The sequence below is a fragment of the Nicotiana sylvestris genome, chromosome 10, assembly GCF_000393655.2.
Source record: "Nicotiana sylvestris chromosome 10, ASM39365v2, whole genome shotgun sequence".
In the NCBI taxonomy this organism is placed as follows: Eukaryota; Viridiplantae; Streptophyta; class Magnoliopsida; order Solanales; family Solanaceae; genus Nicotiana; species Nicotiana sylvestris.
Window position 1 is genome coordinate 122,974,470 of NC_091066.1, and position 72,089 is coordinate 123,046,558.

The 72,089-nt window shown below is 39.7% G+C and overlaps 3 protein-coding genes across 4 annotated transcripts; all 3 read left to right on the plus strand.

Annotated features, from left to right (window-relative positions):
- Positions 1-7,718: 7,718 nt before the first annotated feature.
- On the plus strand, positions 7,719-32,913 carry LOC104212200 (homeobox protein knotted-1-like 6). Of its 2 annotated transcripts, XM_070160473.1 has the most exons (6): positions 7,719-7,743; positions 8,118-8,453; positions 8,853-8,972; positions 9,096-9,207; positions 30,884-31,110; positions 32,566-32,913. In XM_070160473.1, exons 2-6 carry the CDS (start codon positions 8,124-8,126, stop codon positions 32,722-32,724), a joined length of 948 nt encoding a protein of 315 aa, XP_070016574.1. In that variant the 5' UTR covers positions 7,719-7,743; positions 8,118-8,123; the 3' UTR covers positions 32,725-32,913. The 2 variants fall into 2 exon arrangements, with proteins under 2 accessions (XP_070016574.1, XP_009759718.1); XM_009761416.2 differs by lacking the exon at positions 7,719-7,743 and having other exon boundaries at positions 7,921-8,453.
- A 2,765-nt stretch (positions 32,914-35,678) lies between these two features.
- LOC138879897 (uncharacterized) lies at positions 35,679-36,341 on the plus strand. Its single transcript, XM_070159541.1, has one exon. The coding sequence runs from the start codon at positions 35,679-35,681 to the stop codon at positions 36,339-36,341; it is 663 nt and encodes a 220-aa protein (XP_070015642.1).
- Positions 36,342-48,895: 12,554 nt separating this feature from the next.
- Positions 48,896-51,506, plus strand: LOC104212201 (uncharacterized). The gene is made up of 2 exons (XM_070159542.1): positions 48,896-49,505; positions 50,977-51,506. Exons 1-2 carry the CDS (start codon positions 48,896-48,898, stop codon positions 51,504-51,506), a joined length of 1,140 nt encoding a protein of 379 aa, XP_070015643.1.
- The last annotated feature ends 20,583 nt before the right edge of the window (positions 51,507-72,089 follow it).

A 72,089-nucleotide genomic window follows, 5' to 3' on the forward strand; every position in this document is an offset into this window, starting at 1 on the left:
CTCTGTAATCGTCACGCGTGACTACCTGTAATGGTATAGAGATGAGTTAGACTTTGCCAAACAATACTTTTTTAGCTATTTTACCTGTACATTTTTTTCGTAGCCAATCATCGAGGGACCAGGTCCTTAGCTTGATTTCATCAACCCTAATGCCAATGGATTCTTTTCAAAGTGCTCTCTGCTTAGTGCTTTGGTGAATATATCTGCAATTTGATCTTCTGTGCTGCATAATTTCATGCAGATGAGCCTTTTTTTAACATTGTCTCTGAGAAAATGGTGTCGCACATCAATGTGCTTTGTTCTCATATATTGAACTAGATTCTTGGCCATGTTGAGAGCACTGGTATTTGTCACATAACAAGGGCACGCAATCAGAAAACACACCAAAATATTCCAGCTGCTGCTTAATCCATAGCAGTTGAGCACAGCAAGAGGCAGCCGCCACACATTCAGCTTCTGCAGTTGAGAGGGCCATTGAGTTTTGTTTTCTTGTATCCTATGAAATCAGACATGAACCCAGAAAATGTGCCATGCCAGAAGTGCTTTTTCCTATCTACCAGATAGTCAGCGTAATCAGTATCAGCATACCCAATTAAATCAAAATTGTCTCCCGAGGGATAGTAGAGAACCAAGTCCTGTGTCCCTTTGAGATATCTCAAGATTCTCTTGGCTGCCTTCAGATGAGATTCTTTTGGATTAGATTGAAACCTGACACAATGTCCCACACTAAAAATAATATCTGGTCTGCTTGCTGTGAGATATAGGAGTGACCCTATGATATCTCTATACATGGTCTCATTCACAGAGGAACCAAGTTCATCCATGTCTAGACTAGTGGTTATGGGAATGGAAGTATCAATGATTTTTTGATCCTTCCATGTCAAATCTCTTCAGCAGCTCCTTGATGTACTTCTGCTGACTTATCATTGTCCCCTTAGGAGTGTGTTTCACCTGTAAACCCAAGAAGAAATTCAATTCCCCGATCATGCTCATTTCAAACTCACTTCCCATGAGTTTTGCAAAATCCTCACACAAAGAATCATTCGTTGCTCCAAAAATGATATCATCAACGTAGACTTGCACAATGAGCAGGTTCCTCCCTCGTTTTTTTTTAAAAAAAAGGTGTTGTCAATTTTTCCTCTTGTAAACCATTTTTTAAAAGAAATTTTGACAACCTTTCATACTAAACGCGAGGAGCCTGCTTTAGCCCATATAGAGCATTGTCAAGTTTAAAGACATGGTCAAGATGCTCATGATTCTCAAATCCAGGTGGTTGCTTGACGAAGACTTCTTCCTTTAGAAAACCATTTAAAAATGCACTTTTGACATCCATCTGGAACAATCTGAATTCCATATTTGATGCAAAGGCAATAAGGATTCTGATGGCCTCCATTCAAGCAACTGGAGCAAAAGTTTCATCATAGTCAATCCCTTCTTCCTGATTGTAGCCTTGAACTACTAGCCTTGCCTGGTTCCTTGTTGTGTTTCCAAAATCATCAAGTTTATTTCTGAATACCCACCTGGTTCCTATCACGGTTCGGTCAGCAGGTCGTGGAACCAGGTGCCATATACTGTTCCTCTCAAATTGATGGAGTTCTTCTTGTATAGCTGTAATCCAGTCTGCATCTTTCAATGCTTCCTTGATATTTTTGGGTTGAGAAGGAAAATGAGTTTCTTATATTTTGATCTGGTTTGAATTCCTGAATCAAGAGGAGTGATTACGTTTTCAAGAGGGTGTGAACTTTTGTGCTTCCAGTTAGACACTTGAATCTCATAGTAAGAAGATCCAGGTATTTCTGACTGTGATCCTTGGTTGTTTCTCATCTCAGCATGTGGGGTGCCTTGGACTACATCGACAACTCTGTTCTCAGCTTCAGTTATTGTAATTGAGGGACCAGATTCCTCTCCATCAGTTGGAGATATGGCTGCACCATCCTCATTTGATTCCTTGACGTGGCTCATCATATTAGCCTTTCCATTTGCCATGTCAATGACTTCACCAGGGACAGTTGACTGTTCTCCGTCTTGATCACTCTTATCATGTGAATCCTTTCCACATGAGTGGTGAGATTCATCAGATATCATATGCATGCTTTCCTCAACACATTGAATTCTTTTATTGTATACTTTCTAGGCTTTTCTTTGTGATTAATAGCTAGAAAGATTCCTTCATCGCTTTTGGCATCAAATTTTCCAAGTGCTTCCTTGCCATTATTGAGAACAAAACATTTGCAACCAAATATCTTTAAATGTGTCAGCTTGGGATTCCTTCTGTTCAGTAGTTCATATGGGGTTTTGTTCAAAAGGGACTTGATCATGCACCTGTTCACCAAGTAGCACGTGGTGTTAACAGCTTCTGCTCCATTTTTGCAATACCACTAGCAATCAACATTGTTCTTGCCATGTCTTCAAAAGTCCTATTCTTCCTCTCCACAACACCATTTGGTTGAGGTGTTCTTGGAGCTGAAAAATTATGAGTGATGCCATTCTCAGCACAGAATTCGTCGAATTTGGCATTGTCAAATTCTGTCCCATGGTCAAACCTGATACATACTACATTATGGCTCATCTTCACCTGGATCTTCTTCACAAATGCAGCAAACACTTGAAAGGTTTCATCCTTGGTTCTGAGAAACAGAGTTCAGGTGAATTTGGAATAGCCGTCCACTATAACGAAGATGTACATTTCTCCTCCTCTACTTGGCACCCTCATAGGACCACATAGATCTATATGTAGGAGATCAAGTGAACTTGAGGTACTAACTTATTTTTTGGGCTTGAAAGAGGATCTGACTTGCTTTCCTTTTACACATGCATCACACACCTTGTGTTCCTTGAAGCTTGACTTGGGCAGAACACGAACCAGTTCCTTCTTAACCAATTTTTTCAGCACCGTAAAACTTGCATGACCCAGCCCTCTGTGCCATAGTTCAGCATCATCACCAACAGCACTCAGACAGCTAAGATCCCCATTTTGCAAGGACTCAAAGTTAGCGACATAAATATTTTTGCATCTTTTGGCCACTAACACCACTTCACCAGTCACAAGATTAGTGACTGTGCATATCTTTGATACAAATTCCACTTTGTTTTCCTTGTCACAGATTTGGGAAACACTCAACAAGCTATATTTCAACTCGTTCACATAGTATATATTTTTAATAGAGTGAGAGAGAGAGACTTCCCAATGCTTCCAACTCCCAGAATGTATCCCTTCTTGCCATTTCCAAAGGATACACTCCTCCTTGCAGGGCCTTCAGTGAAAGAAAATCATTTGTATTTCCAATCATGTGCTTTGAACAGCCACTATCCATGTACCATTGTTGGCTGCTCTCGCTCACTGCTCACTGCACAAGGAAATCAAGGGTTAGACTTAAGAACCCAAATAAGTTTGGGTCATTTGTAATGAGGAAAGGGGTGAATGGGGGCTCTTTTGGTCCAAGCAGGCATCACATATTTTATATATGAGGGACCAGGTTCTCTAGCAGTAGTTACCTTTTTAGCAAAAACTTTTTTTTTGTTGAGACTGAAATCTGGCCTTACAAGTTTCCTTAAAGTGTCATTGTTACCATAGTGAGTGCAGAGCCAGTTATCAGGTACAGTAATGTACTTGCTATGAGGGTTGTAGGGAGTCTTTTCCCTTTGGAACCTGATTCATTACCTGTTTCCCCCATTATTCGTATACATGGCAGTGATAGCATCAGAGGACCAGGTCTACTTGAGTGATTTTTCAAAATCACTCTTAACTCTACCTAGATGTTCCTGAAGTTGTTTGTTTTTCTCGAGTTCAGCACTCAAACTAGATTTCACTAATTTTAGCTCATCTTCAAGCCTAAGATGTGTCTCATTTGCAACTTCCTTTCCCTATTGAAGAATCTCATGCCTACTTTTTTGTTTTAGTTCCTCAATTATTTTCTTTAGGTCTACAACCACTACTAATAGGTCATCTCTCTCATGCTCAATGTTAGCAACCTGTTTAGTTAAAACTTCTTTCACCTTTTTAACACACTCAATGGTCTCTTTTAGATCGACTACAACAACCACTAGATCATCTCTCTCATATTCTATGTTTGTAATTTTTTCAGTTAAGGAATTTTTTTTTGTTTAAACTCTCAATGGTTTCTTTCAAATCTACCACCACGACTACTAGATCATCTCTCTCATGTTCTGCTTCTCCTAGTTCCACAGTTAATGTATTTTTATCATTTATAAGACAATGATAAGCATCAATTAAAACATTTGCCAAAGACATAAGTTTTTTCGGAGAATAAGACTTCAAATTTCTTTGAACATCTAGAAAGTTTACCTCATCATCATCATCGTCATCTTCATCATCATCAGATTTTGCCATCAGGGCAAAGATAGAGTCATACTCAGCTGCTTCGCTTTCCACTGCCATCATGAAGTTGTCACCTTGATCATCAACTTCTTCAGATTTGCTGGAAGAGTCTCCCATGCAGCAAGAGCTTGTTTCACAACATTGTCAGTGACATCTTTTCTCTTGAAACATTTGTCAGGAACCAGGTTCCTCTTAGCTGCTTTGTTTGTGTTGTGTTTGTACTGATCTTGCTTGAGGAGAGGACAATACTTGATGAAGTGTCCTGGCTTACCGCACTTATGACACATGTCATAACCTTTTGGCTTGCTGGAGCTGTCCCTTCATGAGCTGTTTGGAGAGCTTCCCAAATCTCCTTAGCCGATTAACATGCTAAAATTCTGTTGTACTCATCTGGTCCAATACCACAGACGGGGATTTTCTTTGCTCTAAAGTTCTTTTCTATAGCCTTGCGGTCATCATCGTTGTATTCCTTTCTTGTTTTGGGAATTGTCGATGCTTGGTCTCCAATAGTCTTTGTAGGAACAAATGGTCCATCACAAATAACATTCAAAGCTCTGAATCTTCAGCCATAATGAATTATGCATTCTTGTCTTCCACCATCCATAGTATTGGCCGTTGAATCTTGGTGGTCTGTAGGTTAATTATCTTTCTTCAAAGTTTGGCGGAGCAGCCACGATGATCATTTCTAGGTATTATTCTGATAGAAAGAACCTACTCTTATACCAATTGATAGAAACTAAGGGTCCACCAAACTATATAGAGAACTAGGTTCTCTATTAGTTCCCACAGAACACACGCGCACTGCAATAATTAAATGACATAATGGAGTTTTACGTGGAAAACTCCTAGCTCACGTAATTAAAAATCATGACCTACCCTTGTAGGATTTCAATTTTACTACCGAGCAAACTTCAGATTACAACCTATTGTAACCTAGGAATCAACCTCTTAATCCCTCACTAACTTGTAACAAATCTATTACAAGCCACTTTGTCATAACTCTATTACAAAGGTTTACAACTCGACTAACTCTATTCAAAGATACCCTTCTTTTGTTAAGTTTGTCTAAGGTGGACATCCAATCCTACGTGGCACTGATATTTGATGAGGTAGATGCCACATAGTACGCCACCTCAGCGCCTCTAATTCATATATAAAAGACTAAAATTTAAAATACAATATTTTTTATGGTAGCAGTAATGGTGGCAATAGTGGTGGAGGAGAAGAAAATTTTAGTAGTGGAAAAAAAATAGAAAGGAGGGGTAAAATGGGTTAGGGCCGGGGCACTGAGTTGGCAAGCCATGTGGCATCCACCTTGGACAAACTTAACTGAAAAGTAGTACATTTGAACTAATAGTATAACGACAAGGATATATTTAAACTCAAAGTATAACGAAGGAGACATTTAAACCTTTTCTAATAGTATAGCGGTATATTTAGCCTTTTCGATCTTCTAATTACAAAGTACATGAGAACCTTTTTCTCTCTTGATTAAATAATAAAATTTGTGATCTCCCCTTCAGACACTGTACACCATACAGGAATGCAGTAGCTCCTAAAGTTTGATTCCCTTTAAGGCATCATTTTTCTTAAAAATTTGCTCTTCCTAAATCTTAAGATTAGACTTATATAAACGGATCAAGGTTCTTTTCTATTATTTAGTAAAGTTATTCCTATAACATCACTAATCTGAATTGTCTGATTAAATATCCTTATCATACTCTTTACAAGTGATTATTGTCGCACCTTTCTCTTTAAATTTAGTTCTTCAAACACTCTTCCCAACATCTATGTTCCAGCTTTTTACCATCTGACGTCATATCCGAATTTCTTTATGTTCTAACCTTCCACTTTCATGTAATATTATATGCCAATTGTATTTTTAATATGACGGTAGTATTCGGATTTACTTATACTTCTCCCGGTTATTTCATCAAATACTTGCTAGATCCGTTATATTATTTAAGATACTCCATCTCCCACTAAATTTTGTTGATCTTTTCTATCAAACTTGTGTCTGAATTATTTCACTTCTTATACGAGGTTCTCTGTTTTTAACAATTAGCTCAACTTTTTATTTTTACTCATTTTAACCAACTTGCATCTAAGAGTATATAAGCTTCTTTTAAATATGGTAAATCTAGCCTATCAAGCAAGAAAAAAAAAATGTAAATACAGTATGAACTTGTTTCGGGGTCAAATTTGACCAATTTTTAGACAACAGGACCATGTGGATTTGAGTATGGAGCGAGACTGCAAGAGACACGTTCTTGAGGGCATTTTTGGCATTAAAAGACGATGGCTTTGACTCTGCGTGGACTACTTGATCATGGCCGTTTGGTTGCTTGTGAAACGAAACAGAAGGTAATAAAGAATAAAATAACTAGAATTTGGATAATACACATGGAAAAAGCACTAAGAATGGCCATATTATCTTATGATAATTGTATATATAGCACCTATTGGCTATATATATATATATATATATATATATATATATATATATATATATATAAAGAAAGATTTCTATCATCTAAAAATTCTAACAATAGTGAGAGGACTGTTTTACTAATTTTATTTAACTCTACAATATGCCTCTTCATATGTGTGCTTCATTTTTTTGTTGGTCCAGTTATAAAAATCTCAATGAGTTCGTTGGACTATGCCATTATCGACCCCAAACGCATGCATATTATGTGAACTTCTATTATATTTTATAAAATTATTCACTTGTTATTCCGTTGTAAAAGTTGCCAAAGATATAGTTAAAAAGCTTCCCAGCCTAGAAATTTGTCAACCTTGCTTAACCCGTCCTCAGTCGGTCTGCCATCCCATATGGAGGTCACATTATATATCTCTGACATATTTATGTACAATATGATTCTGTGCTAGAATTTATTTTGACAAATGATTTCTCTTTGGTTTCTTGACTAACTCTAATTTTTTAACAACCCTCACAGGTTAGGGTAGATCTAATACTTAGTGTATTTATGAGGTTAAAGCGCATGAACTAGAGTAAATAAATTTAGTTCCCGTTTGGTCATAAATTTTGGTAATTTTGTTTTTTAAATTTTTTAAAAAATATTATTTGTTCATAGAATATGATTAGTTTTTGAAAAATTTCAAGTTCCCAAAAACTGGTTTAGGCTAGTTTTGGGTGAATATTTTTCTTCTGCTCACAAAACTTCAACTTTTTTATTCAAATAAAATACATATCCAAATACAACTTCAACTTTCAAAAATTATTTTTCAACACAACTTTAAAACTATTTCTTTATGGTTCAACCAAATCTATGTCCAAACTTAGCTAATTTAACAAGTGGAAGAACGAAGCTTGGAGCACACTGAATATGCTCAACGGGTCAAGAAGTGAACATCAGAACAAACAACTTAATGAGTAATTGGTAAAAATAGAAGTAATTTTATGCTTTAAATGTTCTACCTTATATTCTTTTTATTTATTTTCTTTTCAATATTGCACACTTTTGCAGGCGTAAGATCGGACTAACCCAAATGTTAGATTCGCTATCTCTAACAAGTATGGGACCTATCTTGGTCTTGCCCACACTAGTCTTGGAACCTCTTCTTCGGCCTTCCCTACTTTTCCTCTTCTCCTTTAATTTTTTTCCTCCATTAAAATAGTAAATAAAGAATACCCCACTTCAAATAGCAAACAGAACCACCAGCTCTCTTCTTCCAACCCAATAACATCTTTTATAAAAATAAAATTAGTATTTTGATTATTTCTTTACTAATTCACATAACTTTGGTTTTGAAGAGTGATATGGATGAAGAAATGTATGGTTTCCATTCAACAAGTGAATACGCGGACAAGGCGTTGATGTCACCGGAGAATTTAATTATGGAAACTGAGTACAACATGACTTACCACAACTACAACACCTTGACTACTCCTCCTATGATGTTTGGATCCGATGATGTTCAATTATCATCGGAAGCTGCTAATTCTGAAAATCATCAAATTAGAGGCAGCTGTAGCAGACGCGATGATACTGAAGATGATGATGAAGATGCTTCAAATATTATCAAGGCTAAAATCGTCTCCCATCCTTATTATCCTAAATTGCTCCGCGCTTATATTGATTGCCAAAAGGTTAAAACACTACTCATATATACAAGCTTTTAATCTGTATTGTTTAAAGTTCCGAGTGTTTTCCAAAACAATATAGTAATTTTAAGTGTTTTCACATCTATTTCTATGATTTGAATTAAAAGACTGAATTTTATTTAAACAGTACATCTCCCACTGACTGTTTAACCTAAATATATTTTCATCATCACTTCTTAGAGATATGTTTTTTCAAAAGTTTCCGAAACTTTGTGATTTGCTTTTCTTTACGAAGAGGGTTATGGCTTTCGAAATCTTTAGCTTCTGCAAATTTGGATATCGATCTTATCTTCTTCTTTTAATTTTCCTTTTTTTTTCCAGTACTTGTAATAATTATTTAGGCTTTAGGTTCTGACTAGGTTTCAATGGTCGTTTATTTTTCAGGTAGGAGCACCACCAGATATAGCTACTGTACTAGAAGAGATAAGGCAACAAAATGACTTTCGTAAAGCAAACGCTACTTCCATATGCATAGGAGCTGATCCTGAACTCGACGAGTTTATGGTTAGTTCTTAATTCTTTCTGTTTGTAGAATTTATAATTGTTACTAGCTGTTATTGACTTTTCTTGCTGGGAACAGTTTGTTTGAAATTTTGATCATATATGCTTATTATATGTGAAAAATAGGAAACGTACTGTGATATATTGGTGAAGTATAAGTCGGATCTGTCTAGGCCTTTCGATGAAGCAACTACGTTCCTCAGCAAGATTGAATTGCAACTCAGCAATCTTTGCAAAGGTTAGTCCAATACTACGTGTTCTCTTTCTCTTTCACATGCTGCAACTACATGTTTTATTTATTTATTTATTTCGATGATGATGGCGTACTTACCAATTTGCCCGCAACTATTTCTTTTCGTCTCTTTTCCTTGTTTTTTTCCCTTCCGAATGAAATTCTTTTACACGAATGATGAATAAATTAAAGTATGAGAATTGTGAAAACACATATGTTGCAAACTAATCTACCAGTACCACTTGACTATCAGCCTCAAAATCACAGTAGTATTTTCCTTGAGCTATAGTTGTCGTACTTATTTCTTGTGTTACTGCAAATTAAGGAAAAGAACAATTAAAAAGCACTTAGGTGGACGCGATAATAATATAGCATAGAGCTCCAAAAAATGACCAAAAAGGTGTCAGAAATAAAAATAATGATATGTATGAGTGAGAGCTTCTTGCCTTATGTGTGGCTGAGTATATGATTTTGGAAATTTTGCTTATTTTGTTGCATGTAATTCACTGAATACAAAATACTATAGCTAACTTAGTAAAGAGCTAGCCATATTTTTCCTCAGGGTTAGATCTGTTTTAGTGCAACTGGGACCTTTCATCCTAGTTTTACTCATATTGTTTTGTGGTGTTTCACTTGTCTCTCTTGCCTTTTGTTTGGTGTCAGAGAAATTTTCTTCTTTTTTTGCATTTAAACCACTTTAGCTCAGAGATTCTGATTTTGACGTATCACAGACTGAGGTGACATGCTATAGTAGGCTATAACATTATTTCAAGAACAGTGACATATGTCCTCTATATCTATCTACCCTAGCCTTGCTTTCCTAGATTCACTGCTGATTATAGGGAGGACATTTGTTGCTGACCGTAACTATATATTTTGGGTATTTATGTAACTATGGTACTAGTATGATTGGAGTTTTAAGGGTTTTTGTCTGTAGCAAATATATCTTAGAATTGTTTAGTTTCCTGTTAAATCAAGAAAGATTTTGCAACTTATGGAACATATTGCAATTGCCATTCTTCTGTTTGATCAATGTGCTGATCCATGGAAACAATCATGTCTATTATGTATGCATTCGTTACTTAACCATTGATTCAATGGTGTGTCATCTCACATTGACTTTTAGTTGCTAAAGTTAAGTTGATTGATTTGGTGTAAAAACCAAGCGTGAGTTATCCTGACCTTAAATATGGAACATGCCTGTAATTTCTATTCCTACAAACTAATGAGAGTATTACATTAAAAAGGAGAAGACACGGGGTAATATCTTAAAATATAGATAGAAAATATAATCAGCTAACTTCCTATCATGTAGTATGAATAGGGTTTATAATTCTTGTAGTTGGACTAGTTTTGTTGCGGGGAGCTGGCTCACGCATATGATAGAGCATAGAATTTGGTAATAACACAATTTTCAGTTTCCTCTCGGATTTATATTTTCATTGCAAGATATTCTTGATCAAGGTAGTTATAATTGTAGCATTATTTACCTTCATCTTCATGACTATACTTTTAATCTATGTTGCTCGAATTTTTTAAAAATATTATCGCATTTAAAAATATATTACTTATGATTAACTTGGATTGAAGTACAATGATGTTGCTTGGCCTTTACTTTCTCATATGTTGAGTACAGTCTACAATGTCGCATGTATTCTCCGAATGTGCATTGCATGTGGAACTGCAGTTAATTGGTCTTTTGCAAAAGGATGTCCAATATTAGCTCAACCCTTTTCTTTTCTCCACAAGTAATTGCTGTAGTTCCTCTTGTTTTCCTAGTATTCTATGAAAGATCCGATTTCAATTTCGTTTTTAAAAATAAATAAATTGATGTTCTGGCCTTCAAAGCCTTAAATGTTTTTTATTTTCTTTGTTAGTTTCAAGTTCCGATATTATAGCATGTGTTTTTGGCAGACTCATTGGGAAGTGTTTGATTTCTCATTGGTGTGCAGTTAAAGTTATCTTTTTTTGGAAGAAAACTCTTCTAAGAATTCAGCCTAATGATTTACTATCACCCTTTGTTCTTATCGTAAGAGATTAAAATCAGGAATCTTAACTAACGTGTCACGTGACAACATTGATCTTTTGTTCAATTCTTTCTCTTTGATCTAACTCTCATGATCTTCTGTCCTAGCCTGGCAGCCTTAACTATACATGCCAAGTACAATTGGAACTTGTTTTTTTAATGCTGTTTTACAAAAATCTTTCACTTTGTTCTGGACTTAAGACTTAGAGTAATATATTGAACTAATTAAATAGGATAAAGTTATGTTATTTTATGCTTCTCCACCCATTAGAAGCTATCATTGTCTACTTCCACAAAAGGTTTGAGTTGAGGCAAATGGCATTTGATCTGTAGAGGGCAGCAGCCTTACACTAAAGAATGGCAAAAAATGGCAGTCTTAAGGTGGAAAAAAAGTTAATCAATCAATTAATGTGTGAAGTAGATATATAAATTCTTTGTGTTTGACAACTATAATTATTTTTTGTTGCAAAGTACAACTTAACTTTTCAGTGATGCTTGGCTATCTATACAAGTATACATATAATTTATTAATCTGGCCTCGTGTGCCTTAATTTTTAACTTGCCAGTTCAGCTGATAATAAAACTTTTGTTTAATTTCCAATCAAGATCACTTTTAGTGGAAGTGCTGTATGACTGCATATGTTCGTTCACGTGCTTAGATTGCATTAAACATGTTTAACTGATAACTGCTGGATGCTGTTTTCCATATGGCTGCTGCTTTTCTTTGTGGTCTGCTTTGCTATCTTTGTGGCTTTACTTCATGTTCAAGTTGATGCATGCTGTATGATTTTTGAGAATTTAATGTTTATGTTTAGCTACCTGTATTATGGTCTTGATGCTTGAGATGTAAGCGTAATACATGTGATTTCTACATTAAATTAATGATATACTCCTCTTATTTTATATATATATTTATATATATATATATATATAAAGGTCGTATAAATTTCTAGTGTCATTGATGTGGCGGATACACTACTCAACTTATAATGAATCCTCACATAGACAATAACGATTCATATATCCAAATTTAAATATGCTTGTGATTGTGGCGTAATAATTGTTATAGTGACGTTCTATTTGTGTTGAAATCAATCTTGTTTCTTAGAGGATTATATGGAATATATTACTAGAAGGTCCGTCTATTTCTTTTTGGTCGTGATTTTTGATGGCAATTTTATTCGTGCGACTCTTACTTAGGTTAACAAAGATTTCTGTTTTAGGGCAAAGTTTCCTCTCTAATGATTTTATTTTTTAAGCTACACGAGATCGAAGGTCACTTCGTAGAATTCCTCTTTATCTTTGTCATGTCTCCCTTTGTTCTCACCTAAACTATCTCCCTTTGTATTCGGTTCTTCAAAGGGAAATTGTAGACTTTTCCTACGTTTTTTTAAGTCCAATTAGAATTCAGCATTCATTTTTTTTCTATGATCCCCCAAGTAATATTCATGATGAGAAATGAATTCTGCATCCATTTCATCATGATCGATCCAACATCAAAGCATCATTCTACCGCCTGTGACATACAAAGTTTGTTAATTTAAGTTGTATACTTGTTTTTCGAAACAATAAATGGAATATATTTTTTTCTTTATGCACGTGTCTATCTATTTTCCAAACATATTTCTAACTTTCTTATGGCCTCGGAATTGGTTTCCATAACCATTCCAAAATCAATAAAAAAAATCATGTCATGATTATAAGATAGACAATAAATATGTGAGTAATTAAAATCTTTTTATTTGCTAATAAAACTTATTCAGTATATGTGTTGGTAGAAGATAAAAAGTATATAGTGTAATAGTCCATGTGGCTGCACATCTTTGACACCTACCTTGTAAGGAAAAATAAATAAATGTCACCCATAGCAAAGTTGAGATATTAACGAAAAACAGAAATAGAAGAGTAAGGTGGGGTTGGGAAGTGATATAAAAAGGGTAGGACCAATGAAGAAAAACTTTAATGGAGAGAAAGCCCGTGTAGAGCGGGTGGTCTAAATACTTAATCACATGGACTCCCGCGCTTTCCGCTGCCAATCCTAACTCTTTTCTTTTCTTCTTTCTTTATCCATCTAAGTACTACTCCTATCAAACACTTGCACACGGACACAATTTTCTGTCACTATTTACTCTCTCTCTATCTATATGCAACACCTACTTTATTTTTTTAATTTTTTTTACTCGCGGTGATATACCTTCTACCTTTACCAAATAACTTTGCCTATTATAGTTTTGACAGTTAAAAAATTAATGATATTTTTTTAATCTCAATTTTGATTTGAACTCTAATCTCTACTGAATATTCATCTCATTAATCAGTATACTATATCCATTTAGTACATTCTTTTCTTATATTGAAAAATTCACGGAAAATTTTATTTTGTGTCTCATACAACTGATACTAGTTGTATGAGGTAACTTTTTTGTCTCACAATTTTATGGACCCAAAAGTATAAGATCGAGATTCACAAATTTGTAAGACAAAAAAAACCAGTTGTATCAATCGCACGAGACACATAATAAAACTTCTCGAAAACCCACTGAGACTGAAAGCAGCAGCTGCTGCTGCCATTTGCAACTGCAGCATAGTGGATGTCAAATCTTAGTGGGTCAGTGTCGAGTCATGGGCCTTTGTGCTCCCCAATGTCTCTTTGCTCCCATATCTTTCTATTATTTGTGGGTCCCGCAACTAACACTTCTTTCTTTTATATTATCGATTTTATGCTCTTTCTATTAGTAGTTCTATTTATTTTTTGTTTTATTTTATATAACGGTATTTCTTTACCTGTAACAACAAGATCAACACTTTTTATTATATTAAATCTATTTAATTCTAATATACTATTTAAAATTTCTAATGATGTCATCTTTTAATTATAAAATGTGTTTAAAATCGTATTAAGTTTCATAATATTTTTGGTATGTTGTATATATTGAACCTATATTTAAAAATAAAAAAGTGGGAGTAATATAAATGTATGGTCTGAGCAGGATCTCAAGTTGACCCTTTGCCCAAAGTTTCATTGGGCATTTTGTTTAGTAATTTCTGTCTGCACTTTTTTTTGGTGGAAAATAAATTTTTATTCATCATCCCAAACCAAACATATATATTTTTCATCATTCTTCCGCTATTTCTATTCTATCCTTACTAACTTTCCTCTATCTCATCTATACTTTCATTTTCATGGACTGTTACTATACATTTCTTTTCTATCTAGCTATATAGTGACTCTATCCAGCTTATTCCTTTCTTGTTCTTCTTCTTCTTCTTCTGTACAGCTTCCATGCACCTGTTTTTGCATGTGTATTGTATCTGCTCCAATATTGCTTGTGGTCTTGGCACTCTTTTCATCCATACTGCTTCATTCCTAGCTCTCCATATGTGGTAGATGACTGCTGCCAGTGCTGACATTGTGAATGCTCTACCTATTCTCCCTTGTGCTATTCTTGCCATCCTTCTCCATATCCCTGTCACCTCAGTGTTCTTTATATTCATACCCAGCCATTTGCAAACTTCAGCTAAGCACATCTTAGAGAATGTGCATTCAAAGTATAGGTGATCCATTGTTTCGGTATTTCCTTCACATAACATACAATCACTATCTTCTGTTATTTTCATTCTCAGTGTTCTATCCTTTGTCAGTAGTTTCCTTTTCATTGCAAGCCAGCAGATGAAGCTATGCTTAGGGATGTTCATTTTATTCCACACTTCTCTGCTCCAAGCCCATTGTTTCAGTCTTCCTTTTTCTCCAGTGGTATCCACTCTTGATTGTGTATTATCATGTACTTGCTTGCCATCCATTTCCTGTATAACCTGCAACATATATATCTCGTATAGAGCATATTTTCCTCCAATACCAGCTACTGTATTGGGAAGGATTATATTGCCACCAGTCTTCTCCTTTCAGGTATATATGATTGATCCATTTGACCCACAATGTGTCTTCTTTATTTGCTATGTGCCAGACATACTTTGCTATAGCAGATTCATTCTATATGATGCACTCCCTTATTCCCAATCCTCCTTCTCTTTTAGGTCTACACACAAGGTCCCATGCAACTAGTGTCACCTTATTTGATATGCCTTTTCCAGCCTATAGGTAGTTTCTGCATATTGCAATGATGTCCTTAAGAACCTTCTTTGGTAGGATAAAAATAACAGCCCAATATGAGTGAATGTTTATTAGCACTGAGTTGATCAACTGGACCCTACCTGCATATGATAGGTTTCTCGATCCCCATGAGTGTATTCTTGCACTAAGTTTGTCCACCAACATTTCACAGTCTCCTGCATTTAGTTTCCTTGCAGCTATGAGCACCCCCAAGTATTTGAATGGTAATTTCCCCTGTTTGTAGCCAGTGATTTCACATATTCCTTCTAAACAGTCTATCCATGTTTGCATTATATACATTTGATTTCCCTGCATTAGTGCTCAGCCCAGATGCTTCTGAAAATGTTTGTAGCCCTCTCAACATAAGCATAATGCTGGTGTACTCACCTTTGCAAAACAATAAGACATCATCTGCAAAGCATAGGTGGTTTAGCTTCAGTTCTTTGCTTTTTGTGTGAAATGCAAATCCATCTAATGTGGCTACCCATTGCATTATTCTTGTGAAGTACTCCATACATATTACAAACAGGAGAGGTGATATAGGATCACCCTGTCTCAAACCCCTTCTCCCCTTAATACATCCATATAATCCTCCATTTATAGCAATCGAGTATTGAGTTGTTGAGATGCAAACCATAGTCCATTTGATGAATTTGGGAGGAAAGTTTAGTGCATGCAGCATTTCTTCCATAAATCCCCATTCTACAGAATCGTATGCCTTTTTTAGATAATTTTTTATCAAACAACTGCTTGTTGATTTCTTCCTGTTATACAATTTCACCAGATCTTGACATATTAGGATGTTCTGCACTATGCTTCTACCTTCCACAAATGCACTTTGGTTCTTAACTATTATTGATGGCAGGACTCCTCTTAACCTGTCACACAACACCTTTGAAATTATTTTATAGACTGTATTGCAGCATGCAATAGGTCTATAGTCACCTACTTCAGCTGCATGATTGTTTTTTGGGATGAGAGTCAAAGTTGTTTTATTGATTATCCTGAGCATTTTTGATGTGTTGAAGAACTCCTTGACACTTTCAATGACATCTTGCTTTACCACTGACCAGCAGTCCTTATAGAATTGAGATCCATAGCCATCAGGTCCTACGGACTTGTCTCCTGCAATTGACCATAATGCTGCCTTAATTTCCTTTTCTGTAACTGGAGCTTCTAGTTGTTCCCTTTGTTTTTGTTGGACCACATGCCCTTTCCTTACAAGATTGCTACGTACATTTTGCCTATCTCCTTTGCTTTCTCCCAGCAACTCCTTGTAAAATTTTATAACGGCATCTGTTATCCCCTCAACATCTGTTATCATATTCCCTTTTGCATCTTTAATTGAGAATATCCTATTTGTATTTTTTCTTGCTTTTATTACTTCGTGGAAGTATTTTGTATTTTGATCCCCCTGTCTTATCCATTGTATCTTGCTTTTTTGTCTTAAGAACTGCTCTTTAGCAGCCTTCCATCTGATACTCTCTTTCATCCATCTGCATTCCTCTTTAATTAATTCAACATTCTTAGGATCTTTTTGAATCTTTCCTTGACATTCTGTTAGTTTGGCCATTGTTGTTTCAGCCCTTTTCTCCACATATGAGAATCTTTCTTTGTTTAATCTTTGCAGTATGCTTTTAGTTCTATGCAGCTTGCCTACCAATTTGTACATCTGTGTGCCTTGTATTTCTTTTTCCCAAACTTCTTGAACTCTTGTTTGGAATTCTGGGATCACACTCCACATGTTGATATATCTGAACTGTCTTTTCCCCCTGCATTCCTTCCTTCTCAGTTTATAATTGCTAGACAGTGATCATAGATGCCTTCATTCATGAAATGCACCTCTGATGTAGGCAATTCAGTCACCCATTCATTATTAACCAACACTCTATCTATCCTGCTGTATACTCTGCTGTCTCCACCTTGTTTATTATTCCATATGAAGAAGGCTCATGAGGACCTCAGCTCCTTCAAACCACAACCTTCTATGCATTGTCTAAAGTCTCTAGTTCGGCCATAGTTACCTTGCTTCCTATTCTTTCCTCCTTGCTTAGCACACAGTTAAAGTCTCCCATTACAGCCCATGGTCCATCCATTTTGACCCCTATTTGATTGATGTCTTCCCATAGTTTCCTCCTTGCTGCTTGTTCATTGAAGCCATACACCATGGTAACATTAAAAGTCAATCCAATCCCCCTATGTTTTACTGTACTGTGAATCATTTGTTCTGTAACTTCTCTGATATCCACCTCATATAGCTGAGGTTTCCACAGCATCCAAATCCTACCATTTGGATGCTTGTCTAAATTTGTAATAAACGACCAGCCTTAACAAAGATAAAAAGAAGCTTTGTGTGCCTTAGCTCTTTTTATCTTTGTTTCCAGAAACCCAAACAAGCCTACTCTCAAGTTGTGGATAAACAGATTCATTTCTTTCTGCTTATCTAGCTTGTTTAGGCCTCTGGCATTCCAAAAACCAATACTATCTATTAGGGTTGAGGTGTCCCCCACCCTTCCCATGTCCAGGTCCTCCCTCAGCTTCACCTCCTCCAGGGCTGGAAGGTTTAGCTATCCCTTCCTTTCTATTACTTTGTTCTTCTAATGTTGCAAATGAGTTTCCTGTATTTATTTGAGGTTCTATGATCACTATCCCTCTCCTTGCATACCTTCTTCTGTAATAGTTGTCATCCCGTCTTTGCTTCCCCATCAGTTGTTTCCCTGCCCTTTGTTGAAACCTCTCTTCAACACCTATATCTTTGCCCCTTTTCTTTGGTTGTTTCTGGCTGTTCTCCTTTATTATTCTTCTCTATTCCCTGTTGTGTTTCTTCCTTCTTTTCCTGGGCTCTATTGTTTATCTCTTCCCTTATATATTTCATGCACTCCTTCAGATCATGTCCATGGTTTTTGCATTTAGTACAAAGTATTGGCTTCCATTCAAACTCCACCTCTTGTTCCACAATGTGGCCATGCTCATTTTCAAACATTACTGTGTCTGGAAATACCTTATTGATTGGTACTTCCACCAGTATTCTAGCATGTCATTCTCTCCTTCATAGTAGTTGCTTTGTCTGTCTTCAATGGGTTTCCTACCAGCCCCGCTATTTTTGCTAAAGCCTGTTTTCCCCAGTACTTCACATTCAGCCCTGGTAGTCTAATCCAAACTGGTATGTTATCTATTATCTCCTTTTTCAGTTCTATATCCGGCTGCCAAGGTTTAACTATTACTGGCTTTCTATCAAACATCTGGACTCCTTCTTCTACTACTTTAGTTCTGCTCTCAGTTGTATGAAATCTGACCAGAAACACACCTCTTTGTACTTGTGCTACTAGATCAATTCCCAGTTTTCCCCAAATTCTATTAAAATACCCTTCCATGACATTTTGTGGTGGATTAGATCCCAACACATAGCATACTACACCAGTTTTTATTCTACCTCCTCATGGATATCTTCCAGTGTTATTTTCACATTACTGTTAATAGGTGATTCTCGTTTAAGATCCTCACCTTCCTCCAATGGAACAGTAGCCACAACTTTGCTCCACGATCTAGATCCTTGAGCTTGTGTCTCACTTTGTGATTCAAGTTCAATTGCTTCGTCCTCCACCTTATCAGCCCACGATTTCCTACATGCATCACTCCCCTGCATATTTTCAGATTGTGTCCTCACTGGTGTTACCATTGGTGTTGACATTGCTGATACTCGCTCGAAGTTTAGTGGAACTATTCTAGTAATTGCATTCAAATTCCTTGCTTTCTTCGAATCTTCTGTCCTCGGAATACCTTTTCCTCCTTGATTTCCTTGATTTTGATCTGAATTTGCCATTTGATTGCTTTGCCCTCTCGCTCCAGCCTTCGATTTCCTACCCATGTTTAGCGTTAGCTGAGAGAAAATTTCATTCTAGAGAGAGAAAGTTTTGACTCATGTCTGCACTTTTTACTTTAACTCTTAAATATCAATTGTAATATTTGTAATTATTCTTAGTTAGTTCTTTGTACCCTAAAATACTAAATAGTACTCCACAAATGTTTAATAAAGAAAGAATTATTTCACACTATAGCTTCCAAAAACTAAATAAATATCTAATACTCCCCCGATTATAAAATACTACTTCTTCCGTTTCATATTAAATGAGGTAGTTTGATTCGGCACGGAGTTTAAGAAAAAAAGAAGACTTTAGGAACTTGTGGTCTTAAAAGCTTAAGGGGTAAAAAATTTGTGAGGACATGACATTTGTGTGGCTATAAAAGCTTCTCATTAAGAGTAAATGAGTAAAATGAAAGAGTTTAAAGTTGAATTATTTTCAAATTTAGAAATGTGTCATTTATTTTGGAACAGACTAAAAACAAAAGTACCTCATTTAATATGAAACGGAGGGAGTCCCAATATTAGCAAATTCTAGGTGGGTGTGGAAGAGTTCATGGGTACCATCCATATATACACAAAAAATTGATATACGTCTTGTTGTTGTTGTCACTCCAATTAGACTTATTGCAGTATCCTTTCTTTCAGTTCTCACTTTGAAACGACTCAACATGTCATGGCCTGAAACATTTCATCCATTCCAAAATAAATGACACATTTCTAAATTTGGAAATAATTCAACTTTAAACTCTTTCATTTTACCCATTTACCCTTAATGAGAAGCTTTTATAGCCACACAAATGTCATGGCCCCACAAATTTTTTACTCCTTAAGCTTTTAAGACCACAAATTCCTAAAGTCTTTTTTTTTTTTTCTTAAACTCCGTGCCAAGTTAAACTACCTCATTTAATATGAAACGGAGGGAGTACCAATATTAGCAAATTCTACGTGGGTGTGGAAGAATTCATGGGTACCATCCATATATACACAAAAAATTGATATACGTCTTGTTGTTGTTGTCACTCCGATTCTTTGAAACGACTCAACATGTCATGGCCCGAAACATTTCATGCTATCACGAGATTTCATTTTATTTACTTAACTAGTAAATTTGGCGCGCTTCGCGCGGTTATAAAAATGATAAAATTTGAGAAAACTCTGTAAAAATCAAAAATATAAATTAGATAAAATCATCATTTCTTTGTTGTATTTATGTAAGAGAATTCTATTTAACTCTTACACGAAGCCTTGAATGATTAACATACGGAGGGACAAAATGTAATATACACACACACACAGTAACTATATATAGAATCCCCTTAACTTATTCGAGTGTTTAATTTTTATATTTTGATATCTCTTAGTGAAAATTTAAGCTTTGCCATTATTTATAGGCGTCAGTAACCAAGTTATGAATCAATTGTGTACTGCAAATAGGCTAGTGCAAGAAGTTTACGTAAGTTATAATATATATATATATATATATAAGGACATCAATGAAGCAGTTATATATATTGCAAATGGCTAGAAGATGAGACGGAGTTATGATCACCTTCTTCAGAGAACACTCAGGCCTCCTATTAGATTCCATAAATCAATTAAACTTCCAACTCAAAGGTTATTCCATAAATTGGCGAAAGGAAGATCAAATCAATAAAAACATTCAAAATTATGATTTTACTTTGCTGATCTTCATGGTAGAAATTTACATAACTCAAAATAATATATTACTATGTAACTTGGTTTAATTTTATATTGCCGTTAATTATATATACATCTTCTAAAACATAGTTATCCATCTTTAAAGGAAGAAAAACTATAATTCAAACATATCAAATGAAAAGCACACCAAAATTTTTAAAAAGCTTAAAGAATTAAAACGGATGCAATGATCTCACACAAAAGAAATACTAACAAAGTAAATAAACAATAATTATGTTTGAAATAAAAGAATTACTAAAGATGCTTCTAAATACCAATCACCTATCTCACAATTAATATAACAACGGAAGGCCAGGAGTATTACAAACTGGCAATTGTCTTTTTATACGTTAATTTCACTTCTTTCGTCTCCGTTGATTTCTTCTCCGCTTTGGAGCCTTCGGATACCATTAAAGAATGAAAAATGGTTTAAAACATTTACAACATCCAGGTTGATTGCATAATATGCAAAAATCAAAATTAGAGCAGAAAAAGAATGGGCAACCTGATGGGACAATTTCAAGGAAATAACTCAGTGACATTTATTAAAATTTTTACCTGGTATTCACAAGATAAATAGTACAACAACATTTGGAGCAACTTCACAAAACATACTGGGAATAACAAAGAAACAGATGCACACCACTTGAATTTGTGAGTAAAAGAACGAAGAAAACTATGAATTTGTCAGCCTCCCATAGAAACTCCAATGAGCGTCGTTCCCCATCTTGACTCAATGTGAATGAAAGAGGGAGCAATATAGTCCATGCATATGCTTTTTTTGGTAGAATTTCAAACGGGCTAACATTAGTACATATTAATAGTAGTAACTGTTAATTATTGGGAAGGGGAAAAGATACAATATAGACTATAGAGTGGCGTTCAGAGAAGACTGAAGCGACATTTATTTTTTGATCCTTAATTGATATAACTATTGATTTTAGTCTAGGCAGTTATGGAAGAAGTTGACTGTTGTGATTCTTATAATAAATAAAATAAAGAAAGAGGCGAGTATTGTATTGAAATGAGAGGAAATTCCCAAAAAATCGAGAAATTAGATAAATATAATTCCTAGTATTTGAGACATGCCACATCACATTTCTCATTCCCACAATTATATATATATATATATAGAGAGAGAGAGAGAGATAGATAGATCGTTTAATAGTGTAAATATTTTTTGTATTTTTATTGCATAGAATTTAGAATTCTTATTTTAATGGTATACACTTTGGGGTCGTTACTCGTTTGGTAAGATGTATTGGGGGGAAAATACGTGTATTAGCTTTGATATCATTAACCCCTTATTTGCTACCTTGTACTTTTCATAACCTATGTATAGCTAATAATTGTATTAGTATGCTCCCTATTTGGTACTACTCTTATACATTGCAAACGGTATTAGCAATATCATATTCTATAATATATGGATAAACATGTATAAAGACAAAATTGCCCTTTCAAAACCTTCAATGTACCAAACCAAACAGTCAATAAGAAATAATCTTAGCATAATTAATTCTGGTATTATTAATGCCAGCATTACTAATACACCATATTCAATACTATTTTTATACACCCTATCAAGCGACCCCTTTATGTTTTCATGGTTCCTAGAATAGCTAGTCAGATTCCTCCTTTATTTCTCTAATCATTTATATTAAATGTGTGATCATATCACTTCATGTAAAAGCTTAAATTGTTAAAAGATAGTACATTTTTATTAATTTAATTATATTTTTAATATGTCTCTTCTCGTGCTATTTAATTACTCAAAATACGTAAAAGTTCTTTGTAACATGTGAGGACTAAATTCATTTTCATAAACCAAACATGGATTTTTTATTTTTATTTTGATGATGATAGTGCTAAGACTTAAACTTAGGTTTCGTGCAACTCTAATACGATATTGAAGTGCGTATCTATTTCATGTAAAAGCTTAAAGAGTAAGGTATAATTTCTCCCAGCCTCACTCTGATAAAAACATTAATCTCGATCTGATATATACTTGAGATTGTATATACTTTTATACTACTAGGTAAAAACAAATCTTAAATCACATGTAACAGGATGGGAGATATACTCATGTTAGTAATATTGGCTTCCAGAAAAATGAAATTATTATCATTTGCAATGCTAGCAAAATTTTCCTTTATCATTGAGGCCTCTTATCTTATGTTGTTTGGATTCTTCAAAAATGCCGTTGGGAGTGTGTCGAATCCTTCAAAAGGGATGCATTTTGGAGGATCCAACACGAGGTGCGGCAATATTTTGGAGAGTCCGAGCAAGATACCTCTTTATCTTTCTAGCATCTTGATATGTAGTCTCCAGGGTGATAATTTTTTTATTTTATTTTTTTACACAACCTGAACTAGAATTCTATATTTGTTCCTTTTAGTATATTCACTGGTACTTCTGACGTTCTGATTTATCGATGTTTTCTAATAAGCTTTTGTTCAAGCTACCTCTTCTTAAGTGAAGTCTTTTTCTGGACTTCCATAAAATAACTGCTTCATCTGAAATTTTTGTGAAGCAGCCAGACTTGAACTAGAATATGTGCTCAAGTCAGTATGAGTATGAACCTCATTCCTTTTTCCCACCTTCACTTCCAATTATTTTCAATTAAGAAAATGAACGAGAATATATAAATGCACTTAGCTCGTCTAGATTAATTTTTTAACCTTCTATCTTCCATTGAGTAATAAAGAAAATTTCAAAGATAATTATCTGTTTATTTCTGTCTTTTTTGTTGGGTAATTTGGGAAAGAGGAGTATTCTTAATCAGTCAAATTCTCATGATCGATAAGTGGAGGAATGTTTCTTTATTTATGTTTGACTCAAAAGATATTGGAACCTTTTTGGACAAATCAATTAAAGAAAATGAAAGGGTAAATTTTAGTTAGACATAATAAATTTCAGATCAATGAGCTAATTGAAAGAATAATATACGAGATAAAATATAGGTAATCGATCTTATTGAAACTCTTCATTGTAGCTCCCATTAATCAATGGGAGAGGTAGTTTTACATGTTTTTCTGGAGATTACTCCTTTCTTCTTTATTATGAAGATTACAAGGAGAAAACTCAGGAGAGAGGATGGAAGGAAGCCCCCCGATCGAAGGTTTTCCCGTATTATATATAGTCATGGGACCTTTGCTATTCACTCGGTCCGACGCTCTCTTACACTATGTCTGCCTTGGTCGTCCTTTAAACGTTGTTTCTTCTAACTCGACGGGTATCGAGAGTGCTAGATGTGGAGTAGACCATGTTGTCTTTCGCTGCTTTGCCGCCTAGGCTGGATGTTGGTCAGCTTAACCACAACAGTCAGATTTTGACCAATACAGTTAGTCCCTCCGTCTGTCGGGGTCGTCTCCTGTCGGGCCAGGCAGACGGATCATGATTGCTACGAATTCGAGAGAAATCTGACTACTTGTTCCTTGGTTATGCTTTTTAGGTTTCAAGTGGGATGAGGGCGTTCTTTCGATATCCTTGGATCGTTGCGGTTGTTTCAGAACCGAAACGTCGTTTGACATTAAAGCGTTGTTTCGTGGCTGCCGCCATTATGACACACATTCCTGGGGAACCGAAATGTTTCGTGCCCTATCAGATTCGATGGCGACTCTTGGGTTTCCTGCTTGGGGGATTTATGTCTCTTATAAATAGAAGGAACGCATCATTCGATTGACACACTTCTTTGCCTTTTGCTTGAAAGAATTCTGCAGATATACTTTCTTCCTGATACTCCGAGTTATCGTTTGCCCTTAGTTAATTGAAAACTGTCATCCTTTCTTTCCGTTGTCTTTTTGCCGCATCATCTTGACAAAATGGCTGGTGATTCCTCTCGCACCGATCTCCCTGTCATAATTCCGGCATTGGAAAATGTTGCTCATGCCATTGGAGGGGCAGAAGTGGTGGAAGACGAGGAGGTCCCGTCGGTAGTTGAGATTTTGCCTCGTCCTGGGATAAAATTGACCGACTTCAGCAGTTGCGCCGGGGTGGAGCTGGAACCTGTCCCCTCCATTATGAGAGAAGAAGATATTCCCGAGTTGAAATCTAGGTGGGGAATCCCCAGTTACGTTGACATGCGACCGACGGTAGGGAATGACATAGTCCATTTTGACCGCCCCGAGTACTGCGTGTTCTATGCCTACCCCTTTCTTATCGGGTACACACTTCCTCTCCTCCTACTGGTGATAGATTTCTGCCGTTTTTACAAGGTCTGCCCCGCCCAGCTTCCGCCGTACCTGTACAAGCTGTTTCTTATGTTGCTCAAGTTCGCGGAACTCGTCGGTCGTGAGATCACTTTGGATCACATGCTCAATATCTTCGCCCCTCAACTTATCCGCACCATGATGATCCATATGCGTCCTCGAGGGTCGAAGAGTCTGGTGGTGAAAATGGACGACAGGAGTAACCGTCGTTTCTATGAGAATTATTTCTATGTGCGGACTGAGCATATTGTGGCGGATCCAATGAGGTTCCCTGAGAAGTGGAACTTTGCATGTAAGTTTCTTATGTTTTATTTTTTAGTCGTTGAGATGCCCGACCGCTTTCTATTACAGTACTAAACCCCATTGTCTTTGTAGCTGAGAAATTGCCCCCTCCATCTGTTGAGGGTATCCGCGAGTGGGTGAGTGCCATCCTTCCCCATAGGTGGGGGTTTGCACATGGTCGGCCTTTTATGAGAAATTTGGACGCAGGCCCCTCACAGGTCAAATGTCGTTTCAGCTTGCTATTTTTCCTCTCTTTTTACTCAGTTACTTATGTGCGGTTTTGTCGATGCCGGGGAGAGTGCGGGGAGCGAGGGCTCCTTCATTAGCTTTTCGTCAGCCGTCATCGTCTCCTCGCACCTACCGCCCGGCCTTCGTTGAGGGCTGCTTCAGTCAAGCGGCGGCTGTGGTTATTCCTGCGGAGGCCACTTCTCAGATTGAGGTCCCGACTCGTGTCGCTCGTCTGACGGATGAATCTTCCCGTGCTGAGGAAGAAGAAAGGCCGTCTAAGAGTCGGCGAGTGGAATTCGAGGCAGCTCCTTTGACTGTAATTCACCTGGACGACTCTCCCTTGACAGAATCTGGGACGGGGGTTGACACCGCTCCACCCATAAAGATGGAGACAACCGTCGTATCTGCCCCATCGACGGAGATTCCTGCTGCTATTGTTGATCAGCAACCTGCCCTGATAGGGGGCCAGATTTCTGAGGCTGCCGTTGTGGTTTCAGATGTACCCTCATCCTCCGTACCTGGTCGTGCTTCCTCCTCAGCAACTGAAAGGGGAATAGGCGTTGTGGTCGACGATTATGAATCTGATTCGGACCTCGATCCTAATGATGTGAGGATGTTTGAGGAGGGTATTACCCACTAGGTGGTTAGTGAGGGAGGGTCGTCTCGTATTTTTGAGATTTCTTCGGATGTTAATCTCCTGGGGGACACGTAGGATCTGGTGCCACAATTCGACATTTTGTGTTCTGCTGCCGAGAACGAGGCTCTCCAAAACGTTCCTGATGTCGATTTGATGAATGAGGTGGCCGCTATGGGCTTGAGAGTACGTTGCACTTTTCTTTTATACTTCTCTCAGTTTTCTTGTTGATATGGCTTTAACCCATATTCTCGTTTTTCAGACGTACATAGTGGAAGTGGAGAGTGCGCAGGGCCGACATTCGGGCCAAGCTTTTCTTGAAGATATTGGAAAAGTATCGATGCTATCGCAATAAGTGTCGTGAGATGCACGAGTGACTGAGGGAGAATCCCGGTACTCGATCCCTAGGTGAGGAATTGGATAAGAGAGACCAGCAGTTGATGGAGGCCATTCGCAGGAACAATGTGCTCGAAGAGCAGCTTCGCGCGAAGGATGAGGAGCTCGAGGTGGGAAAGGGGGTGGCAGCAGAGTATGATTATCTTCAGGGGAGACTGAGGTCAATGCAAGCCGAAATGGACAAAAATCTTGTGAAGGTCGAGGCGATGAGTGCAGAGTGGATGGGAAAGATAGCCGAGTTGGAGAGAAATGTCGCCGGACTACAGAGTATCGAGAGTGCCTAGTCTGCGGCTTCAGCAAGGGCGGCGACCTTAGAAAACACTATCCGCGTCCTCCAGTTTGAGCAGGAGTCGGAGAGAGCGACGACAACGCTAATAGAGGCGAGGCTTGAGGAGCGTATTGGTGAGATCGACCGGGAAACTTCGACCTTAGGAGATCGGGTCGCTGCTCTTGAGGTAGAGAATATTGGCATAGATTGAGTCTTCCTCCGCCGCTGTTCCCCACCGCTTACACGAGCTTTAGGTTCATGCTGAAGCTTAGCGGGATATATACAAGAGCCTGTGGGAGGCGGGCAATGTTACTGAGGCCGCATATGAAGGAGCACGAGCAAAAGCGTGAAAGGCTCGTGTCAACTGTGGTTATGACTCTGCGACTCTGGAGGCCGAAGAGGGCGCGAATGATGAGGGAGAGCTCCCTGGAGTTGATGGCGATGATGGTGGCGGTGATGACGCCGAGTGAAAGAATGTTGTCTTAGTCTGTTTCTTTTATTCATTGTCGGTTGTCGTTGTTCCTTTCTTCTTTTCTTCTTTTCTCTTTTTTTATTGTTGGCTTGGGCCATGTGTAATTTGCGACCGTTAGCACGGTGACTGTATAAAGAAGAATTTTTTCGTTGTCATTTTCCTTGTACTTTATCTTTGTTTTCGCTTTTCATGATTTTGGTGCGGGGTAGTCTCCCATATGGCAAATCCCGGTCTTTCCTCCCCTTTTTGTTCACTGACGGCCCTTGGCCTTATATATATTTTGAACTTTTCTCTTTGGTGATGGCTCATGTCCTTGGGGGTGCCTTGGGGTGTGATTTCGAACTTTTGTCGAAATATCAAACCGTCATTGTTTGATCGAGGTCGAACTCTTCTTTTTGGCGAAGGCCCTTGGCCTTAAAGGGCGTTATTTCGAACTTATCGAAATAGTAACCCATTGTCGTTCAGTCGAGATCGAAATTTTCCTTTTGGCGAAGGCCCTTGGCCTTAAAGGGTGTTATTTCGAACTTAGCGAAATAGTAACCCATCGTCGTTCGATGGAGGACGAATTCTTCTTTTTGGCAAAGGCCCTTGGCCTTAAAGAGTGTTATTTCGAACTTATCGAAAGAGTAACCCGTCGCCATTCGATCGAGGTCGAATTCTTCTTTTTGGCGAAGGCCCTTGGTCTTAAAGGGTGTTATTTAGAAATTATCGAAATAGTAACCTGTCGTCGTACGGTCGAGGTCGAACTCTTCCTTTTGGCGAAGGCCCTTGGCCTTACAGGATATTATTTCGAACTTATCAAAATAGTAACCCGTCATCGTTCGATCGAGGTCGAATTCTTATTTTTTGGCGAAGGTCCTTGGCCTTATAGGGTGTTATTTCAAACTTATTGATATAGTAACCCGTCGTCGTTCAATCGAGGTCGAACTCTTCTTTTTGGTGAAGACCCTTGGTCTTAAAGGGTGTTATTTCGAACTTGTCGAAATAGAAACTTGTCGCCGTTCGATCGAGGTGGAATTCTTCTTTTTGGCGATGACCCTTGGCCTTAAAAGGGTGTTATTTCGAACTTGTCGAAATAGTAACATGTCGCCGTTCGATCGAGGTCGAATTCTTCTTTTTGGCAAAGGCCCTTGGCCTTAAAGGGTGTTATTTCGAACTTTTCGAAATAGTAACATGTCGTCGTTCGAGGTCGAATTCTTCTTTTTGGCAAAGGCCCTGGACCTTAAAAGATGTTATTTCGAACTTTTTGAAATAGTAACCCGTCATCGCTCGATCGAGGTCGAATTCTACTTTTTTGGCGAAGGCCCTTGGCCTTAAAGAGTGTTATTTAGAACTTATCGAAATAATAGCCCGTCGTTGTTCGATCAAGGTCAAACTCTTCTTTTTGGCGAAGGCCCTTGGCCTTAAAGGGTGTTAACGCGTCGTCATTCGATCGAGGTCGAACTCTTCTTTTTGGCGAAGGCCCTTGGCCTTAAATGGTATTATAGCAACATGCCGTCGTTCGATCAAGGCTGAATTCTTCCTTTTGGCGAAGGCCCTTGGCCTTAAAGGGCGTTATTTCGAACTTGACTAAATAGTACCTCATCGTCAGTCCCAGTTTTTGGAGAGTCGGGCATCCTCGAAGGGAGTCATAATTTGCTTGATATTGTCTGCATCAGAAGGCATAATGTCAGAGAGTATGAAACGTTACTGTTTCGCTTATGTTCATTTTGTGCCCATATTGGAGTTTCTTTGCCTGATTCCAGCCTTCCGGCCTGAAGATGCCATTGGCGGGCGATATTTCGGTAGTCTTGTAGTGGTTTCTCATTCTTTAATTGAGATGTTTCTTTGCTCGCTCGCCCGCGCGACATTTGTGTTCCTGCTTGAGCGAAGAGCAGAAGGTGAGTTAAAATGATACTTTCCTTACCCCCATCCGATGAACCGGTGAATGAGAGCAGGTTTGTAACGTTGCTCGTTTTGTTTGGCATTTTGATGGTTGATGGGGCGAGGATTTCTAAATTCGGTGACTCTATTCGACTCTGCTTCCCCTTCTATGCTGTGCCTTTGTCCCGCGTGGGTTGAGTTTTGCCTTGGCGCTTTTTCCGGTGGTTAATTGTGTTTTTTGTCTTTGATCTGGAAGAGACTAGGAAATTTCACTAAGAAATTCCCACAAACGGGAGCCAAATTGTTTGACTCAAAAAATATTGGAACATTTTTGGACAAATCAATTAATGAAAATGAAAGGGTAAATCTTAGTTAGACATAATAAATTTTAGATCAATGAGCTAATTGAAAGAATAGTATACGAGATAAAATAGAGGTAATCGGTCTTATTGAGACTTTTCATCGTGGCTCCCATTAATCAATGAGAGAGGTAGTTTTACATGTTTTTCTGGAGATTACTCCTTTCTTCTTTATTATGAAGATTACAAGGAGAGAACTCAGGAGAGAGGATGGAAGGAAGCCCCCCAATCGAAGGTTTTCCCCTATTATATATAGTCATGGGACCTTTGCTATTCACTCGGTTCGACGCTCTATCACACTATGTCTGCCTTGGTCGTCCTTTAAACGTTGTTTCTTCTGACTCGACGGGTATCGAGAGTGCTGGATGTGGATTAGACCATGTTGTCTTTCGCTGCCTTGCCGCCTGGGCGGGATGTTGGTCAGCTTGACCACAATGGTCAGATTTTGACCAATACAATTTACTTCTCTCAAGTTCATTTGTATAAAATAGCTATAGTATATAGGTGTTATTAAGAAGTAGTATCCTAACAAGTACCTCGTTTAGTAGATATATCATAATTTATTTCTAAACTATATATGCTCCTTACATAATCTCTTGAATACATGAACTAAGAAAATCACACATATTTTGAGAGTAATCTAGTAGTATTATGTTTTTCCAATAGTCCTTACAGCTTATAAGAGAGAGGTTTCCACTCCCCTTATATAAATTATATTTCATCTCTTTTGGGATTCTCTCATAGGACGTAAAAGAGAAGAGTACTGCTTCATTTAGTTTTCTTTTATCTCGTGTGTGAGTGCAAGATGTTACAAAAACAAGTTTGAGAACTTTTTTGAACGCATCTCTTTTCTGTCTTTGCGTGCCGGCGTGTGCATTGTATCCTTATGCTTTTGACTAGAACTAGATAAATGATTAGTTAACACATGAATGTATAAACTCTTAGGAAAGATTTTCTCTTATTTGTTTTGCGCAAAACGAAATGAACTTTAACAAAGTCCGTTAGGATGTGTGAAGAGCTTATATAACCAGAGGCGGAGCCATTGATTTGATGCTTATAGGTTCGGAATTTTATTAAATTCAAATTTATACGTTTTAAATAATTTATTTTTGTATATTAAATGAATTTTCTAAGATCAATACAGAACTTGAACCAAAATTACTAAGTTCACCTGAACCCGTACCTTAAACTCTAATTCTGCTCCTGTATACAACTAACAAAGTCCATCCTGATCTAATATGTAGTTAATTGTGCATTTGATTGTTGCAGATGATGGTGGTGTATCATCAGATGAAGAGTTGAGTTGTGGGGAGGTAGAAGGACAGAGAAGTGAGGATAATGAACTAAAGGGCAGACTCCTACGTAAGTTTGGGAGTCACCTAAGTAGTCTAAAATTGGAGTTCTCAAAGAAAAAGAAGAAAGGAAAGCTACCAAAAGAGGCAAGGCAAATGTTACTTGCATGGTGGAATGACCACTATAGATGGCCTTACCCTACGGTTTGTACTTCTTATTTATATCCATCTTTTACATTTACATTAATGCCTTTTTGTTCTTGTTCTTCGGTATCTTTAAAAATGCATGCTCTAAATATAGTGTATTTTTTGAGGATTTGACATAGGTGCACCAACAATTTTAGGAAGTCCGAGCAACATAGTATCAAACTGCTTTTCTCGTAATTCTACGAGTTTAACATTTATACACTGATAATTTAAAAAGATAATTACACAATTAGGTTACTATTAAATCAATTACAAGTAAGTTTTTATGATAGACATGCATTAATTGATAACCTGGTAAAAATAATGTATCCGGCTATTTCAGGTTAAACTATCGATAATGAAAAAATTCTTTAATTTGTCTAACTTAAATCCTAGTTATGTTGGTAATTGATAACATGCCCTTGATAAGCATGCAAAGCTAATCTTTATAACTGAAAATACTATATCATGTTATTAGATCATATTTTCACTATTCCTTCGTGGCATAGACTTTTTCTTCAACATATCAACCTAATAAGTCTAATGAGTTTAGAAAATAAACGAGTACAGACAGTAGTTTGGCTAGTCTCTCATCGACAAATTTTAATTCATTGGTAATTTCACTCACTTTTTTTTTTAAGTTTCGTTTTGTTGTTTCTGATAAAACCCTTATCACTATTAAAAATTCGGTAAATACCGACCAAAAAAACCGACCAACATTGGTTGGTTATGGATAATTACCGACCAAAACACAACCAAATATGCTTGGACTATTTTGATGGTCGTTTTAATATACCGACCAAAGTTGGTTGGAAATTACCGACCAATGTTGGTCGGTCAATTAAATTAAAAATAAAATATTGCAAAAAAAAAAAACCCGACCAAAGTTGGTTAATATTTTAATTATTTAATCAAAAGATTCATCATATGGGAATCGAATCGGGGTGTGTACTGCTACATGATACTATTCTACCACTAGATCATTGGTGCATTTTGTTTTAAGATTGTCTTATTTTTTTAATACTCTTTAATTGTATTTTCGCACGAAAATAACCGACCAAAGATGGTCGGTTTTATTAAAAAATAAAATTACTGACCAAAGTTGGTTGGTTTTTTTAATATTAATTTTTATTTATTTTAATTGCAAAAACCGACCAAAGTTGGTCGGTTTCTTGAAAAATAAATTTTGCGGGACTCGAAAATAGTTTCCCGTATTTTTGCGCCAAAGAAAACCGACCAAAGTTGGTCGGTTTCATAAAAAAAAAAATTAAAATATTTTGAAAAACCGACCAACATTGATCGGTTTTTGGCCGGTTTTTTGACCAACAAAGTTGGTTGGTTTTTCTTGGTCGGTTTTTGCCGAATTTCTAGTAGTGTATATTATTCTTGCTAATTAAACCCTCAAGAGGATGGGTTGGACCAATTCATTTTTTTTTCCAATATATATATAATTATGTGGCTGATTTTATATAGGAAGGAGATAAAAATTCACTAGCAGAATCAACGGGACTAGATCCGAAGCAGATCAACAATTGGTTTATAAACCAAAGGAAGAGACATTGGAAACCATCAGAGAATATGCAGTTAGCTGTTATGGATAATCTTAGTGGCCAATTCTTCTCAGATGATTGAGTCGACATTGTATCCCTCATTTCTCTTTACATATATATATTTTTGGATAATTACTAGAAAAAGAAAGATTATATTTTGCTAATACTGATTAATCCAGTCTCTATACAAATAATGGTAGAGATTAATGTTGAATTCAGCTTCATGTAAATATTCAAGCTAACTGCTACAATGCTTACCCAATATCAGAAAATGCCTGCTTTTTTTTTTTTTTTTTTTTTTTTTGATAACATGAGTCTTGCTCATATTAGAATGAGAACGGAGGCTAGAGTGGTCGTAAGAGATCCTTTGCATTTTTAAGCTTGGATCATCTTTGGATTTTGCTGTGTGGATATGAGTTCTGTCAATACATTATTTAAATTAAAATTCCTTCTTTTTAGAGATATTGGAATTCACCAAAACTCTCTTTACAAGAGTACTCTTGCTAGCTAAGCTAGCTAGAGACATGTAATTTTTAGTGAAATTGGCCAATTTGTCTGAAATTGTATACGGCTAAAATCGGAGAGTTCGATTTTGTGGTCATTATGGCATTTCGCAGCCCATCTTCAGAAGCCTCGAGGCACAACTTGAGGTTTGATCCTGATGGTTCCCTATTCTCGGCCTCGGAGCAGTGCAAATCGGTGACTATCTTAGACAAGCGGAAAATTCCCAAAAGGCACGTGGTTAAAGCTGACTAAGTCTACAAGAATATTACATGTCCGTACCGTGATATTAAATAGTTGTACCAGCTACATACCTTTGTAATAAATGCATATGTACTATGTTGGGATTCCCCTTCCTAAATAAAGGGGATTTTTGTCATTTTGTAAGGGGACATGATATTCAATACAAGAACATTCTCTGCTCTCTAACTTAAACATTCTCCATTGTCTTTCCTTTGATTTATTATTGCTTACATTTATTATGTTTCATTGATTGTTCCTTATTTATTATTCATCATTGATCATAAAGAGCCATTATTGAGGCCCTTGGAACTGTTAGTCCTTCATCGATCGTCCCCAATCAAGCTCATCAGCTCAACCTCGAGGCCCGGTATAGGCCAGCTCGAGACCTCGACTCACCCCGATTCGCGGTCATTCGGTTTGCATAACTTATTGTTCTCAAGCTCTTATTTCATTTTCCTGGCTCACAGTTCGCATCTATTGACTAACAACTAGCATTAAAATAGATCACATATTTTTAGAACCACACAATCAAATATAATTGTAATTACCATTTTCAAGGTAAATAGTTTGGGCCCACTGTGGGGCTAAAAATTATAGTGATTGTTTTCGTGCTGGTTTATTGAAAACGCAAGTTATTCTTCACACTTTTTCTTGCCCAAGAATCTTTGATTTCAGGTCAAAATGTCTAACTCAGTGAATGCACATGAAAACAACAGTCCTGAGGACCATGGAGAGAATGGTGTAGCTGTCCCAGGCGTCGGTGTACCATTGCGAAACTCTGAGGATGCACCAGAGCCAATCCCCGTGGATCTGGTCTCAAGCAATAGCCCAACACATCGATGTAATCTCCCACACTAACGTGAGTATATGCATGAAAACCAATAAGAAGCTCAGAGAACCCTAGCTCGGGAGGAACGAGAGGTTAGCCTTCACGTGATTTTTGAGATATTGCAGGCACAACAGCTGGCAATTGCTCAACTGCAAAGCTACCAAAAAACTCCAAGCATAACGGCACCGGAAACGGCTCCTCGAGCCGAACAGGTACCGGAAAGATCGAGCAACAACGGGTCAGCATCCGACCACGCTATTATGAAGATGCTCGAGGACCTCACAAAGAGGATTGAATCGGGCGAAAAGAAGATAGAAGCCAATGACAAAAAGGTGGAGACCTACAATTCAAGTGTTGATCAGATTCTAGGCGCACCCCCGATTCTGAAGGGTGTAGATTCAAAGAAATTCGTACAAAAGCCATTCCCATCGACTGATGCTCCAAAGCCCATCCCGAAGAAATTCAGGATGCCCGACCTCCCGAAGTAAAACGGAACCTCGGACCCCAACGAGCACATCACTGCTTACACTTATGCTGTAGAGGGAAATGACCTGAAGGACGACGAGATTGAATCCGTCCTGTTGAAATTTTTTGGAGAAACCCTTTCAAAAGGGGCCATGATGTGGTATCACAACCTACCCCCGAATTCGATAGACTCATTTTCCATGTTGGCAGATTCTTTTATAAAGGCACATGCCAGTGCCATCAAGGTTTCTACAAGGAAATTCGATGTCTTCAAAATCAAACAGAGAGAAAATAAGATGTTGCAGGAGTTTGTATCTCGCTTTCAAATAGAGCGAATGGAATTACCACTAGTCTCCGATGACTGGGCAGCACAGGCCTTCACCCAAGGTTTGAGCGAACGAAGCTCGATAGCGTCGAAGCAGCTAATGCAGAACTTGGTTGAATATCCCGCCGTGACTTGGGTGGATGTCCACAACCGGTATCAATCAAAGATTAGGGTTGAGGACGACCAGATAGGAGCCCCCTCAGGCTTAGTGTATTCTAGCAGGCTCCTCGCAAAGGAACCAAGGCCAAACAAAGAAAGGTATCAGCCGTACACTGAAGATCGAAGAAATGCTCCAAGGCATAACGTACCCCGAAACGACCAAAGGGTAGATCGAGGTCAGAATCCTCAGGGACTCATGAGAAGAGCCAGATTCAACAGATACGTAGGACCGACAGAGGCACCCCGATTGTCTGAGTACAACTTCAACATTGATATTTCGGACATCGTATTAGCCATAGATAAAATCAAAGACCCCAGATGGCCAAAACCCATACCATCAGATCCGTCGCAAAGGAACCCTATCCTGGTGTGAGAATTTCACGGCACACACGGTCATAGGACCAAAGATTGCAGACAGCCCCGAGAAGAAGTAGCCCAACTAATGAACAAAGGGTACCTTCGAGAGTTCGTCAGCGACCGAGCCAAAAATCAATTTTGGGAAAAAGAGGCGAACATGAAAAATGAAACGGAAGAGCCACAACATGTCATCCACATGATCGTTGGAGGAATCGACATCCCACAGGAACCCATTGTCAAACGAAGGAAAATATGCATCACCAAGGAAAAGCAAACTCGAGGTTACATACCCGAGGATGCTCTCACATTCAGCGAAGAGGACATGAAGGCCCTGTCTCAGCCTCATGACGATGCATTGGTAATTTTTTTTCTTGTGAATACATTTCAACTTAAACGTGTGCTTGTAGATCCAAGTAGTTCGGCCAACATTATCAGGTCGAGGGTGGTGGAGCAGCTCGGACTGCTCGACCAGATCTTGCCCGCCTCTCGAGTCATCAACGGATTCAACATGGCGAGGAAAACAACGAAAGGGGAGATCACCCTCCTGGTCAACATGGGCGGCACAACCCAAAATGTCAAGTTTCATGTCATCGAAGGAGACATGAGGTACAATTCCTTGCTCAGAAGGCCATGGATACACTGGATGAGAGCAGTACCATCAACCCTTCATCAAATGATGAAGTTTCCAACAAAGGACGGAATAAAAATAGTATACGGGGAGCAACATGCAGCAAGAGAGATGTTCGTAGTGCACGATGTGGCACCGACATCGACACCTTCAACATCAAAGGAGCCAAAGGATAAGCAAACAGCTAAGTAGCAATCACAAGCTACATCATCAGATGCACTCGAGTGAATGATTAAAGGACTGTACCGCATCCCCGGAGCGAGCAGTTGAAGCATATCGAGGCTCGAAGAGCCATTACTACTAAGGTATAACTATCTCCCTTTTTATTTACGTCTTACACTAACCTGTATGCAAGTGTCCGATTAGAAAAATCATAGCCCCTTCCAGCTTGAAGACCTTAGGTTGTAAAGCATGCGCTGCACTCTTTTCCTTCGATCGAATTTTATCCCAAGAAGGGTTTTACCAGCAAGGGTTTTAACGAGGCAACATCTATATGCTACCTAAGGAGAACTTAACAAGTATTCAAGGCTTCTCTTCAATCAACCTCGAATACTGGGGTTCAACCCCCCGGGAGACCACCTTCCCGAAGAAGTCAAGACGAGCCAAAGAGGATCTCGATTGAAAAATGATGTATCGGGCCAAATAGTCAAATGAACTGTGTCCACGTAGAATAATCGAACCCTAGACGATGAAAACATGCATACTTGTACCAAGTAATCAAAGGAGTATCTTCTACCATTGAAACACTTCACACTTCAAAGAAGTTTGTTATTTTTTACAAGAAATGGCCCAAGGGCCAGAAATTTCCCGAACTCTCGGGAACTAACGTCAAAAACTCGAAGTTGTAAGACCTCTGAGCCGAAAACTTCAAGCTTGTAAGCCCTCAATAAAGCAACATCAAGTTTACAAAGAACGACTCTAGAGCCAAAAACCCTCGATGTCTCGAGGACTATCACCAGCTGTCACCCCATTGAGCTATCAAAAACTCGAGGCCATAAGGCCCCAAACGGTCAACCTTGAACTCATAAGACCTCCATAAGGCAATACCAAATCTGTAAGACCTCAAGCAAGGCATGAATTATACTTGTGCCAAGTAACCAAAGAATCTATAAGACCTCAAGTAAGGCATGTTCAAATTTATAAGACCTTACAAAGGGCATAATCCCGATCTTAAAGTCAAGGCTATATACTCAAACTTGTAAGACCCCTAAAAAGGCATACCCTCGATATAAATGCCGAGGCTACCTCACTCAGGGGACTAAAAGGCTATGGCCAAACACAATGGCTACGGTCATAAGGCTCCGACTAAACTAACGCGACTCGGGGACGCCCGACCCGTCGCCATAAAATCACAGGCCTTCAATTACATTGAAAATACTTAAAAAAAAATCGGTTAATCAGGCTACCCTCGGCATAAGCAAATGAGCTTCGATCATGTCAGCTCCAAACAATAAAAGGCTTCGAGACAATTCAGCCGTCAAAGAAAACCTCCCGAGGTGCTCACTATTGTTACATAACGGCTCACAATCGAGGTTCTCATCGAACCATCAAAGAGTCAGATGAACACAAAACTTCAAAAAGTCTTTAATGAGGGAAAAATAAAGCCTATGTAAGAGGTTGTACCGACCCAACACGTAAGAGCCTAAGCGCCAACCTATGTTAGAGGTCGTACCGACCCAACGCGTAAGATCTTAAGCGCCAACCTATATTAGAGGTCGTACCAACCCAATACGTAAGAGCCTAAGAGCCAGCTTAAAATTCAAAAACTTAAGGGTCGACGATCTCAAGTCGAAACCCGACTCGAAGACTAAGCCCGAAACGGTTAACTAAAAAGCGCCTAAGGGCAAATGCGTAAGAGCCTACGGGCCAGCCTAACAAGCCTCAGGGCCGGTTTGTAAACCTAAGGGTTTTATCCCGAAGCCTGATTTGTCTGGCTAATCATTGACAAACGTCAAAATTAAAAACAAAAGAAATACACAAGCAAATGGAAATTCATGAAAGGAGAAAACCGAAACGTTTCTTTATATACATGAAATAATACAAGGTTTCGTTTACAATGCTCTCTAAGAGCCCTATACACAGAATCAGATAGGAAAAGCCTATTCTACTTTCCCCTTGGGGGCTACGGCTCAGTTGGCCCCTTCCTCATTGTCTTCGAAATCGGAAACGAGGAACTTGGTGTCGTGTTCATCCGCCTTGCCCTGTTTTATCTCTTTCGAGAGATCGAAGCACCTAGTGTGGATCTCCTCGAGGGTTTCCCTCCGGGATCTGCATCAGGCATATTCATTGCTTCTGCTCTCTCGATCGAAAGTCCCTCTCAGCTCAGCCTGAGTGTCGGCAATGTCTTTTAAGTAGACGACCACTTTCTTATCAGCCTTAGCTCAAATGTCTTCGGCTTCAGCCCGAGCGTCCATGACCTCGGCCTTCATCTTCAATAGGTCAGACTCGAGCTTTACAATCCTGCTCGTCTGGACCGAGCTATTTTTACGAGCATTCCGGAGTTGCACCTCGAGGGTAGAAGCCTTGGCCAAAGCATTCTTCTTGGCCGTAACTTGGGCATCAAATTGAGCCCTTAGCTTATTACACTCATACTTGGCCTGACCAACTTTGCCCCAAAGTCATTCCAGGTCCCCTGTCTTTCTCTGCAACTGAAGTATCAAAATATTAATCTCCGATGGTAGAAGAAGAAACGTGCATCCCCTCAAAGCAAAGGTTACCTATCTCTCGAGGCGTCCTTCATAGTTCAGGCTTTGATTCATCTCGTACTGAAGGTGTATCAATTCCTTTTCCCTTTTATCACTAAGAAGCCTGAGGGATTTTTCCCCGTCCAAGGCTTTCCGCAACCTGGATTCACGTCGGAGCAGCTCGGACTTGAGTTTGTCAAAGGCCTATGAAAAAGAAGCCCAGTAAGAAAATGAAAATGCAAAACTGAAAAAACCAACAAAGTCAACCAAAATTCACGACAAAACAAAGCCGCCGAGCCTCCTCAAAAATTGAGCATACATCTACTGGCCCGGTTTCATCGGCCCCAGTCGAACCGCTCTCGTGGGGGATATGATCGTTCGATACCCCGCTTGATTTAGGCGTCCCCTGGCCTCGAACATCCCTCGAAGTACCTTCGACGGGAGAAAAAGATGGCGGCAGAAAATCTGTATCCCTCGAAGTACCATCGACGGGATAATAAGATGGCGGTAGAAAATCTTTATCCCTTGAAGTACCTTCGACAGGGAAAAGAAGATGACTACAAAGGAGGAACCATTTTTTCGAGGCTAGAAGCCTTGGGTGCTGCAGGCTTAGCTGATACATCTTCTTTGAGCCTCCGGGCAGGGCTTGCCTCGCTATAAGAACCCTCGTCCTTCGAGGATTCCTTCCGTTTGTTATCATTCCTCGGCCCCGAAGCCGGCGATCCTTCCTCCTCTCTAAGGGGGCACGGTCTCATATTAGAAAATTCTCCAATGCCTGCAGTGGTAGAGTTAATACACATAAAAGAAAGTACGTTTCAAAGAAAATAAACCACATAGCACGTACCATGGTGTTTTGCCTCACATCTACCCTTAGACAAATCTTGCCACTTACGCTCTCGTAGGTCGAGCAAGCTACCAGTTTTGGAGTCCAATCCGCCAGATCAGGGACCTCATGTGGCAACTACGGGATTGCTGCAGAAAGGGAAAGAAAACATCTTTACGAAGTCTGTCTCCACTATGAACAAAAATGACAAAAGCATAAGTGTACCACTTACGTGTGAAATTCTATTTCTCAGGGAATGGCAAGAACTCTACAGGGTTAATGTCAACATTCCGCACTCGGACAAATCAGCTCATCCACCCTCGGTCCCCATCTTCTTCATTACTGGCAATAAAGGGCCAGGTGGATCGACGTCATAGAGTGATCAGGCCTCGGTGATGAAAGGGCTAGTACAATCTAATAAGATGGCTGAGGGTGAACTCGAGCCTATCTTTATCTACACAGAACATTATCATCAGTGCTATCCTACAAAACGACGGGTGAACCTGTGCCAAGCTAACCCGATATCTACTACAAAACTCGAGCATGACTCTATTGAGAGGGCCTAATGTAAAGGGGTACATGTATATGTTCAAAAATCCCTCTACATGAGCCATGATGCTCTCTTCCAGGGAAGGTACCTGCAGTACCACCTTTTCTCCCCATCCTCAATCTCTCCTAACTGCCTCAAGGTGTTCCTCTCCTATGGATGAGATGAACCTCGATGCATGCTCCCAATGGCCCTGAACGTTGGGAGGTCTCTCTAACGTAAAGTCCCTTCTCGAGACAAAGCATCTCGAGGTTAGCTCACCGTACGCCGGCGGTGTACCACCGACCAAGAGCGAAGCAGAGCAGAACTCTCCTCTTCTTGGTGAACAAATTTGGGCATAGCAGCCATAGCTATGGTGAAACAAGAGAAGGGAAATGAAAACTTAGGTGAAAGCTTTGAACTAAAATGGTGAAAGAACTGGCGCAAGGTAGAAGGGCTCTATAAAAAGGATAGTTTCTCAAAGTAGCGGAATCCTCAAATAAGAAGAAAGCAAATACATATATAGAGCAAGCAATGACTGTTTGCCTTTTCTGAAGGCCAATTAATTCTGACCATGCCATTACCACTTTTGGGGAAGTGTGTCGATGGGACCACCCCGGTCGCCTCATGGTCATGTCATACAAACGACGCTGTCATACATCGTTCGAGGGATCAAGATTCCTGTATCGATCTAGCCTCGAGATGGTGTCCGATCTTGAGGATCCCTGTTACTATAACTATGGGCCCTAAGGAGCCATCAATATCAATCTAGCCTCGAGATGGTGCCCGATCTCGAGGATCTCTGTTACTATAACTATGGGCTCTAAGGAGCCATCAATATCAATCTAGCCTCGAGATGGTTCCCGATCTTGATGATCTCTGTTACTACAAAAATAGGCTCTAAAAGAGCTATTAATTTAGCCTCGAGATGGTGTCCGATCTCGAGGATCTCTGTCACTATGAGTATAGGCTCCAAAAGAGCCATCGAGATCCACATATCGATCTAGCCTCGGGATGGTGCCCGATCTCGAGGGTCTATATTGTCCCAATTATGGGTTCTAAAGAGTTGACATCAAAATTCAAGATATCAGCTTTGCATAAGAACTGAAAAATAAAATTTGAAGACTTGAAATAAAAGGGTCTTTTTGCATTTTTAAAAATACATTTACAGAATGTGTCCTTACAAAGCTCCCCTGAGGAGTCCATATGCAAAAAGAAAGAAAAGGATAAGCAAAGATGACAATGCGAGTCTATTCCTCACCCTCACTACTGTCTGAATTACTTCCGAAACCCTCATCCGAAGTAGTTGAAGGTGCTAATGCTTCCTCCAAGGCTCTGGCTTTCTCAATCTCAGCAGGGAGATCGACACCTTTGGTGCTTGCTTCCACGAAGGCCTACCTCCTAGCTTGCAAACGAGCATGAACAACAGCCTGAGCCAGCTTCTTCTCGGCCTTCTCAGATATCTCTTTGGCTCATTCATTTGCGGTGGCGACATCTCTATTATATGAGGACACATTTTCTTCAGCCTCATACTTGGCCACAGATAACGCAATGGTCTCCTTCTGAGCACTTCGAAGAAGATCCTAGGTCGAGGCCAACTCTTCCCGCAAAAGGTTTCTCTCCGAGGTCACGACCTCATTCTGCCTCTTCAGCTCGAGGATCTTCATTTTCTTGGCTGCAACCTATTCCTGAAGTAGCCCCACCAGGGCATCCTTTTGCCTAATCTACAAAGGCGAATCAAGATAGTGAGCATCAAGTTATAAGAATGTAAAAACAATGAACTCATGAATGCCGTGTTACCTACTCGGCAAAGTTAGTCCGTTCCTCGTGCACTCCCTCCAGACTCGCACAAAGCTCACTCAACTCCTCTTCCTTTCAGGCAGAGGAAGGCTTCGACTCCTTTTGCTCCGAGGTGAGTTTCTCGAGCTCCTCCTCATGGCATGAAAGCTCATCTTGAAGCTTAGAAAAGGCTTGGTTATACAATTTCTTGACCTACAACAAAGCAGAGAAGTTAGAAAGGAAAGGGTAAAAATTTGAGACGCAAATGATATGTTAAGAGTATCACCTATTTTTGAAGCCTCTCAGCCTCTTCGAGGGCGACAGGGGCATCAAAATCTATGTACTCGTTGACACCGACGAAGTAGTCCTTGAATGTATCATCCTCTCCCTAAGGGGTCCCCACATCGGCAGCGCCCTTGTTCTGGGCATCCCTTAGTTCCCCCGGAGAAAATAAAGGGCACGATTCGAAGCCCCCCACGACATCAAATTCTATAGGGGTTTCTTCTCGACCCCGAAAAATTTCAGATACCGGCCCTCCGAAATTGCATGCCGAAGATCCACCTGCACAAACTATACCATGTCCAACCCAAGGCTTGGGGACTGCACCCAAACCCTCCTCGAGGGTCTCTTCAGCACGAGTTTGGTCCAGATCGGCCACCCCGACTCGGCGGCCTTCTGACCAACAACTTTTGGAGCATCAACACTCCATCTTACCCTTTGTACCAAAGGGAGATCCCATCATCATCACCATCTTCACAAAGACTTGCCGCAGCAGTCAAAGTCAAGATCGTGGCGTCGGTCTTAGGCTTGCGGACCTTGGGCTTCTTTGATTCTGGAGACTCGGTCGATGCCTCCTTCTTCCTCTTCTTACCCTTATCGGGTTTTGAGGCTTGTTCTCCACCAAAAGGAGGTGGTCTTATCAACACGCCTTTCCCGAGGCCTGTACAGGCATGATGTATTAAACTTACCGCCACAAAGAATACTCATAAGGAACTTGGAAAACATACCTTGGTTCTTGGCCTGCCACCGCGTTTTGGCCAAATCACACCAAGCACGCTCGCTGTATGGAAAATCAGAGTCTAACTGTGTAATCCACCCCGGAAGGTTCTGAACCGCGCCGGGGAACCAAAGGGTGGCTACATAACCAAAAGAAGATCAGTTCAGAAGAAGAGGAAGGGGCTATAAAATGTAATGGATATAGTAATACTCACGCTTCATGTTCCATTCCTCCTGGAATGGCATCCTATCAGCAAAGATAATGTCCGAGGTCCTTACTCTGACAAATCGACTCATCCATCCCCGGTCTCTGCCTTCATCGATGCTCGCAAAGAATGTCTTGGCAGATCGATAGTGTAGCTTGATTAAACCTCCTTGGAAGAGACGGGGGCTCTACAGCCTGATCAAGTGATTGAGGGTGAATGTCATCCCTTCGACCCGGTTAGAGAAATATCGGAGCATGTAAACAATCCTCCAGAAAGAAGGATAAATCTGACCGAGTGTCACTTGCTACTGATGACAAAAGTCAAGAATTACCTGATCTACCGGTGGGGACGAAGAATCTATGGGTCCTAAAGTAAAAGGGTATGTGTATACGTTGAGTAAGCCAGCTTTGTGTTCTACTATGCTTACCTCAGCTTTGGGGATCTCTACTTGCACTGCCTCCCCTATCGGCAATCTATCTTTACTCTCTTCGTGTCGGTCACCACACTGATATACCGAGACATGGGCTCACACGGCCCAGTGTAGAAGGAGGTTTCTCTATGGTAAAATCGAAGACCGTATCGAAGTGGAGAGGGGTACATTTCTCAATACTTGGGGGTGTTTTTGGTTTGCCCTTGGGCGGGCGCGATGAAGAAGCGGTACCCTATCTCTGAGGTACCGTTTTTGAGGTTTTTGCCATGACTGTAATTTAATTTCGAAGAAAAAAGATGAAGAAACAAGCGAGGAAAGAAGATAGATGCAGAAAGTTGCGAACTGAGCCCTGAAAACTTGAAGATATTGTAAAAGTATGAATGACAAACAGTTGAGGTATTTATAGAAGTCGTTTGGGCAATGTTTGAGAAGCGGAAGAGTCGAACCAATAACGGTTCATGGGCTTCTCGATAATCATGCTGACAACGACCTCTACACAACCTTTGAGTCGTGTCATTTAATGCTCTGAAGGGCTGATGTTATGATGGAAGTATCGAAGAGGCAAGAATTCAAGATCGTTTCTTATCATGTTTACTCTAAGAAATGCGGGGGCTATCTGTATACGACTAAAATTGGAGAGTCCGATTTTGTGGTCATTATGGCATTTCGTAGCCCATCTTCAAAAGCCTCGAGGCACAACTTGAGGTTTGACCCCGAGGGTTCCCTATGCTCGGCCTCGGGGCAGTGCAAATCGGTGGCTATCTTAGACAAGCGGGTAATTCCCAAAAGGCACGTGGTTAAAGCTGACCAAGTCTACAAGAATAGTACATGTCCATACCGTGACATTAAATAACTGTACCAGCAACATACCTTTGTAATAAATGCATATGTAATATGTTGGGATCCCCCCTCCTATATAAAGGAGACCCTTGTCATTTTGTAAGGGGACATGATATTCAATACAAGAACAAGAACATTCTCTGCTCTCTAACATAAACATTCTCCATTGTCTTTCCTTTGATTTATTGCTTACATTTATTATGTTTCATTGATTGTTCCTCATTTATTATTCATAATTGATCATAAAGAGACATTATTGAGGCCCTTGGAACTGTTAGTCCTTCATCGATCATCCCCAGTCAAGCTCAACAGCTTGACCTTGAGGCCCGACATAGGCCAACTAGAGACCTCGACTTACCCCGATTCGCGGTTATTCGGTTTGCATAACTTATTATTCTCAAACTCTTATCTCATTTTCCTGACTCACACTTAGCATCTATTGCCTAACAACTGAAATTAAAATAAATCACGTATTTTTAGAACCACACAATCAAATATAATTATAATTACTATTTTCAAGGTAAATAGAAATAAACTATGAGTGTTCACTTTATTCCTACTAAGATACAAAAGCTCCCAACTTCTAAATATATATTACATATGAACCTCACATCCGTGGGATAGGACCGTTCAACCTTGCAACTATCACTTTTAATTTTCTGCCTTTTATTTAACAAACTCTAATCTTGCGTAAATGCATAAATATTGTGTGATTCTTTGTGCATTGTTTGTCTTTTATTTATTTATTTAACAAACTCATCTTCTCAATAACCACCGAGTTAACTGTTTACCCATAAAATAGTACAATTGTATTTATGCCTAGTTTCTAGACAAATGAATTAATTCGATCCTGAAATAACAACATAATTGAAAAAAATGCAATACTTAGCCTTGGAATAAAGATGAGATAGCAGAAACAGTGAATCCAAAGCAAGACTTCTGGGCACAACAATGATCGAATCAAGTAATAAGAATGTAAAAATATATAGAGCTTTGGATTGATTATAGTATGAGTTTACTAGAAAATTCGTGTCCTTTTCAATGATGGTGGAGCTCGTATTTATAGCTGCACCTAGGGAACAAAGTCCTAGGATCAAGCCTCTCTTAAATAATAATTATGAGGGCCATTGAAGAATGTGTAATGGAAGGCAGTGAATGCCATATTCTCTATAACGGATTGTGGACTTAATGCTACATGATATTCTTCATCGAATGCTACCGAGTGACACATATTTATTTTTTGTTTATAAATATTGTTCTCTCCGGTAACACATGAGATCATTGCCTACGGTTCTGGCTATTTTCGGTCTTTGGCTCCACGTGTCGCTTTCTCGCATGATCATTTAATAAGAAGATATTTTACCTTATACAAATAGTCCCCCTGCTTTTCGGTGGAAAAACTTCGTGTCACCGGAAAGTTGTTAGAAACATTCTTTTTGGCGGGAATTACTCTGATGCCCTCTGAAAAGCTTTTGACGGTTGATTCTATGCACGTCTCTCCGCATTTAATGCCCTGAACAAGCGCCATCCCACAATTCAACATAACTTTTGTCGGTTATCGAGATAATCATGGCCACAAACATAGCTACCTATACTTATACGTATCAACTTGTAAGGTCCCGTGAAAACTTGTACTCAAAACCGGGTAGCTCGTGGTGCCAAGTCCCGAATATATTTTAGGAATGTGTAAAATTAAGCGAGCCGCAGTTCGGACCCTTTTGGTACTGATCTATATTATAAAAAGTCAAGAAATACTGTTTTCCAGGAAATGCAATTATGCGGTCTAGAATGCGGTCGCATAACAGATATGGGGACCGCATAATCGCCGCAAAGTGAGTCAGTGTGTTGGTCTAATTGGAGGTTAAATACGCAGTCCAATATGCGATCGCATAACGGATATGCGGACCGCATAGTCGTCGCATATTTCCCTTGGGATTTTATGAGGGGCAGTTCTGCGGTCGCATATAATGGGTATGCGGACCGCATTTCTGCCACATACCCAGGCAGCGTGTTCTAATTTTGGGAGCACTTTTGCGGTCCATTCTGCGGACCGCATTTCCACTCAGCGATCGCATATCTAACCCGGGCTCCTATTTTTCTAAATTTTAAATCTGATCCCTTCTTCAATAAAACACCCCAACCCCTTATTATAACATATTTTCTGAACAGAACTAGAGAGAGGGAAGAGAGAATTCTTGAGAGATAAAGTCCTACCTTCATCAATTTGATTCTTCAAAGTCACTCGGGCCGGGGAATTTCAAGTAATTGTCTTCATCTCCGTTCTTGCAGGTAAAACCCCCAACCCTTTTTCATTGTTTTCAGATTTAAATAAAAGGGGGATTCTCATGCATTAATTCTTGAAAATAGAAGTTGAGATACACATGCATGTCCTTTAAAACCTAGAATCTAGTAAGAGGAATTGGGTAGAACTAAAGATTTGCAAAAGAGGGGTTGATAACCTAAGTAAGTTCGGGCTGAGTTTGTGAACTTCAATTCTAAGTTATATGTGTTAACTTGTGAACTAGATTGATGGTACTAGGTGGTTGGTGAATTGGAAATAGAAAAAAAAAAGGGGGAATTCAACTCCAGGTATGTACTGCTAACTTTAACCTTTGTAAAGTCACCTTGTTTGGTGTACGAGTAATTGGTATGTGTTACTTATGTGGACTATTTGCGAATTCTTGTGATTAATATGCCTTGAATGTTGTTGGTTAAGTCTCCCGATATAAGGGTGTAAGTAAATGGCAACAAACCAAGTGTGTGTGTGAATGTGTTTATGTGGTAAGAGCTGTGTAACAAATGATGGAAAGAAATCGTAATTGATGCAATTGAAACAACTGTGGTAATATCATACGTGACTTGTCGCGGGCAATTATCGTTGTGACTTAAGTTGTATACGGGGTGTTGCATATGATGGAAATGGTATTGACGTTTACGAAAATTCTTTGTGAATTGTTGTTGTTGTCGTGTGAAATGTGATTGTCTGGTGGGATCGGGTTGCTCGCCGCAACACGAAGTTATAAGGTGTGGGTTGTGGTGATAAGGGTGGCCGAGGTAATAAGGGTTTTCGAGGTAATAAGGGTGGAAAAGTGGCCAAAATCACTATTGAAATAAAAATATGTGAAAGTTGTGAAATCATTGATGTGGTGAAATAATGTTGAAAGGGGAAAAGGAGAGATTGTGGAGTTGTTTGGCTTTGGTTGTTCCTTTCATGTGCATTTGATTATTGATTCTATTACTGTTTGTTATCTGCGTATTTCTTGATTTTACTTGGGGTAAAGTTTGTTCATACATACCAGTAAAATTCAAATGTACTGACGTCCCTTTTGTCGGGGACGCTACATTCGTGTTATGATTGTAGGTGGTTCCATAACAGGTACTCCAGCCCACCGACAGTAGTACTCCTTCACCTCCCGTCAGCTGAATTGGTGAGCCCCTTTCCTCTAGGGGACCTGCGTGGCCCATGCCGCTTATCCTCCCGAAAATTTTATTTTGGTATTTGCGTAAGGTATGACCGGAGCCTTGTTACCAGCAAGTATTGTAACACTCTTCTGTATCTCTAGAGGCTCCATAGACAGGAAATGTGGGTTATGTACTTATGTATTTTGGGCAGTATAACTTGTAGACCACGCTAAGTAACTATGTATGTTATGTAAATCTCGTAAAAATGTGTTTAAATTTATAAATGGCTATTTCACTTGGTAAATGGGTAATGGAAACACAGGGTATCACGTGGAATAGGAAAGGTACCCAGGTCCGCTTGGCTGGGGGATACCCGGTCGAGCACCGGTCGCGCCCCTCGGTTTTTGGGGCGTGACAAACTTGGTAACAAAGCCTAAGGTTTTAAAGTGTCCTAGGATGTCTCGGAGCCATGTCTAGTAGAGTCCTCCTTATCGGTGTGTTGTCGACCACATCTATAAGTTGGAGGCTACATGGGCATTTAGGAAATTACCTTCTTCTTTGTTACTCTATATCGTGCGGTGAAGTGAAAAGTGGAAGTATTTACATCTAACTCATGCTCTGTTCCAAATTTTCAGTAATGGCACCTAAGAAGAGATCTAGACTCGGCCTCGGGGCCAATGCCACCCCAAGTGTGGCTATACCTGATGCCGTGGGTGAGAGTGACTCCCCGGTCTTGAATCTGCCTGGCCCATCTATTCCAGATCCAAGTATTCCTATTCCAGCTGCGGCAGAGGGTGCTACCATTCCTCCCGCTGATATTCCTGATGTTGATGCAATTCCAGCTTCCGGTCCCGGGGTTTCTGATGGGGACCTTAGAGGAGCCATCCATATGTTGACCCAGTTAGTGGCCGCTCAGGCCCAGAGATCTCATGATGCCCTTGCGCCCCCCAGCGGACAAGGAGATTCCGCCAGCTCCAGAGTTAACTAGTTTCTGCGGTTGGCCCCTCCAGAGTTCACGGGCACAGACCCAGAGGCCGATCCATAGGATTTCCTTGATGAAATGTGTAAGAACCTTCGAGTGATGAACCCTACAGAGACGGAAGGGGTTGAGTTGGCTTCATATAGGTTGAGGGGAGCAGCGTATTCGTGGTTCGTGATGTGGGAGGATTCCCGTTGGGAGGGAAGACCTCCGGCTAGATGGGATGAGTTCGTAGATGCATTCATGGACCACTTCTTGCCTGCCGAGACAATGGCGGCCCGTGCCACAGAGTTTGAGGTCTTCAAGCAGGGCAGTATGAGTGTTTGGGAGTACCACATGGAGTTTGTGAGGTTGTCCAAGTATGCTCCTCAGTTAGTGTCGACCATGGATGCTCGAGTTCAGCGATTCGTTCAGGGTCTTAGTCCTCTGGTGGTGAATGAGGCTGCTACATCGGCCTTACACTCAGATATGAATTATGGGAAGATTGTGGGGTTCGCTCAGGCCACAGAGGCTAGGAAGTTGAAAATACAGGCAGAAAGGGAGAGTAGCAGCAGGGCCCGATCAGCGGGTCACTCAGAGAGACTAGTTCCGGAGAGAGGGCCATCAGGGCCATCCCAGTCATATGCCCAGTCCTCAGCAAGCGCACCGCCATCTGTGCACAGTTATCAGCAGAGCAGTCACTTGAGATCAGGTTCAGACAGTAGGAGACCCCATCATTCCGGTCATCCAGGAGGGAGATCACAACAGCAGGGGAGGGCTTCATGCCCCAAGTGTGGGAGGTTCCATTCCGAAACTTGTTATTTGGATATTCTGGTGTGTTATAGATGCGGGGTGAGAGGTCATATCCAGCGGGACTGCCGTGCGCCCAGTCAGGGCATGGGTAGGGGATTTTCTCAGTCACCGGTTCTTCAGCTGCCACATCATCCGTGATTGATTTAGGGATTGATGTATTGCCAGATACACGACCGATATCTATTCCACCATACAGAATGGCGCCAACGGAGTTAAGGGAGTTAAAGGAACAACTGAAGGATTTATTAGAAAAGGGGTTCATACGGCCAAGTGTGTCACCGTGGGGTGCCCCAGTTCTTTTTGTCAGAAAAAGGATGGGTCGCTCCAGATGTGTATTGATTATCGACAGCTTAACAAGGTCACCATCAAGAATAAATATCCTTTGCCTCGGATAGATGATTTGTTCGACCAATTGCAAGGTGCGAGGTTCTTTTCCAAAATTGATCTACGGTCCGGGTATCACCAATTGAAGACCAGAGAACAAGATATTCCTAAGACCGCTTTCAGAACTCGCTATGGTCACTTTGAATTCTTGGTCATGTGTTTTGGGCTAACCAACGCCCCAACAACTTTCATGGATCTTATGAATCATGTCTTCAAGCCATTTCTAGACTCCTTTGTGATTGTTTTCATTGATGACATCCTTGTTTATTCACGGAGCCGGGAGGATCATGCCGATCACCTCAGGGCAGTTCTGCAGACCCTTTATCAGCACCAGTTGTATGCTAAATTTTCAAAATGTGAATTTTGGTTGGAGTCCGTTACCTTTCTGGGCCATGTTGTTTCCAGTGAAAGGATTCAGGTGGATCCCTAGAAGATTGCAGTAGTAAAAGATTGGCCTAGACCCACGACCCCGACGGAGATCCGTAGCTTCTTGGGTTTAGCGGGGTATTATCGGAGGTTTGTGGAGGGATTCTCTACCCTCGCCTCCCCTTTGACTAAGTTGACACAGAAAGTAGTTAAGTTCCAATGGTCCGACACTTGTGAGAAAAGTTTTCAGGAATTGAAGTTGAGATTGACCTCGGCGCCGATATTGACCTTGCCGGAAGGCACAAAAGGATTTGTAGTTTATTGCGATGCCTCCAGGGTCGGTTTGGGGTGTGTGTTGATGCAATATGGGAAGGTTGTAGCACATGCTTCAAGGCAACTCAAGAATCACGAGAAGAATTATCCGACGCATGATTTGGAGCTTGCGGCAGTTGTATTTGCCTTGAAAATATGGCGGCATTATCTTTATGAGGTCCATGTGGATGTGTTCTCGGACCACAAAAGTCTCCAATATTTGTTCAAGCAGAAGGATTTGAATTTAAGGTAGCGGCGGTGGTTAAAATTGATCAAGGATTATGATATGGATATTTTATACCATCCAGGGAAGGCGAATGTGGTGGCCGATGCTCTCAGTCGGAAGTCCATAGGTAGTATGGCTCATTTGGGAGTGGATCAGAGGCCTTTGGCATGGGAGGTTTATAAATTGGCCAGTCTGGGGGTTCGTATTTCGACCTCAGACGAGGGGAAGGTTATGGTGCGTAATGGAGCAGAATCATCACTGGTAGCGGAAGTCAAGGAAAAGCAGCTCATTGATCCAGCATTAACACAGATGAAGGAGGCAGTTTTGAATAACAAGACTTCGACATTTTCACTCGGTGGTGAGGATGGTGTATTACGATGTCAAGGTAGGCTATGTGTTCCAGATGTGGATAATTTTCGGGGGAGTGTAATGGCGGAGGCTCATAATTCCAGGTATTCTGTGCACCCAGGTTCTACGAAAATGTACCGTGATCTCAAGGAAATTTATTGGTGGAACGGTAGGAAATTTATGGGTGTGGCGGACTTTGTATCTAAATGTCCGAATTGTCAGCAAGTAAAAGCTGAGCACCAGCGGCCCGGTGGGTTAACTTAGCTTATGGAAATACCAATGTGGAAATGGGAGATGATCAACATGGATTTCGTGGTAGGGTTACCTCACACTCAGCGCAAGTTCGACTCAATTTGGGTAATAGTGGATTGACTACCAAATTAGCTCACTTCTTGCCAGTCAAGTCTACGGATACTGCGGAACAATATGCTCAATTGTATATCAAGGAAATAGTAAGGCTTCATGGCACTCCACTTTCTATTATCTCAGATCGAGGGGCCCAGTTCACAACTAATTTTTGGAAGAAGTTTCAGCAAGGTTTGGGTACTCAGGTGAATCTCAGCACGACTTTCCATCCGCAGACTGATGGTCAAGCGGAGCGGACTGTTCAGATGCTTGAAGATATGTTACAGGCTTATGTCTTGGGTTTCAAAGGTAATTGGGATGATCACTTGCCACTTATAGAATTTTCTTACAATTACAACTTTCATGTTAGCATTCAGATGGCCCTATTTGAGGCATTGTACGGGAGGAGATGTAGGTCTCCGATTGGATTGTACTCCAGGTATGTACTGCTAACTTTAACCTTTGTAAAGTCACCTTGTTTGGTGTACGAGTAATTGGTATGTGTTACTTATGTGGACTATTTGCGAATTCTTATGATTAATATGCCTTGAATGTTGTTGGTTAAGTCTCCCGATATAAGGGTGTAAGTAAATGGCAACAAACCAAGTGTGTGTGTGAATGTATTTATGTGGTAAGAGCTGTGTAACAAATGATGGAAAAAAATCGTAATTGATGCAATTGAAACAACTGTGGTAATATCATACGTGACTTGTCGCGGGCAATTATCGTTGTGACTTAAGTTGTATACGGGCTGTTGCATATGATGGAAATGGTATTGACGTTTATGAAAATTCTTTGTGAATTGTTGTTATTGTCGTGTGAAATGTGATTGTCCGGTGGGATCGGATTGCGCGCCGTAACATGAAGTTATAAGGTGTGGGTTTTGTGGCGATAAGGGTGGCCGAGGTAATAAGGGTGGACGAGGTAATAAGGGTGGAAAAGTGATCGAAATCACTATTAAAATAAAAATATGTGAAAGTTGTGAAATCATTGATGTGATGAAATAATGTTGAAAGGGGAAAAGGAGAGATTGTGGAGTTGTTTGTCTTTGGTTGTTCCTTTCATGTGCATTTGATTGTTGATTCTATTACTGTTTGTTATCTGTGTATTTCTTGATTTTACTTGGGGTAAAGTTTGTTCATACATACCAGTACAATTCAAATGTACTGACGTCCCTTTTGCCGGGGGCGCTACATTCGTGTTATGATTGTAGGTGGTTCCATAACAGGTACTCCAGCCCACCGACAGTAGCACTCCTTCACCTCCCGTCAGCTGAATTGGTGAGCCCCTTTCCTCTCGGGGCCCTGCGTGGCTCATGCCGCTTATCCTCCTGAAAATTTTATTTTGGTATTTGCGTAAGGTATAGCCGGAGCCTTGTTACCAGCAAGTATTGTAACACTCTTCTGTATCTCTAGAGGCTCCGTAGACAGGAAATGTGGGTTATGTGCTTATGTATTTTGGGCAGTATAACTTGTAAACCATGCTAAGTAACTATGTATGTTATGTAAATCTCGTAAGAATGTGTTTAAATTTATAAATGGCTATTTCACTTGGTTGATGGGTAATGGAAACACACGGTATCACGTGGAATAGGAAAGGCACCCAGGTCCGCTTGGCTGGGGGCTACCCGGTGGAGCGCCGGTCGCGCCCCTCGGTTTTTGGGGCATGACAACTTGGTATCAGAGCCTAAGGTTTTAAAGTGTCCTAGGATGTCTCGGAGCCGTGTCTAGTAGAGTCCTCCTTATCGGTGTGTTGTCGACCACATCTATAAGTTGGAGGCTACATGGGCATTTAGGAAATTACCTTCTTCTTTGTTACTCTATATCGTGCGGTGAAGTGAAAAGTGGAAGTATTTACATCTAACTCGTGCTCTGTTCCAAATTTTCAGTAATGGCACCTAAGAAGAGAGCTAGACTCGGCCTCAGGGCCAATGCCACCCCAAGTGTGGCTTTGAATCATGTATCTGATGCCGTGGGTGAGAGTGACTCCCCGGTATTGAATCTGCCTGGCCCATCTATTCCAGATCCAAGTATTCCTGTTCCAGCTGCGGCAGAGGGTGCTACCATCCCTCCCGCTGATATTCCTAATCTTGATGCAATTCTATCTTCCGGTCCCGGGGTTTCTGATGGGGAACTTAGAGGAGCCATCCATATGTTGACCCAGTTAGTGGCTGCTCAGGACCAGAGATCTCATAATGCCCCTGCGCCCCCCAGCGGACAGGGAGATTCCGCCAGCTTCAGAGTTAACCTGTTTCTGCGGTTGGCCCCTCTAGAGTTCACGAGCACAGACCCAGAGGCCGATCCGCAGGATTTCCTTAATGAAATGTGTAAGATCCTTCGAGTGATGAAGGCTACAGAGACGGAAGGGGTTGAGTTGGCTTCATACAGGTTGAGGGGAGCAGCGTATTCGTGGTTCGAGATGTGGGAGGATTCCCGTAGGGAGGGAAGACCTCCGGCTAGATGGGATGAGTTTGTAGATGCATTCATGGACCACTTCTTGCCTGCCGAGACAATGGCGGCCCTTGCCATAGAGTTTGAGGTCCTTAAGCAGGGCAATATGAGTGTTTGGGAGTACCACATGGAGTTTGTGAGGTTGTCCAAGTATGCTCCTCAGTTAGTGCCGACCATGGATTCTCGAGTTCGGCGATTCATTCAGGGTCTTAGTCCTCTGGTGGTGAATGAGGCTGCTACATCGGCCTTACACTCAGATATGAATTATAGGAAGATTATGGGGTTCGCTCAGGCCACAGAGGCTAGGAAGTTGAAAATACGGGCAGAAAGGGAGAGTAGCAGCAGGGCCCGATCAGTGGGTCACTCAGGGAGACCAGTTCCGTAGAGAGGGCCATCAGGGCCATCCCAGTCATTTTCCCAGTCCTCAGCAAGCGCACCGCCATCTGTGTACAGTTATTAGCAGAGCAGTCACTTGAGATCAGGTTCAGATAGTAGGAGACCCCATCATTCCGGTCATCCAGGAGGGAGATCACAGAAGCAGGGGAGGGCTTCATGCCCCAAGTGTGGGAGGTTCCATTCCGAGACTTGTTATTTGGATATTCCGGTGTGTTATAGATGCGGGGTGATAGGTCATATCCAGTGGGACTGCCGTGCGCCCAGTCAGGTCATTGGTAGGGGATTTGCTCAGTCATCCGGTTCTTCAGCTGCCACATCATCCGTGCGTCCTCCAACCCCAGCAGGGCGCAGCGTAGTTAGGGGTGGAGCTCGTGGTAGAGGTGTACCCAGCCGGTTTTATGCCTTGAGTGGTCGCCAGAGTGCAGAGGCCTCCCCAGATGTTGCTACAGGTATCTTGTCTGTTCAGGCCATTGATTGTTATGCTCTTATTGATCTGGGGTCCTCTTTGTCTTATGTCACCCCATTCATTGCTTCAAGTTTTGGGGTAGAACCCGAACAACTTCATGAGCCGTTCTCTGTATCGACTCCGGTTGGTGATTCTATTTCAGTCACGCGAGTTTATCGGAATTGTGTTGTCATGGTATGTGGTCGTGCTACCACGACCGATCTTATTGAGCTTGAAATGGTGGATTTTGATGTGATTATAGGAATGGACTGGCTTTATTCGTGCTTTGCTAAACTTGACTGCCGAACGAGAGTCATGAGGCTTGAGTTCCCTAATGAGTCGGTTATTGAGTGGAAAGGAAATGGTGTGGTGCCTAAAGGTAGGTTTATCTCCTACCTTAAGGCTTCAAAGATGATTAGGAAGGTGTGTATCTACCATTTGGTCCGGGTGGCGGACATCACTTCAGAAGTGTCTGTCCCCGAGTCTGTGCCAATCGTGAATGAGTTTCTTGAACACCATAATCCCTAGAAGTCTTGTTATAACAAAAGACTTTGAAGAGAAAATTCCTTCCGTTAGCTCCCGTACATGGGCCGTTAGCAGATATCCTTCTTCCCTCTACCCTGCCAGAATTCTCGCTGTGAAGGAAGACTGTCGTTGCCAGGACCTAGACATTATCACTCTCGACCTGGCGGAGCGGGTAACCTTACCTAAGAAGGTTTTTATGTATTTCTATACGTATCCCTTCACTTTGGGAACATTCTCTCTAAGTAGAGAGCTTGACTCCGTCATTATGAAGTTTTGCCTCCGCTGTCAAGTGTGTTTTGCACGTGAGTCCCTCCGTGTGGATGACAATTGCTTGCCTTTAGCGCCCGTTCGAGGAAATGGGGGAGGAACTAACTTTAGCTTATGTGATGAATCTTTATTCCCCCAAGATCTTTCGTGGGGAGATGATCAACTTCAGCAAGCATGGCCATCATGCATTTTTATCTAGCATAGATGATGATAGCAACCGTGGGTGGATGGAACGGTTTGTTTCAATTACCACCAGCGACATCATCCCGGCCTCTGCTTCTTCTTTCCCGGAACTGTGGAACCACACTCGTAAGTATAAAGTTTGTTTCTTTCCTTGTCAAAGATCCTTTCCTCATCATTATTAACTTTTCTTTCTTTTTCCCCCTCATCAACTCGGTGGGTTCCACCTAGGGTTTAGGGCTTGGACCAACAGGTCTAGAAGATTTTGGATGTTACTATGCCCGAAACTCGCTCGTGGAAAGAGCTGTCCCTAAAATATGGGTGGAAGGCCAAAAATCATGGTAAGTTTAACTTATCATGTCCTTACCATTCTCTTATGAGAAAATTATCTAATTTTTCTCTTCTGCTAAATATAGGTCTGCCCCAGGGCTCGGTCGTTGTCCTTGAGGAGGAAATTTTGGCTAATCCTGCTGATGCAGCAAGGTTGCTGCAGAAAGCTTTTTCACAGGCGGGCGTCTCCGGGCCTGCTTCTGTTACAAGTGTTTCTTCTCGGAGTCCCCGGCCAGAGAACAAGCAACCAAAAAGAAGGCATTCCTCCACGACCGGGGGAAAGAATAAGAGGGCGAAGACTGCTGCCCCCCAGTCATCTTCGGAAGTTGTGGTGATGAGCCCTCTGCTTGGGCCGACCATTAATACCGTGATGATTGATGTTGAGGAAGAAGCTAGCGAGGATGTAGCTTCTCTTCATAAAAGATGACGATCATCCTCAACTCAATAGATTGCTTAATTTGTTGAGTTAGTTACACCAGCCGAGGATGATGTCTCAGCGCTCTAGGGGGGAGGGATTTGAAATGGCAAAGAATGTCGACTCACATTTCCGGATCCCATTCGCTGCTCCCCGTACTTTGAGACTGAGTACCAGATCTTTTTCGTGTTCGATTGACGAGCAACCAACAATCAACATTGCGTTTGTCGCAACTGAATCTCACCCTTCGTCACACATAGCTTCATCTCCATATTCACCAGCATCAGCAACTACTACATCATCTCCACCTTCACCAACTCTTCCACCAGCAACTGCTACATCACCTCCTCCGACCGTGTCTTCCGGAGAAGAGGGTATTCTATTCCCCCAGTCCCCAGTTCATGGGAATTTGGGGCAAAACTACACTCCCCCTTCAAAGGATCCGCAAAGGTAGAGGAGCATTACCTCTCGGTCTCCACCGGATAAAACTTGTTATCCCGGCCGGTGGAGCTTGCTAATTATTTGAAGCTTTTGGCTTCAGAGAAAAATTGGGAAAAGATATAGGCTCTCTTGGGAGAATGCTTGTTGAACAACGCCATGTACAACACCGCAACGGTATATTCTTGACTTTCTTTGTTATTTCTTCTATGTTTGCCCAAAAATATCCTGAGTTTGCCTTCCTTGCTTTATAGGCCAATTTTCTTGCTTCCAAAGGCTTCCAAAGGTTGATTGGGGAAAAGGAAGAACTTACCTCTGCCCAGGATCGGTTGTTGGCCGAGCGGGAGCAAACTGCCATCCACTTCTTAGAAGTGGAGGCCAAAGCTGCCATTATATTGGAGACTCATTTGCATCAAAGCAAGCATGAAGTGGAAACCCTTAGCTAAGAGATTAGCCCACTGAGGGTTACATTTGATGAAGCCAGGGCCAAATGGGTTGAGGTACATAGTGCAGTTCTTGCTGCAACTGACCGCGAGGTTGCCTCCGCTGAAAGATTGACTAACTTAGAGGTGGCCTTGGACTCCAAGACTGAAGATCTTGCGGTTGCGGGGGTGAAAATGCCCAATTGGAGGAGAAGTATATGAATATTATTGAGCATAATAGGATTTTTAGCTCAACTATCCGCGACCTCGATATTAGCCTCAAATCTGTTAAATCCGCCCAGAAAAACCTTTCTGTCGAGGTTACCCGACTCAAAGAAGAACTTAAGCGCCGAGCGGCTTCCCTCGTTGTTGAGAAAACTTATGCTATGTACATCATGAGGAGAAAAACCTTGGAAGAGGCTAAAACAAGTATCATTGACTTTGATTCCAAACTCGCTAAGGCCTGTGAGCTTGAGTTAGCTGCTAAAAGTGGTCTCCAGGCAGAGCCTAATGCTTCCGGTTCTGGTTTCGAAACTTCGGGAACTGAAGAGGAAACCGAAGACAAAGATGTTCAAGGCCAAACTGATGAGGTCCAAAATGTTGAGCCATTGTCGGATCTACCTACTTTCCCTGGGGGCGCGAACACTTCTCTTCCTCCGGGTCTTAGAGATGCAACAGTTTAGCTTTTCTTTTCTTTTTTCAACTTTTGTAACTGTGCCAGTTTGGCATGTTATTATAAATAAAACATCCTTTTCCTCAAGTATTATTTGAGTCTTTCTTTCCCTTGCACATTTATGCAATTTTAAATTTCTGCATTCTCTTCTTTTTGCTTAAGAGTTTTGCGCAAGTTTTACTGTTTGCGTCTTATGATGTGAAGTCTTGGGTGTATTTTTCCCTAAAAGCATTTTGATTCCGGGCATAAGTTCTACCGAAATCAACCCTTTAATATAAGGGTTTTCATAAGAGAGGGCACTCTTATGTTTACAGTGCTCTTGAAGAGGACGTCTCCTATTCATTACGACACTAGCATTTGAAGTATTTGTTTAACTTTCAAATGATAAAATAGATTCATCGATCAGACAAGAAACAAGATGGAAAATAAAAGGACTTTACTTTATTCCTTTCGTTTTCAAAAAGTACATAAGCATTTGTTATGTTAAAGAGAAATTGCCATTTCTTGTGGCTAATTTGTAAACTTGTTTCTACGGGGCTGGCCGTGCAGTCCCCGATCCCAATGACATAACTACTTTTTTGGTTTTCATGCTCCTGTGGCAGTTATTAAATAAGCATTCTCATATCTTACCCCCAATGTTCTAATGCGAAGAATGCGAATTGGAACACTGGGGAATCTTGCACCTTCGAGGATCCCACTAATGAATTGCTAGACAATCTTCCACTCGGTAACAAACTTCGCTTCCCCTTAAGAATTTATGTTATCGAGTAAAGGATTATCTAACAATCCTCTAGTGGTTTGCACTTGTGAACGGTTGGGTAACCTTTGCTTTATAGCAACCTTATTTTCCGGTGAAAATTTTGCTATAGAGACAAAGATAATCTAACCGTCCCGGAGTAGTCCTTCACTTTTGTGCCTTGCTATTAAAGGTCTTATTGCTGTCATTGAAACTTTCTTCGTAGTATGCTTTCCGTTGCTGCCTCGCTAAAAACCTTGCCAAAAAAACCCAATTGGGACAAAAACCGGACAAAGAGAAAAAGAGTGCAGCGCATACTTCCAGTATGAACGATGTTTGTTAGTAGTAGTATCCTTTGAGGTGAGCCACATTCCAATTGCTTGGTAACTTTTGTCCATTCTGATTCTCTAACTCGTACAAGCCTTTCTCGGTGACAGTTGAAACTCAGTAGGGGCCTTCCTATGTTGGTCCGAACTTCCCTTCGTTGATTTCCCAAGTGTTTGGAGTTACATTCCTTAAAACCAAATCTCCCACTTTAAGATAATGAAGGTTGGCTTTTTTAGTTATAATATCTCTCCATTATCTACTTTTGTGCTGCCATCCTTATATGTGCCAAGTCCCTGCGCTCATCGAGTAACTCCAAGTTGACTAGCATTGCTTCATTGTTCGCTTCTTCGCTTGCCTAGAAATACCTTAAGGCAGGCTCCCCTACTTCCACCAGAATTAAGGCTTCTACTCCATACTAGGGAAAAAGGAGTTTCCCCCGTGTTCGATTTGGTCGTCATTCAGTATGCCCATAAAACTCCGGGTAGTTCCTCAGGCCATTTGCCTTTTGCCGCTTCCAAACTTTTTTTTTGAGGTTTTGTATAATCGCTTTGTTCGTCGCCTCCGCCTGACCATTTTCGCTCGAATGATATAGTGAAGATATGATCCTCTTTATTTTCAAATCTTCAAGGAACTTTGTGATCTTCGCACTGATAAATTGCGGCCCATTATCACATGCTATTTCTTTTGGTATTCCAAACCTACAGATTATGTTTTCCCACAAGAAATCCACCACTTCACGTGCGTCAATCTTCTAATAAGGAACTGCTTCCACCCACTTAGGAATATAGTCAGTTAAAATCAAAAGAAATCTTACCTTTTCGGGAGTTGGCAGAAACGGTCCGACGATGTCCATCCCCACTTTATGAACGGCCACGGAGATAGGATGAATGCAATGGTTCTGCCAGTTGATGTACTAGCGGTGCATAGCATTGGAACTTATCACATTTTTGTACGAAAGCTTTAGCGTCTTGTTCCATGCGAGGCCAATAATATATCCTGCCCTTACTAGTTTTAAAACTAAGGAATATATGCCCGAATGGTTTCCGCATATTCCTTCGTGGACCTCTCGCATAACGTAATTTTCTTCGAATGCTCCCAAACATCGGGCCAGCGGGCCTTAGAAATTAATGATCTCATTCGTCTAGTCCCAAACCAAATTAGTAGCATTTACTTCGTAATAGCTATCTGCATCCAGGATCAAGTGCATCAGTTGTATTACCATCCCAGATTCTGATCCCTTCATTTTCGTTCGATGAGCTGAGGTTAGCCAGTGCATCCGCTTCTGCATTTTCTTCCCTTGGGATGTGAGTAATCGACCACTCCTAAAATCGAACTAGTAGAGCCTGGACCTTTACCACGTATTGTTGCATGCGCTCTTCTTTAGTTTCAAAGATCTCGTAGATCGGATACCTTCACCTGAAATAATATGCCCCGGATACCTTCACCAGAAATAATATGCCCAAGGAAAGCTACAAAATTCAACTAACCCACAATTTAGAGTTAGCTGCGGTGATCCATGCACTAAATACATGGAGGCACTATTTTTACGGTATCCATGTTGATATCTTTACGGATCATAAGAGCCTTCAGTATATCTTCAAGCAAAAGGAATTGAATTTATGTAAGAGGAGATGGTTAGAGCTACTGAAAGACTATGACGTTGATATTTTATACCATCCAAGAAAGGCGAATATAGTAGTTGACACCCTCATCCGTAGATCTATGGGTAGCCTGTCATATTTACAACTAGAGAAGAATGGAATAGCTCATGAGATTCATCAGCTATCTAGTCTTGGAGTTCGATTATTGGACTCAGGTGATACTAGAGTTACTATTCAGGACACAACAATATCCTCTTTAGTAACTGAAGTGAAGGAACACTAGTACAAGGATGCTGTGTTAGCTCATTATAGAGATACAACCCCTCAGAAAGAGAAAACACCATTTGAGATTTCAGATGGAGTCCTCAGATATTGAGGATGATTATGTGTCCCTAATGTTGCAGGGCTGCTCCAGCAGGTTATAGGAAAACTCACTATTCTCGTTATTCTATTCATCCAGGAGCGATGAAGATGTATCACGATATTAGGGAAATATACTGGTGGGACAAAATGAAGAAGGATATAGCAGAGTTTGTTGCTCAATGCCTTAATTGTCAGCAGGTTAAGATTGAGCGTCAGAAACCTGGTGGATTATTGTAGGCTATAGATATTTTGACTTGGAAATGGGAAGTAATTAATATGGATTTCGTCATAGGCTTACCTCGTACCCAGCGTAAATTCGATTCTATATGGGTGATTATTTATAGACTTACAAAATCAGCCTATTTTCTGCCTGTCAGGACTACGTATTCAGTAGAGGATTATGCCAGGCTTTACATTAAAGAGATAGTACAACTTCATGGTGTCCTTATATCTATTATCTCAGATAAAGGTGCTCAGTTTACAGCTAATTTTTGGAGGTCCTTCCATAGAGGATTGGGGACTCAAATAAGTCTTAGAACAACATTTCATCCCAGACAGACGGTCAGGCTGAGCATACTATTCAGATACTTGATTATATGTTACAGGCATGTGTGATAGATTTCAGGGGTAGCTGTGATGATCATTTGCTGCTTATTGAATTCGCGTATAGTAATAGCTATTACTCCAGCATTCAGATGGCTCCATACGAAGCTACTTACAGACGGAAGTGTAGGTCGCCTATCAGATGGTTCGATGTTAAGGAAACTAAGTTAGTAGGACCAGAGTTGGTACAATAGGCAATCAAGAAGATTAAGCTTATACATGAAAGACAATTAGCAGCTCAAAACCATCAAAAGTCTTATGCGGATAATCGATGGTGAGACTTGGAGTTTCAGGTTAACGATTGGGTATTCCTAAAGGTATCACCGATTAAAGGTGTTATGAGGTTTGGTAAGAAAGGAAAACTTAGCCCTTGGTACATTGGACCATATGCAAGGTAGGTCAAGTAGCATATGAGTTAGAATTGCCTTATGACTTGGAGTCTGTACATCTAGTCTTTCATGTGTATGTGCTATGTAAGTGTATCAGAGATTATTCCAAGAGTCGTATCAGTTGACTATGTTCAGGTCACAAAGCAGCTATCATATAAGGAATCTCCCATTGCTATACTAGATAGACATGTTTAGAGATTGAGGACTAAAGACGTAGCTTCAGTTAAAGTACTTTGGAGAAACAATAATATGGAAGAGATGGCTTGGGAAGCTGAAAAAGACATGAAGTCTAGGTATCCTCACTTGTTTCCGCTTCAGAGGAGGATCAGACTTAGACATCACAACCTCTAGGTGCGTGTATGGACTCTTGTGTTAGTTACTGTCATTGGTCGTGTGAGGCCATTGTCGTTATTAATGATTGTGGCCCTATTGGGTTTTCTATGTGAAAGGTTGTTAGTAATACTGTTGCAGGGGAGACTCTGCCAAAAATTTTAAAGATTGGGAGTTTAAACATTCAAGGACGAATGTTTCTAAGGGGGATAGGATGTTACATCCCATAATTTTATATGTTCAGTTCATCATAAGTTAGTCGAGGTGAGCTCGGAGAGCAAGAACATTCTCAAGTATATGGGTGTTTAAAGCATGTATAGCACATGCTGAAGGTTTAGAAGTCAAACAAATCAAGAGAATAAGTTTCGTCAATATAATGTAATACCTCGTACTTTAGTGTTTGGATGCGTCGTAGTAAAACCATGTAGGTTGGAAGAGATTAAGATTATACATGATGTCATAGATATAGGACTCCGTAAGTTTGATGAATTTCGAAACCGTTATATATATATATATGTATATATTGCCTTGATATGATATTTTATTTTAAGTGCATCAATTATTCTAAATGTTTGGTAAATATAATTTTATATAGTTATTAATATTACTACTTTTTGGATAGGCTTTAAATTATGCACATGATATGAGGAAGTTTATAAATAAGATTTTCTTTATTATAATGGTAGAGTCTATCTTCTAAAAGGTAAAAAAAAAGTTATCTTTTTTACCATTTTGAGAACTTATAGTACAAAAATTTATACTCTTGATATTTGGATGGAAAAATTATAAATTGATAACATATATTTTCTAGATGTCATAATGTTTATGATATATTAGTATAGTTTAAATTTATAAAGCACTTTGATTTTTTAATAATAGAAATGTGATGAGTTGTTTATTAAATGAATTAAATAAATTAATTGGAAAATAACCATGTGGGTGCATGTAAGGGGGTGGGGTGGGGGATGGGGTTATCCTTTTATATATGTTATGGTTATATTTTATTAGATGACCATGTGTCATCAATTAAGGAAAGAGTGGGAGGGGGAGGATCCTACGTGTAAGAAGGAGGAAGTGATATATACATATGTAACTTATCTCACTTTAGGAGATGGAAGGCTTACAGAATACATATGCAATACCATGTATTAGGTAGTGGAAAACGTGAGTTATGGAGGCAACACCTTCTAATTTGATCTTCTTCACTTCAGCTCAATATTTTGTGATTTCAGATATAGTAACAACACTGTTTCCTTTCCAACATAGCAGTAGCATTCTCTTTCCATTAATAACAACAACGCTAAGTCATCCAAAGATGGATTTGAGGTATGTTAAAACTATCCCTTCTTTTCTTTTGACATGATCCATATGATACAAATAAAACGAGCAAACATACAACTTTCATAAATGCCTCTATTCATAGAAGCACTATGGGTGCCTATATTGTTGATTTCCCATGTGTCTTATTATTATATCTTATGTTCATGGGTCTTAGAAAAATACGTAGTTGATAACCTGGAATTTTCATCTCCTCTGAGTAAAATCCAAAACACACGTTAGAATCCCTGATAAATTAGCTAATTACTTGTTCAATCTCTGCAAAAGTAGTTTAGTAGATAAATAATATTTTTGATTATCTTGAACAGTTAATTGATTTTAGTTTGCTTAGTTACCGATTAATCTAAGTCTCTATGAGTTCGACATCCGACCTTCGAGTCACTTTATTACTTGACAACCACGTATACTTGCATGTACTTGGGGAACCAACACTTGCCTAAAAGTAATATAAACGACCTAGTTTAGTATAAGCATATCTCAATTGATCCTTCGTCGAACTATTTAAATGCCTCGTCGCCAAACATTTTTTGATGGTCGTCACTGCTTAATAACACCACTCCCTCTTTTCACCCCCATTACTGCAAGTAACAAAATGAACATCTTAATTTAGAGTAGTTTGACACAAACTTTATTTTATGCATTTGACTAATTCCACTAAAAACTCGTCCCTTTCCTTAGTGTCATGTGAAATGTAGTTTGTCCTAACTCAAAACTCCAAAAGGAGACCACAATAACCCATTCTCTTATCTATTTTGTGGAACTTAGGCCACGTTTGTCCATAAGAAATATTTCCTTTTTTCCAAAAAAAAAAATTGAGAAATGGTTATGACCACTTTTATAAAATATTCAGATTTTTTCCCTCCTAAACTGCAATATTTTTTTAAGTAAAATGCATGTCAAACATAATATCAAATTCCAAATACCATTTTTCAACTTAACTCCAAATACTATTTTTTTTTAAAAAATTACAATTTTTATGTCCAAACGCCTACTTAACATTACCCACACGTCACGACATGGACAACTAGAGCATGGATAACATGATATGAGACTCAATATTGAGATGCACAATAAAAGAATCAATGGGTTTGACTATGATACCATGTACACAAATAAGATATTGGAGAATTACTTGTCGTTTTATGTGTCTTTTGACTTAAAATGAGGTTTGAGTTCACCACAGTCAACGTTTTTGGTAAACAACCTCGGATCGGTATTTTGATGATTCCGGTAGGTTCATATAATATTTTTGAACTTGTACGCATGTTTGGTTGGGGTCCCGAGTTACCCGAGGGAATTTCGGCGCATTATGTGAAAGATTGGAAAATTTGGGTTTAAACTTGAAATCCTTGAGTTTTGATGATCGATTCTTGATAGTTGATGTTGTTTTGGTGATTTGAGTGAGCGACCGAGTTTATATGATGTTATTGCACTTGTGTGAATGTTCGGATTGGAGTCCAAGGGACTCGGGTGAGTTTCAGATGGGTTTTGGTTGATTTTGGATATGCTGGTGCAAGTCTATTGCTGGTGCTAAGTTGTAGGTCTCGCATTTGCGAGAACCTGATCGCAATTGCGGGCCTCGCATTTTCAATGTCAGGATTGCAAATGCAAAGAGGGAACTGGGGTTTGGGTTTTGCTTTAGCAAAGATCTCTTCGCATTTGCAGACAGGGAGTTTTCCGCATTCGTGACCCTTCATTGATTTTGTGATGATTAGGAGCTTTGATCCACTTCACATTTGCGAAGCTTGTACCGCATTTGCGATGGCTGAGGGCTTCACAAATGCAAGGTATATATCACATTTGTGACTTCTGAAGAATTGGGACAATGTTCGCATTTGCGGACAGTTGTTTGTATTTGCGGGCATCGCAATTGCGAACAAGAATTTGCAATTGCGATACTTGCAGCTGGGTAAAAGTGGGGAATTTCGAGACTTAGCTAATTTTACATTATTTTTCAACCCTAGACTCCATTGAGGCAATTTCTTGAGAACACTTTATTCCCAAATTTAATGATAAGCAACTCTAAGTCGTTTTCTATCAAGTCCCATTGCTTATTCATGAATTTCTTCATCAAGTCTATGAATTTCAAAGTAGAAATTAGGGGTTTTGGGTAGAATTTAGGAATTTTGTAAAATTGAGATTTAGAGCTTGAATTGAGGTCGAATTTCTAAACAAATCCCATAACCGGTCTCGGGGGTGAATGGATAATCGTGATTTGATCCAAATATTGGAATTCTACCAAGTGGGCCCGGGGTTGACTTTTATTGACTTTTTAAATTTAGTTAACGATTGAATCTTTTTTCATTTGTGGGTAGTTTCTAAAGCTTATTTTGGATCGTTTGATTGATAATTGGCTAGATTCGGTTGGTATGGAGACTTGTTCCAAAGAAAAGGTCATGATTGATTGTTGATTCAATTCAGGGAATAAGTAAGTGTTGTGGTTAACATTGATTTGATGAAAATATGATTTGATTGGTCTATGTGCTAAGGGATTTATGTGTGAGGACGTTGTATTGCAAGGTGACGAGTGTATATACGTTGTCATAGGTTTAAGCATGCGGGTGGGCTATTAATTGTGTATTTTAATTATATCATGCCTTCTTTTATTCTGTGTTACTATTCATGTTATGCTTTCACTGTTACATGTCTTTACTTGCTAAATACATGTCTTCATTACTACATGCCTCTATTTGTGTCGACCCAAACCGATGTGCCGCAACGGGCACCCGGTACCTTACTCAATCGAGTACCTACGTAACGTATCTTTCGTATCATACTATCACAGGTAAATGAGCCATAGAGGCTGTCGTGAGATAAGTATAATAAAACCTAGGGAAATACTAGACTTTGGACGACCCAACATGTAATCCAAACTTATAGACTGAACATAAGCCGACAAGGCCATAAATCTTTCAGGTACACGACATATTTCTACAAGCCTCTAAGAGTACATAAATGTCTAAAGGTCGGGACAAGTCCCCTCAATACTAATCAATACATGTCCTAATCATACTGACCAAATAAGCAACTCCAGAGCAAATGGAGCACACTAACACCTTCCGCTGAGCTGATATCCTACTTGGAGGGCTCTCATCTTGTCTATTGGGACCTGCGGGCATGAAACGCAGCATCCCTAGGAAAAAGTGACGTTAGTACAAATAATGTACCGAGTATGTAAGGAATAAAAATTAGTAAATAATAGACATGAGAGAAACATGGAGTACAAGACTCGACATGTAAGTCTGAATAACTCTGTGAATCATTAATATGTATAATGTCATGCATATGCGTATAGAAGTCATGTCGTGCATAAGTACATGTGTTTATAACATCATCAAGCCTCTAAGGGCATCCCATCATATCCTCTCGGCCACTATGGGAAAAATCATCAATGTGTACCAGCTGATCAGGTGGTGGTGCGTATATAACGCCATAACCTTTTCCTATATCCCCTATATATATATATATGTATATATATATATAACACCATCTGGTCATGGGTCAATGTAAATTAATGCAATGTATGTGTTACACCCCGAGTTTTCGTACATAAAAGTACGCCATAAGTAAATTGACGAAAGCTCGGAAATGAGATTATTTTAAGATTATAAGCATTTTATGCTATTTCAAATAAGTAATGACTAAATTCGTTAAGGTAAGAAGGTAAGCAAATTGAAGAAAATAAATTTCGTCAAAGTTTGATATTTTGGGATAAAATACGGCCCGAGCTAAAATACCCGATATTTATGGACTAGTACAATACAAGGTACCACATGGACATGATAGTAAGGTATATAAGGTGTGTTAAAAGTGATTAGTATTTTAAATAATTTGAGATAATTCTTAATTATATGGGTAATTGATTAATTACCGGGTAACGGAATATTACCTAATAAGTTTGGGATAAGATTAGGACCCCACCCCCACGTGGAAGCTTTTGCCATAATATATTGTGACTTTTACATTTTTTAGATAAGTGGCATGAATCCATGCATGAATACAAAATGAGTCTTTGAGAAAAAGGGGCGGTGGCAATACTTAAAACCAAGAAAATATAAGAGTTATATCTCTTTCCTTCCATTCACTTTATGGAAGATATACATATAACACTCGCACATTATTTTAGTGTGAAGAAGGGAAAAAACGTTCATATTCCCTTAGTTAAGGATAAATCTTTGGAAATTCATGCAAAAATATTCCAAGTTTGAATGATTCATCTACGACATTCTCGAGCTATTATGAGCAATTAAAGTATATTAAGGCTATCCCTTCTTTCTTTTGGTATGATCCATACGGTACAAATAAAACGAGCAAAATACACAACTTTCTTAAATGACTCTATTCATAGAAATACTAGGTGTGTCTATATTTTTGATTCCCCATGTGAATTATTATTATTATATATTCTGTTCATGGGTCTCAGAAAAATACGTATTTGATAAAGTTTATCGATAGGAATATTAATTTTTTTGGCATTCCGAGAAAATCTTATTAACGTATTTCTTATACATTTCATGAGTTTATACATGTAAATTGACCCATGACCAGATGGCGTTATATACGCGTATATATGTATATTATATGTATATGGGATATGGGAAAAGGTTACGGTGTTATATACGTACCACCACCTGATCAGCTGGTATACATTGATGATTTGCCCACAATGGCTGTGATAATATGATGGGATGCCCTCAGAGACTTGATGATGTTATGAACGCATATACCTATGCATGGAATGACATTTATACGCATATGCATGACATTATAAAAATAAAATGATTTATAAAGCTATGCAAATGTACATGTCGAGTCTTTTACTCTATGTTTCTCTCATGTCTATTTTTTACTGATTTTCAATCCTTAAATACTCGGTACATTATCTGTATTGACGTCCCTTAGCATAGGGACGCTAAGTTTCATGCCCACATATCCCGATAGACCGGTCGAGAGCCCTTCAAATAAGTTATCAGCTCAGTGGAAGATGTTGGTGCGCTCCATTTACTTCGGAGTTGCTTGTTTGGTTAATATGATTTAGACGTGTTTTGTTTGGTATGGCGGAACTTGTGAGCGCCTAATTTTTTCCCTACATGAAAATAACTCCTAAAATATACCAAAAATAAATTTTAATGAATTTCGAAGTTTTTCTTTATTTAGTTGCATTTCACGCATTTTTAATATTTTAAATTCATGAGAAAAACCATAAACATTGTCACATTTTAATTTCGTATCATCTTAGGTTCAATTTGCATGTAGGAATTAATTTTATTTAGCAAAAATCACAAAAATGATCATTTCTACATATTTAGATTTTAGTCTTTAAAGTTAACTTTTTTCTTTAGTTTTAAGTTAATTAGTCGTTTTAATGTTAAAAATAAATAAATTTTTTTAATTTCTATAAAAATAGATTGATTTAGCATTTTAATTAATTTAGATAGAATTTAAAATCAAAGAAAAGGAAAAAGGAAAAAAAGCAAAGAAAAGATAATTAGGAAGAATATATTTTTGGTGTTGCCTTTTTTAAAATTGGACCAATTCCTAAAATGATCCAATTAATTTTTTTAAGACCCAAATCCATTCAAGCCCATTTACTCTAGCCCTACACCCTTGTAAAAAACGGCTTGCTTCTTCTTGAGCGCAGGAGCTCTCCATTTTTAAGAGCAGAAACGACGCTCCATGGTAGCTCCCATCTTCAACAAAAAAAAAATGCCTCTGCTCCTTGATTCTCTCCCTAAAATTCCATCTAAACACATAGAGGTTCATAATCAAAGATAGCTGAAAGTTAGTGGGTTCAAGCTTTGCATTTCAAATCTGAAAAATCTATTAAAAAAAAAGAGAAGAGAAAGCTGGTATTTAGAGGAGATTTCCAAGCCTACTTCGCTGCTGATTGATTATTCCACACGTTTTGGGATTAAGAGAAGTGATTTAATTTTAAATTACTTGCTCGATTCTGCTGCTTACCTTCGAAAATTGGTAGTTGAGTTCCGACAAGCTGGTTTCTTTGCCTATTTGGCTTAAATTTTATCTTTGCACCATTAGTTATGTTTTCCCTCAACTTGTATTTTTCAGATTTGTCTAATATGAAGCTTATATATTTTACTCTGCTATATTCAATGAAATTACAATTGAATGTGCTGTAAAGACAACTTGTTTGAATTCAGAATTCTGGCAATTATAATTACTAAATTCATGTTTTGTTGAGTTACCCTTAGGGGTCTCAAGAACACAACTCTGTACGTTGTTGTTTGCATGTATTTAGTACTGTCTACCTGGTTATGTCATATACCCCCGCATTGCCACATCATTAGAGACGGCTGGTATTGCATTCGACATTTGGTGACTCTTGCTGGTAATGGCCAAAGATTCTTGGTGGTTGGAATGGTCTATTGCTTTGTAATTTTTGGTGTTGGAAACTTGGAATATGATGGAATCTGGCTAATACTGTGGCTTAGTAGAGGGCAAATTTCTTGTGTAGATATTTCAAAAGCTATTCTGGAATATTTTGCTACTAACTTGTTGCTGTTTTTTATGTAGTATTTTTTTGTTGTAAATGACATGAAAATTCTCCAAGTCTAAAACATCAAGGGTATTAAGTGAATGATGTCCATTCTTTCAAGAGACAAAAAATCTGAATGATGCATTGGGTGCTGTTTGGCTCCTTCTTTGTAAGGATTTTTTAAAATCCTTGCCCTATGGTTTTTGTTATTGCTGAGCAGCCCGTGATGGTCGAAAGTCGGTCCCCGAGTGCTCTCAGGTTAGACCTATCTCTTATACGTTGGGTCACTGTGACCTACGACTTTAGCGTTAGCGGTAGTGGCTCTTACGTGTTTGGTCGGTATGACCTTTAAATTTAGCGTTGGCGACGGTGTCTCTTATGCGTTTTCTCTCAGGCATATTCAATTAACTATTTTGGGTTCAATCTCCAAATCGGGTTACGACTGGAGCTCGTTCGACCCTCAAGTTTTTGAATTGAAAGCTGGCCCTTAGGCTCTTATGCGTTGGGTCGATGCGAACTTTTATGTAGGCTGGCGATAATGGATCTTACGCCTTGGGTCGATGCGACCTTTTGTGTGGGCTAACGACAATGGCTCTTACGTCTTGGGTCGATGCGGACTCTAATATAGGCTTTAATTTTCCATCGTTAAGGACTTTTTGAGATAATGTTTGCCGGACTCTTTGATGGTTTAATAAAAAACCTCAATTGTGAGTCGTTATTTGGCGATGATCGAGCACCTCGGGAGGTTTGGCTCGGAGGCTGAGTATCTTGAAGCTCTTTTGCCTATGTTGAGGGTATCCTATTTAACTGGTTCTTTTCGAAGTATATTCGAAGTAATTGAAGGCCTGTGATTTATAGCGACGGTTGGACGTCCTCGAGTCGCGTTAGTTTGGCTGGTATAGCATTGTGATCGGAGTCATTTGTGTTTGGCCGAAGCCTTTAAGTCCCGAGTGAAGTAATTTCGGCGTCTATATTGAGGGTATGCCTTTATAAGGGTCTTACAAGTTTGATATATAACCGAAACATTGAGATCAGGTTTATGCCTTTAGTAAGGTCTTACAAGTTTTACATGCCTTTGAGGTCTTATAGTTTTGGATACTTGGTACAAGTATGGTTCATACCTTGTTTGAGGTCTTACAGATATTGATGTTGCCTTATATATGCTTTACGAGACCGTGGCTGCCCGCATATAGTCTTATGGCCTCGGGTTTTGATAAGTTGATGGAGATGGCGATTGATGGCGGTCCCCAAGTCATCGAGGGTTTCTTGGCTCGGGAGCCATTACTTGTAAACTTGGTATTGCCTCATTGAGGGCTTGCAATTTTGGAGTTTTCGACCCGAAGGTCATGTAGCCTTGAGTTTTTGATGCCAGTCCCCGGGTGTTCGGGATGTTTTTGGCTCTAGAACCACTTTGTGATCTTGATGTTGCCTCATTGAGGGCTTACGAGTTAGGATCTTAGACCCGGGGGTCGCATTGTTTCGAGTTGTTGATGCCAGTCGCCAAGTATTCGGGATATTTTTTTGACTCTGGGGCCATTTTTCAAAAATATCGAGCTTCCATGAAATGCAAAATACTTTTGGGAAGTATTCTTTGATAACTTGGTACAAGTATACATGCCTTTGTTGCTGCGGGCTCGGTTGTTCTATACGGACACAGTTCATTCAACCGTTTGGCTCGGTACATTATTTCTCTACCGAGATCCTTTTTGGCGTATCTTGGCTTTTTTGAGTTGGTGACCTTCAGGGGAGGATGCCCCCAGTATTCGAGGTTGATAGGA

Bases quoted from the DNA above. Each gene is read 5' to 3' on its own strand.
- LOC104212201 (XM_070159542.1), top strand. From the start codon at position 48,896: ATGTGTAAGAACCTTCGAGTGATGAACCCTACAGAGACGGAAGGGGTT. The intron at 49,506-50,976 runs GTTCAGACAGTA...TATACCATCCAG, and splicing joins GAGCAGTCACTTGAGATCAG to GGAAGGCGAATGTGGTGGCC.
- LOC138879897 (XM_070159541.1), top strand. From the start codon at position 35,679: ATGAAAAATGAAACGGAAGAGCCACAACATGTCATCCACATGATCGTT.
- LOC104212200 (XM_070160473.1), top strand. From the start codon at position 8,124: ATGGATGAAGAAATGTATGGTTTCCATTCAACAAGTGAATACGCGGAC. The intron at 8,454-8,852 runs GTTAAAACACTA...TTTATTTTTCAG, and splicing joins CTTATATTGATTGCCAAAAG to GTAGGAGCACCACCAGATAT. The intron at 8,973-9,095 runs GTTAGTTCTTAA...TGTGAAAAATAG, and splicing joins CTGAACTCGACGAGTTTATG to GAAACGTACTGTGATATATT.